General features: G+C 44.9%; 3 protein-coding genes across 7 annotated transcripts; 1 reads left to right on the plus strand and 2 right to left on the minus strand.

Annotated features, from left to right (window-relative positions):
- Nucleotides 1–25,391: 25,391 nt before the first annotated feature.
- Nucleotides 25,392–31,075, minus strand: LOC118902430 (peptidoglycan recognition protein 3-like). The gene is given in 5 exon segments (XM_036866781.1): nucleotides 25,392–25,594; nucleotides 26,560–26,678; nucleotides 28,656–28,857; nucleotides 29,742–29,849; nucleotides 31,027–31,075. Coding segments are annotated over 5 exon segments (681 nt in total).
- Nucleotides 31,076–35,624: 4,549 nt separating this feature from the next.
- On the plus strand, nucleotides 35,625–38,555 carry S100A9 (S100 calcium binding protein A9). Its single transcript, XM_036835302.1, has 3 exons — nucleotides 35,625–35,777; nucleotides 36,161–36,321; nucleotides 38,182–38,555. The coding sequence occupies exons 2-3, from the start codon at nucleotides 36,184–36,186 to the stop codon at nucleotides 38,458–38,460; spliced, it is 417 nt and encodes a 138-aa protein (XP_036691197.1). The 5' UTR covers nucleotides 35,625–35,777; nucleotides 36,161–36,183; the 3' UTR covers nucleotides 38,461–38,555.
- Nucleotides 38,556–51,153: 12,598 nt separating this feature from the next.
- S100A12 (S100 calcium binding protein A12) lies at nucleotides 51,154–59,407 on the minus strand. 5 transcript variants are annotated; one of them, XM_036844429.1, is made up of 4 exons: nucleotides 59,303–59,407; nucleotides 55,256–55,373; nucleotides 51,877–52,033; nucleotides 51,154–51,406 (listed from the first exon to the last, which is right to left on the minus strand). In XM_036844429.1, exons 2-4 carry the CDS (start codon nucleotides 55,309–55,311, stop codon nucleotides 51,266–51,268), a joined length of 354 nt encoding a protein of 117 aa, XP_036700324.1. In that variant the 5' UTR covers nucleotides 55,312–55,373; nucleotides 59,303–59,407; the 3' UTR covers nucleotides 51,154–51,265. The 5 variants fall into 5 exon arrangements, with proteins under 5 accessions (XP_036700324.1, XP_036700079.1, XP_036700160.1 ...); XM_036844184.1 differs by lacking the exon at nucleotides 55,256–55,373 and adding an exon at nucleotides 52,604–52,925 and having other exon boundaries at nucleotides 59,303–59,390; XM_036844265.1 differs by lacking the exon at nucleotides 59,303–59,407 and adding an exon at nucleotides 52,604–52,925 and having other exon boundaries at nucleotides 55,256–55,361.
- Nucleotides 59,408–62,580: the final 3,173 nt, after the last annotated feature.

Consider the following 62,580-nt stretch of genomic DNA (forward strand, 5'->3'; position numbering starts at 1 on the left):
TTTTGTTTTTATTTACTTTACTCTAGGAGGTGGATCAAAGAAGATCTTGCTGTGATTTATGTCAAAGTGTGTTCTTCTGTGTTTTCCTCAGAGAATTTTATAGTGTCCGGTCTTACATTTAGGTGGCTAATCCATTTTCAGTTTATTTTTGTGTATGGTCTTAGGGAGTGTTCTAATTTCATTCTTTTACATGTAGCTGTCCATTCTTCCCAGCACCACTTATTGAAGAGGCTGTCTTTTCTCCATTGTATATCCTTGCCTCTTTTGTCATAGATTAGTTGACCATAGGTGCGTGGCTTTATCTCTGTGCTTTCTATCCTGTTCCATTCATCTATATTTCTGTTTTTGCGCCAGTACCATATTGTCTTGATTACTGTAGCATTGTAGTATAGTCTGAAGTCAGGGAGAATGATTCCTCCAGCTCCGCTTTTTTCCCTCAAGACTGCTTTGGCTATTCGGGGTCTTTTGTGTCTCCATACAAATTTTAAGATGATTTGTTCTGGTTCCGTAAAAAATGCCATTGGTAATTTGATAGGGATTGCATTGAATCTGTAGATTGCTTTGGGTAGTAGAGTCATTTTCACAATATTGATTCTTCCAATCCAAGAACATGGTGTATCTCTCCATCTGTTTGTATCATCTTTAATTTCTTTCATCAGTGTCTTATAGTTTTCTGCATGCAGGTCTTTTGTCTCCCTAGGTAGGTTTATTCCTAGGTATTTTATTCTTTTTGTTGCAATGGTAAATGGGAGTGTTTCCTTAATTTCTCTTTCAGATTTTTCATCATTAGTATATAGGAATGCAAGAGATTTCTGTGCATTAATTTTGTGTCCTGCAACTTTACCAAATTCATTGATTAGCTCTAGTAGTTTTCTGGCAGCATCTTTAGGATTCTCTATGTATAGTGTCATGTCATCTGCAAACAGTGACAGTTTTACTTCTTCTTTTCCAATTTGTATTCCTTTTATTTCTTTTTCTTCTCTGATTGCCGTGGCTAGGACTTCCAAAACTATGTTGAATAATAGTGATGAGAGTGGACAAACTTGTCTTGTCCCTGATCGTAGAGGAAATGCTTTCAGTTTTTCACCATTGAGAATGATGTTTGCTATGGGTTTGTCGTATATGGCCTTTATTACGTTGACGTAGGTTCCCTCTATGCCCACTTTCTGGAGAGTTTTTATCACAAATGGGTGTTGAATTTTGTCAAAGGATTTTTCTGCATCTATTGATATGATCATATGGTTTTTCTTCTTCAATTTGTTAATGTGGTGTATCACACTGATTGATTTGTGTATATTGAAGAATCCTTGCATTGCTGGGATAAACCCCACTTGATCATGGTGTATGATCCTTTTAATGTGTTGTTGGATTCTGTTTGCTAGTATTTTGTTGAGAATTTTTGCATCTATATTCATCAGTGATATTGGTCTGTAATTTTCTTTTTTTTGGAGTATCATTGTCTGGTTTTGGTATCAGGGTGATAGTGGCCTCATAGAATGAGTTTAGGAGTGTTCCTTCCTCTGCAATTTTTTGGAAGCATTTGAGAAGGATAAGTGTTAGCTCTTCTTTAAATGTTTGATAAAATTCACATGTGAAGCAATCTGGTCCTGGACTTCTGTTTGTTGGAAGATTTGTAATCACAGTTTCAACTTCATTACTTGTGATTGGTCTGTTCATATTTTCTATTTCTTCCTGGTTCTGTCTTGGAAGGTTATATCTTTCTACGTATTTGTCCATTTCTTCCAGGTTTTCCATTTTATTGGCATAGAATTACTTGTAGTAGTCTCTTAGGATGCTTTGTATTTCTGTGGTGTCCATTGTAACTTCTCCTTTTTCATTTCTAATTTTATTGATTTGAGTCGTCTCCCTCTTTTTCTTGATGAGTCTGGCTAAAGGTTTATCAATTTTGCTTATCTTCTCAAAGAACCAGCTTTTAGTTTTATTGATCTTTGCTATTGCTTTCTTTGTTGCTATTTCATTTATTTCTTCTCTGATCTTTATGATTTCTTTCCTTCTGCTAACTTTGGGTTTTGTTTGTTCTTCTTTCTCTAGTTCCTTTAGGTGTAAGGTTAGATTGTTTATTTGAGATTTTTCTTGTTTCTTGAGGTAGGCTTGTATAGCTATAAACTTCCCTCTTAGAACTGCTTTTGCTGCATCCCATAGGTTTTGGATCGTCGTGTTTTCATTGTCATTTGTCTCCAGGTATTTTTTGATTTCCTCTTTGATTTCTTCAGTGATCTCTTGGCTATTTAGCAACGTATTGTTTAGCCTCAATGTGTTTGTGATTTTTACGTTTTTTTCCCTGTAATTCATTTCTAATCTCATAGTGTTATGGTCAGAAAAGACGCTTGATATGATTTCAATATTCTTAAATTTACTGAGTCTTGATTTGTGACCCAAGATGTGATCTATCCTGGAGAATGTTCCATGCACACTTGAGAAGAAAATGTAATCTGCTGTTTTTGGATGGATGTCCTATAAATAAATCTATCTGGTCTATTGTGTCATTTAAAGCTTGTGTTTCCCTATTAATTTTCTGTTTGGATGATCTGTCCATTGGTGTAAGAGAGGTGTTAAAGTCCCCCACTATTATTGTGTTACTGTCAATTTCCTCTTTTATAGCTGTTAGCAGTTGCCTTATGTATTGAGGTGCTCTTATGTTGGGTGCATATATATTTGTAATTGTTATATCTTCTCCTTAGGTTGATCCCTTGATCATTATGTAGTGTCCTTCCTTGTCCCTGTAACGTTCTTTATTTTAAAGTCTATTTTATCTGATATGAGTGTTGCTACTCCAGCTTTCTTTTGATTTCCATTTGCATGGAATATCTTTTTCCATCCCCACACTTTCAGTCTGTATGTGTCCCTAGGTCTGAAGTGGGTCTCTTTTAGACAGCACATATATGGGTCTTGTTGGGTTTTTTTTTAATTTTTATTTATTCATTTATTTATTCATTCATTTATGGCTGTGTTGGGTCTTCGTTTCTGTGCGAGGGCTTTCTCTAGTTGTGGCAAGTGGGGGCCACTCTTCATCACGGTGCGCGGTCCTCTCACTGTAACGGCCTCTCTTTTTGCGGAGCACAGGCTCCAGATGCGCAGGCTCAGTAATTGTGGCTCACGGGCGTAGTTGCTCCACGGCATGTGGGATCTTCCCAGACCAGGGTCGAACCCGTGTCCCCTGCATTGGCAGGCAGATTCTCAACCACTGCACCACCAGGGAAGCCCTGGGTCTTGTTTTTGTATCCATTCAGTGAGCCTGTGTCCTTTGGTTAGAGCATTTAATCCATTCACGTTTAAGGTAATTATTGATATGTATGTTCCTATGACCATTTTCTTAATTGTTTTGGGTTTGTTTCTGTAGGTCCTTTTCTTCTCTTGTTTTTCCTACTTAGAGAAGTTCCTTTAGCATTTGTTGTAAAGCTGGTTTGGTGATGCTGAATTCTCTTAGCTTTTGCTTGTCTGTAAAGCTTTTGATTTCTCCAACGAATCTGAATGAGATCTTTTCCGGGTAGAGCAATCTTGGTGGTAATTCTTCCCTTTCATCACTTTAAGTATATCATACCACTCCCTTCTGGCTTGTAGAGTTTCTGCTGAGAAATCAGCTGTTAACCTTATGGGAGTTCCCTTTTATGTTATTTGTCATTTTTCCCTTGCTGCTTTCAATAATTTTTCTTTGTCTTTAATTTTTGCCAGTTTGATTACTATGTGTCTCAGCATGTTTCTCCTTGGGTTTATCCTGTATGAGACTCTCTGTGCTTTCTGGACTTGGGTGGCTATTTCCTTTCCCATGTTCGGGAAGTTTTTGACTATAATCTCTTCACATATTTTCTCAGGTCCTTTCTCTCTCTCTTCTCCTTCTGGGACCCCTATAATGCGAATGTTGTTGTGTTTAATGTTGTCCCAGAGGTGTCTTAGGCTGTCTTCATTTCTTCTCATTCTTTTTTCTTTATTCTGTTCCGCAGCAGTGAATTCCACCATTCTGTCTTCCAGGTCACTTATCCATTCTTCTGCCTCAGGTATTCTGCTATTAATTCCTTCTAGTGTATTTTTCATTTCAATTATTTATTGTTCATCTCTGTTTCTTCTGTAATTCTTCTAGATCCTTGTCAAACATTTCTTGCATCTTCTTGATCTTTGCCTCCATTCTTTTTCCAAGGTCCTGGATCATCTTCAGTCTCATTATTCTGAATTCTTTTTCTGGGAGATTGTCTATCTCCACTTCATTTAGTTGTTTTTCTGGGGTTTTATCTTGTTCCTTCATCTGGTACAATGTCCTCTGCCTTTTCATTTTGTCTATCCTTCTGTGAATGTGGTTTTTGTTCCACAAGCTGCAGGACTGTAGTTTTCTTGCTTCTGCTCTGTGCCTTTTTTGGTGGATGAGGCTATCTAAAAGGCTTGTGCAAGTTTCCTGATGGGAGGGACTGGTGGTGGGTAGAGCTGCCTGTTGCTCTGGTGGGCAGAGCTCAGTAAAACTTTAATCCACTTGACTGCTGTTGGGTGGGGCTGTGTTCCCTCCCTGTTGATTGTTTGGCCTGAGGTGACCCAACACTGGAGCCTACCTGGGCTCTTTGGTGGGGTTAATGGAGGATGCTGGGAGGGCTCACGCCAAGGAGTACTTCCCAGAACTTCTGCTGCCACTGTCCCTGTCCTCACGGTGAGGCAAAGCCACCCCCCACCTCTGCAGGAGGCCCTCCAACACTAGCAGGTAAGTCTGGTTCAGTCTCCTATGGGGTCACTTCTCCTTCCCCTGGGTCCCAATGCACACACTACTTTGTGTGTGCCCTCCAAGGGTAGAGTCTCTGTTTCTCCCAGTCCTGTCGAAGTCCTGCAATCAAATCCTCTTCCCGTTGACGTGGGGATCAGAACCTTCACTCCAGTTGGTGGACTTCTGTGGTATAAGTGTTCTCCAGTTTGTGAGTCACCCACCCAGCAGTTATGGGATTTGATTTTTATTGTGATTGTGCCCCTCGTACCATCTCATTGTGGCTTCTCCTTTGTCCTTGAATGTGGGGTGTCTTTTTTGGTGAGTTCCAGTGACTTCCTGTCGATGATTGTTCAGCAGTTAGTTGTGATTCCGGTGTTCTCGCAAGAGGGAGTGAGAGCACGTCTTTCTACTCCGTCATCTTGAACCAATCGCCTCACATTAAGTTTTTGAGATTCACCAATTTTGAAGCATAAAATTAATTTTCACTGCTGTATAGTATTCTACATGTGACTATCGCACAGTACATTTATTCATCGTACTGTTGATGATATTGAATTATTTTCAAGTTTTACAATGCTACTGTAATATTTTAATACATATTTATTTGTTACACATGTAAGAGTTTCTGTAGAATTAGCAGAATTGCCAGGTTTTAGACTATGTACATCTTCATCTTTACTCTTACCAATGCCATTTGTTCTTCAAAGTGGTTGTTACAATTTATATCTGCACTAGAACTACATAAGAATTCCTGTTCCTCCACATCCTAACCAGTACTTGATATTGTCAGACACTTTAATTTTTACAAACTTATGCATGTCTTATGGTTTTAACTTGAACTTCAGGTTTATTCTTCTGTTCTTTTTTAGACGTCTCAAATTATATAGTTAGCTCAATTATCAGCATGATCACTAATAAGACCAAGCTTTTTCATATATTTATTGGCCAGTCATATTTTCTCTATTACAAAATGTCTTTCCATATATTTTGCCCATTTTTCTACTAAGGTGACTGTCTTTTTCTAGTTGAATCATAAGAGTTCTCGATATTCGTGGACAGGAATTTGCATTCCTGGAGTGAAAGTCAAGTTATTGCATATCATTTTGTTCATTTCTAGATTTGGGTTACTAATAATTTTCTTTAGGATTTTGCATCTGAATACATAGGAGAGATTGGCTTGCAATTTTTCTTTGTTTTACTGCCCATCTGTAGTTTTGGTGTCAAAAATAACCTAGCTTTACAAAATGCATTGACATATGAGGACTTCTTTTAATATAGTGTAAGAATTTTTATCATCTAGAAAAATCTATTTCTGGAACACTGGTAAAACATGCTAATTCTACCCCACACATCTCTTCTGAAGCAATGACCTCTGACTCCATCTATTTTGCCCCCTCTCTCTGCTGAAAGGAAAATCTAACTTAATTGACTATGGTTAAAAGTGAGTCATACACACACATTCACACAGCTAAAGGTTAACCTTTCTGGTCATTTTCTTTTCTGGGTCTTTCTATTATGAATGCTTTTACTTTTTTTGGCTACTCTTCCCTTCGTCTCTTTCCCTGTATCCAGAGCTCTGATTTCATACACATAACAATGTAATAACAATGACAAAATTTACACAACACTTTCACAGCTACATCTTATTTGACTCTTCACTCTTGTGATGTAGGCAAAGTGGAAACTATTGCCATTTTATAAATGAAGAAACTGAGGTTCAGAGCAGTTAAACTCATTTATGTAAGGTCACTCCTCAAGGCTGAATTTGGACCTAAAGCACTGAGTTGGATGATTTGAAATCCAAATCCCAATGCAAATTCAAACAAAAGCTGTGTGTCCTCATACAACTTGTTCAGAGTCATCTCTGAACCTAAATTTCTTAATTTTACAAAAGGGATGAACTAGATCCGCACCTCTAAATCTTTGTGTGCACATAAAACGTGCCTGAAGTGATCATAATAAATGCAGATTTTCAAGCTTCACCTCTCAAAGAGTCTGGAGTGGAACCCAGGAATTTGCATTTTAATGATTACCCAAGGTATTGCTGATGCATGTTGACCTAAAACAAATAGAAAGCCAGTTATTTCTCCAGCAAAAATTGGTTTATTCAGGATCAGCAAAGAATTGCAATTTGGAGTCTGCACGCCACATGCATGTCCCCACACAGCAAGAAGAGGAGAATGCTTTTATAGAGGGGAAAATGGAGTTAGGAGGGCTATAACAAAAAAGAATCCATTGGAGGAATTGAGAGTTCAAAGTATAGTGGCTTTTCATTGGCTGAGTTATGACAGTCTCTCATTGGCTGAGCTCTTCCCAGGCAAGAAGAGGAAGTCTTTCTTTTTCCAGTTGGGCTCTGCTGTTGTTGTAGGGCATAGGAGCTCCCCCTTCTGGTCTCATAACTTTTTTTTTTTAACTTTAATATGTCAATTTTTTTAATTTTTTTTCACCTTTTAATCTGTTTATTGAATGTTAGTCACCATTATTTTTTTTCACACACACACACTCTATTTTATTTTTACAAGAGATAAATAGACTGACACCAAGCATTGTAAATGGATGACCACAACAAAAGCAACAATGATTGCAATTACCAAACACGAAACACACTCATACTATGTCATAATTTTGACATTCAGTCCAGTAATCCTCCACTGTAGCAGCTCCTTTATTTTGCATTGAAAATTGATTTCTATATTCTTTGCCTCTGAGTCCTTGTGGGATTTTTTTTTGATTCAAACAGAAAGTCACAAAAATTATAATCATCCTCATCAGTTCACTCAGCCCCATGTAATTAATTTTTTTTTATCTTGATCTTTTGTTAGCACTTTTATGAGTTCATCAGTTTTTCATTAGAGTTCTGAAAATGCTTATTCATTCAGTTCAGCAGTACAGTTACCAGAAACCTGTACTTGTCAGAGTCTTTTCTATGAATTCCTTGAAGATGAAACCCTTTTATAGGAACATATTTGCAAAAGTATCAGAGTACACCCAGAACTGTCTGTAACTGACAAAAGACTTAAAAATGACCACGGTTAAAGATTTGATGAAAGTTCATAATAGTGCAATTGACAAGGAAATGTAGTTTTTTCTGAGATATGCATTTTAAAGTAATAACTAGAATTATGACTTATAACATTATACCAGAACATATAAGATTTTTAGAAATTTCACGTAATGTCTGAAATGTAATGTAATGTCTGAAATGTAATGTAATGTCTGAAATGTAATTTCACATAATGTCATAACTTTATTTTAATTGAAGTTTCTCTTTATTAATTCTCACATGCAGATGGTCCAAGGTGCGTTCTTTGAAAAACACTGAGTTAGATTTTATCTGAGTGCCTCCAGCTCTGACAGTGACTTGTTCTAAGATTTGACCATCACAGAGCAGGGATGTTGGTTGATCTAGTGTTTTGTGTTCTTGGTGGCCAGGTGATGAGACACAGCATAAAGCATTTTGGATGTGGTGTGAGAAAATTGCACTTAGTTTCCCTAAGGCTCCTTTTTCAATCACAAAATGCAGATAATCACTCTTATGCACAGGAAAATGTGAAACTGAAATGAAATGATATAGGTAAAAGTGTCCAGCCCATTGTTGGTGCTCAGAAAATATTAATTTATCAAAAGAGTTTAAAGGTGTGTTTTGACTTCCATTGTGAACTATCCCTTTCTTTAATCCCAACTCTTCAGCTTCTCATGGAAGGCCATCCACATCTTCTACCTGCTTGCCCCATCTCCCATTATTCCCACTCACACCCTTTTCTCTGATCATGTCAAATGCTGCCCATTCCATGAAACTTGATGTTTTCTTTGACGGTCTCCTATGAGCCCTTCTCATCCTTCACCTAGTTACTTCCTTTTCTCCTGTGATGACTTTCTCAATCCCCCAACCCCTCATCTGTGTTATCTTAGAGCCCCATATACCTCCATGGTAGCACTTACCAGGTTGCATTGTTTGACCACTGATATGTTTGTTTTATTCACCTGCCACATATTAATACTGGGTTATCACTGAGAATAGTCCTGACTGACAGGACAGAGGAGAGTCCACACTGACTCGTATCAGACTTGCCATGAGTGACAAGTCAATCTTTGTTGTATTAGGACACTGCAATTTGGAGGGCTGTGATAGCTAGTGAAGCCTATCTTGACTAATTCAATTTCCAACCAACAGCATAGAGGAAAATGCCCAAATACGTATGGGGGGGAAATTAAAATTCATACAAAGAACAGAGGGGAGTTAATATCTGACACCAGTCTGATGTGTGAGTTTCCAACACTGCCAAGCAATTCTCTGACACGAGCTTGGTGTCCTAACAATTAAACTCAATTCTGACACTATCTACCTGGAAATGTGTCAGATCCCACAGGTTAAGTTTTCAGTGCTGTAAAGACTGCCCCACCACCACCACTTCAGATGCCAATCACAAGTCCAGGTTGTCACCTGTGCTGTAGATTGGAGGTTTCCAACGACTTCCTGTTGGATTGAATTAATTCCTAGAGTGGCTCACAGAACTCAGAGGAACATTTTACTTGCTAGATTACAGGTTTATTATAAAAAGATGTAACTCAGAACAGCCAGCTGGAAGAGATGCACAGGGCATGGTATGAGGAAAGGGTGCAGAACTCCCATGCTCTCTACAGTGTGTCACTCTCCCGAATCCCCACGTGTTCACCAACCCAGAAGCTCCCCAAACCCAGTCCTTTTAGGGTTTTTTCTTTTTTTATATTATTTTATTGGAATATAGTTGATTTACAATGTTGTGTTAGTTTCAGGTGTACAGCAAAATGATTCAGTTATACATACACATATATTCATTCTTTTTCAGATTCTTTACCCATAAAGGTTATTACAGAACATTGAGTAGAGTTCCCTGTGCTATACAATAGGTCCTTGTAGGTTATCTATTTTATATATAGTAGTGTGTATATGTTAATCCCAAACTCCTCATTTATCCCTCCCCCGCTTTCCACTTTGGTAACCATAAATGTGTTTTTGAAATCTGTGAGTCTGTTTCTGTCTTGTAAATAAGTTCATTTGTATCATTTTTAATTAGATTCCACATATGAGTGATATCATATGATATCTGTCTGACTTACTTCACTTAGTATGATAATCTCTAGGTTCATCCATGTTGCTGCAAATGGCATTATTCGTCCTTTTTTATGGCTGAGTAATATTCCATTGTGTACACTTACCACATCTTCTTTATCCATTCCTCTGTCAATGGACATTCAGGTTACTTCCATGTCTTGGCTATTGTAAACAGTGCTGCAGTGAACACTGAGGTGCATGTATCTTTTCGAATTATGACTTTCTCCAGATATATACCCAGGAGTGGGATTGCTGGATCATACGGTAGTTCTATTTTTAGAACTATCATATGTGTAATGGAGGCTTCATTACACAGGCTTGATTGATTAAACATTGATCATTGGTGACTGAACTCAATTTCCAGCCCCTCTCCCTTCCCTAGAGATGGGGGTGGCACTGAAAGTTTTAACCCTCTAATCACATGGTTGGCTCCACTGGCAACCAACCCCCATCCTTAGGTAATTTTCCCAAAGGGGTGTTAACCCTCCTCATTAATGTAACAAAAAAACATTTTTATAGCTCTCATCACAGGAAATTCCAAGGGTTTTAGGATCTCTGTGTAAGGATCAGAGATGAACAAATATGTATTTCTTATAAATCACAGTGTTACAGGATATAACTTTATACTCATGGGCATCTGAACAGCTATGGGCTTAATTGAGTCCCCCTCCTCAAATTCATATGTTGAAGTCCTAACTCCCAAAGTGATGGTATTTGGAGACGGGGCCTTTGGGAGATAATTAGATTTAGATGAGGTCATGAGGATGGGGCCTTCATGATGGGATTAGTGCCCTTATAAGAAGAGACGTGCTCTCTCTCCCTACCAAGTGAGGACACAGCAAGAAGGCAGCTGTCTGAAAATCAGGAAGAGAGCTACCCCCAGAACCTGACCATGGTGGTACCCTGATCTCAGACTTCAAGCCTCCAAAACTGTGAGAAGATAAACATCTGTTGGCTAAGCCACCCAGTCTATGGTATTTTGTTATGGCAGCCCAAACTGACTAAGACATGGACTTTGTGACTATTTAGTAGATAACTAGCATATATTTGATAAATGAATAAATAAAAGCCTTCCCTAAATTCTGCAGCTATACCCAGGAGAAGCAGCACCAGAGAGTTCCCTTCAAAGCTGTTCCCTCTGCTCCTGAAGAAAGCCTTTGGAGGTAGTGAGTTCCTTGTCCCTGGGAATTTCAAATGCGGCCAGTTATTTGGTGGACTGGGCAGGTAAATAGGAGGTAGAATTAAGTACGTGGAAATATATATATATATATTTATAAAATTGTCAGATCTACAAAAGAACCAGTGTGATGTGCCAGAAAGAGCCCAAGATGTGCAGTAAAATAACTGGATTTGGGGATCAAGGGTTTGCAAGGCTGTGTGACTTTGGACAGACCACCCAACCTATCTGAGCCTCTGTAAAATGGGGGCAATAAAGTCCACCTCACATGGCCACTGTGGAGCTCACAGCTCTAAATCTCTGTCTAGATGGAAGGATATTGTGGTTGCTGCCTTATGATCCCAACCAACCTAAGAGTTCCTGACAATGTTCCAGTGTTCCTGCTTGCCACACAAGAACACGGGCAGACTCTCCAGCCCCCTGCTGGTGAACAGCTGGCACTGCACATTATCTCCGTCATTTGGAGCCTCTCCAACCCCAAGGTTTGAGGGTTCCTTTCCACTCTAGCAAGCATTTGCCTCATTCGGTCTCAGGGCTGTACAGATAGCCTCGTGGGTGATTAGCATTCTCTGACAAAGGCTCACTGGGTTCAGTTATAGTTTCCACAAAAAAAAAGGAGTAGAGTGTCCCTAAGACTAGAGGGCGTTATGGTAGAGGAAAGTGCACTGGCTTTGAAGTCAGACAGGCTTGAGTTTGCAGACCCTACCCTGTGCCCTTTCGAGCTGAGCCACCTTGGGCTCCTCGTTGGCACTTATTGAGAGCCACTTGGTTGTCCCCTTTCTGAGGCCACTTGATCTTTTAAGAAAACACCAAAATATTAAGAGAAATAAAAATGTGTTAGCTGAGACCAACAATTTCCTTTTACTAAAAAGGTTGTCACTCCATCACTGTAGAAAACAGAACAAATTTCCCACAGCAACCATCTTATAGGTACAGATGAAGAAACTGAGGCTCAGAGAGATTAGTTAATCTATCCAAAAGCACCAGGTTTATTTTTATTTCTATTGTTTTGTTGTTTATTTTAACTGTGGTCATCACCTTAAACTCAAGGAAAAACCCATTACGGTAGAGGAGGAATGTGTAGGTGCAGAAATGGGGAGTGGAGGGAGAAACCAGGAAGCCATTTCCCATGGAGGAAGGCAATTCTATTCCAAGGAACCCCCAAGAGAAACTCCCAGATCCCTTGCTGGGGGCTAACTCAGCCTGAGCCCCCACCCTCTAAGTATCAGCTGAGCAATTTTAACCTGAGGGCATCCCCGTGCCCTTATCCATGAGGACATTCAGCCCTCACTTTCCCGTTCACTCACACAAGCTATTAAGCCACTATGACATTCAGGAACCCAGCTAGGTGCTAAAGACACAAAAATGAACGGCATACAGGTCTTAGCCCTTTCGGAGTTCAAGTTCCAGTGGGGAGACAACCATGTAGACCAACAATATCATTAGTTCATTAATCATGTCACAAATGTTTATTGATCCCTTAGGAGTTGAGGGTACATCACCAAATATGACACTGTATTCTGTCCTCAAAAGCTCACAACCTCACAGGTGATATAGAGAAATAAGCCAAAATCCAACACAACATGAAAAGCAAGAGTTCCCAGGGTCTCAAATCTTGGATGAAGGACAGGGAATCTCTGTCTTGGATGACTGAGGAGGGATGAACAGAGATGTGACGTTTGTGCTGCATTTTTAAGAGCCATTATTTTAAGAGGAGTGAGGGGAGGAACCCCCAAGGAGACAGAACAGCACATTCACACTCTTACTGACCTGAGAGTGGGTCTGGTAAGTTCAGGGAACAAGTGTGTTGCCTGAGTCAGGAGAGAACCAAGGAAACAAGGAAGGGAGTGGATGCAGACTAGGAGAGCTGAACGTGCAGAGTAAAGGGTCTGGTATGCCAAAACATGTTTCGACTTTATCCTACGGATAAAAGGAACCAGCAAGGCCTAACAGGTCAGACATGTTTTTTGTTCGTTTGCTTTTCTTTTGTTTTTAAGAAAGATTACATCATCAGCAGTATGAGAAATGAATAGCCAATAATGTGACTCATGAAGTGCTTGGGTGAGAAATGATGACATTAACTCAGGCCTTGGCATGGGAAAGGAAGGAAGAGATTAGAGTCAGGGGACATTTCTGAGCTCAAAACCATAAGACTTGCAGCTAACTGCTTGTAAATAATAGTTCATAGTTATTTAGGCCTATTATGCCCTTGGATGATATTAGGCACTTCATCTGCATTATCTCATTCAGTCCTCACAAGAGCCTCAGAAGTTATGCGTTTGTATATTCTATTTTTCGGATCTGTAAACAGAGGCTTAGATTTGGCCCCAGCTCTGTCCCAAGTATAAGCATTGAGCCAGTAACAATACTGCCTCCCACACTTGGTGTGGATGAAGCAGAGGGGAAAAGAGTGACATGAAGTTTTCCAGCTTGGGAAATACTTTTGGGGAAACAAGTTACATTCGCTGCTGGACATGGGCGCCCTGGGATGGCCATCACACAGCCATTACACGTGTGCATCTGGAGCTCAGAAAAGGATCTTGGCTGGACCCATAGAATTAAGCATTCTCAATAGATGAGAGGTTAAAACTATGACAGTGGATGAGATAATCTGTGGAGCAGTAGAGGGAAAAGACAAGAGGGACAGGGACGGAGCTTTGGGGAATGTCAATATTCCAAGCAGCTGGAGGAAAAGAACCTGTGGAGGAGGGTGATAAGAGGTAGCCAGCAAGGCAAGAGGAAACCCAGGACAAGCATGTTCCCTCACTGTGGCTCCTATCTATTTGGGTTTTCTCTGCCAAGGAAAGCTTGATATAATCTGCAAACTCGGATTTCAGAATACAGCTCCAAATCTCAATCAAGCGAACAAAAAAACACATGTGGCTTGTCAGCCCTTTGATGGTTCTCTGTTACCCCCAAGATAAAATTTCAATGAAAACATTGAAATTACACCATTCTAGGGTTGATCTCTCAGAAATGCCACCTTTTACATTTCCCCTTGCATAAGAACTTTGATTTCTGTACTTAGGACAGACCCCTGCAAATGACAAAAAAAAAAATTCTCCCCCGGTACCACATTGAGCAGCTGGTGTAGAATGCTGTCAACATGTGTTTCAAAGTCCACAGAAATAAAATGGTCTGTGTTCTCAAATGGCAGGATTGTCTATGTAGAAAATCCCGAAGAATTGACAAAAACAAAACAAACAAGCAAACAAAGAAACACCCTCCTGGAACTAAGAAGTGTAGAAAAGTCACAGGATACAAAGTTATAAGTACAAAAGAATACAAGGTTAATATATAAAAGGATACAAGGTTAATATACAAAAGTCAATTGCTTTCCTCTACACTAGAAATGAACAATTGGAATTTGAAATATACAATTTACAATAGCAGCAAAACCAATAAAATATTTAGGTATAAATCTAACTACATAGGTATAGGATGCATATGCAGAAAACTACCCAACTCTGATGAAATAAATCCAAAAAATGATCTAAATAAGTGGAGAGATATTCTGTGTTCATAGATTAGAAGACTCAGTATTGTTAAAATGGCCATTCTTTCCAACTTTATCTATAGATTTAATGTAATCCCAAACAAATTTTGGCAAGATATTTTGGATATATTGCCAAACTGGTTCTAAAGTTTATACAGAAAGGCAAAACACCCAGAATAGCCAACACAATAGTGAAGGAGATGACTGAAGCTGGAAGACTTACACTACCTAACTTCAAGACTTGTTATAAAGCTACAGCAATCAAGACTGTGTGGTATTGGCAAAAGAATAGATACATAGATCAATAGAACACAATAGAGAGCCCAGAAGTAGACCCACACAGATATAGTCAACTTATCTTTAACAAAGGAATAAAGACAATTCAATGGACAAGAGATAGTCTTTTTAAGAAATTGTGCTGGCCAAACGCTGAAGCAAGGTTGAGTAATATGTATCTGGGTTTTGATAATTAGGAGAGCATGGTTGATTTATAAAAGTGTGAAGTCAGAGAATAAGTGATTAAGAGGTGACAATATAATGACCAACTCCTGTTTAACCTGCTTAACATCTTATTGTTTCATAACCTCCTAAGCCTAACAATGGTGATGATTCTTTTTTTTTTTTTTTTTTTTTTTATGGCTGTTGTGGGTCTTCTTTTTCTGTGCGAGGGCTTTCTCTAGTTGGGGCAAGCGGGGGCCACTCTTCATTGCGGTGCGCGGGGACCTCTCACCATCGTGGCCCTCTCTTCTCGCGGAGCACAGGCTCCAGACGCGCAGGCTCAGTAAATTGTGGCTCACGGGCCCAGTTGCTCCGCGGCATGTGGGAGTCTCCCAGGACCAGGGCTTGACCCGTGTCCCCTGCATTGGCAGGCAGACTCTCAACCACTGCGCCACCGGAGGAAGGTGATGATTCTTGAAACTAATTCAAATCCAAGAAGATACAAGAGACTTTTAAAAAATTGGTAATGCTGAATCTTAACAATAATTTATACATACTGACATCAGTTTTCCAAGTGTTGCTCATAGCACTTTATGCATGTTAACTTATTCATTCCTCCCAATAGAGTTATTATTAACACTATCAGATAAGTGAACTGAGGAACAGAGGCATTAGGTAACTTGCCTAATATCAGAAAGATAGTAAGTAGACAAGCCAGGAATGTCATACCATCTGATTCCAGAATCTTGTGAATTTAAGCACTAAACTGTTGCTTTTTTCGTTGCTATTGTTGTTTTTATTTGTTTTCCTGATTTTATTGTTGAATAGTTCACAAAATTATTTCCAACAAAATAAATGATGAAAAGTTGAGTGCAAAAAAAGAAAAAGAAAGAAAGAAATTGTGCTGGAACCATTAGATAGTCTATATGCAAGAAAGAAAAAAAAAAGAACCTAGACACAGACTTCACACCTTTCACAAAAATAACTCTAAATGAATCCTAGACCTAAATGTAAAATGGAAAACTGTAAACCTTCTAGAAGAAAATATAGGAGAAAAATCTATGTGACCTTGAGTTTGGCAATTTATTTAGACACAACATCAAAAGCACAATTCATGAAAGAAAAATTGATAAATTGGACTTCATTAAAATTAAAAGTTTCTACTCTGTGAATGACAATGATAAGAGAATGAAAAGACAAGCCACAGACTGGGAGAAAACATTTGCAAAACATATATCTAATAAAGGACTTGTATCCAAAATATGTAAAGAAATCTTAAAGCTCAACAAGAAAACAAACAATCCAATTTTAAAATGGACAAAATATCTAAACAGACTTTGCACAAAAAAAGAGATAGAGATGACAAATAAGCATGTGAAAAGATGTTATCATTTGTCATTAGGGAATGGCAAGCTAAAATTATAGCGAGATACCACTACACACCTATTGGAATGCCTAGAATCCAAAAAACTAAGCTAGTGAGGATGTGGAGCAACAGGAATTTTCACTCATTGCTGAATGCATTGGGAACACAAAATGATATAGCGCTTTTGGAAGATAGTTTGGCAGTTTCTTACAGAGTTAAACATAGTCTTACCATTTTATCTAACAATCATGCATCTAGGGATCTATCCAATTGACTCGAAAACATATTCACACAAAAATTTGCATGGAAATATTTATAGCAGCTTTGTTCATAATCAGCAAAAACTGGAAGCAACCAAGATGTCCTTCAATAGGTGAACAGTTAAACAATCTGTAGTATGTCCGTACAATGGAATATTATTCAGAAATTAAAAAGAAACAAGCTATCAAGCCAGGAGAAGACATGGCTGAACCTTAAATGCATATTAATAAGGGAAAGAAGCCAGTCTGAAAGGGCTATATACTGTATGCTTCCAATTATATGACATTCTGAAAAAGACAAAACTATAGAGACAGTAAAAAGATCAATGGTTGCCAGGGGTTCAGGGTTTCTTGGGGGGTGGAGAGGTGTTGAGTAGGTGAACTACAAAGGATTTTTAGGGAAGTGAAACTACTCTGCATGACATTGCAATTATGAAACTTGACTGTGCACTTGGCAAAACCCATTGAACCATACAGCACAAAGAATGATCCTAAATGCATGCAAACCTTTTTAAAATAATTTAGGAGGTAGGCACAGTTCCAAGATAGAACACAGGATGTATTTTCTTTAATCTAACTGTATTACAAATGTATGAAACAAGCTCACTGGAGGTAGAGTGTGCTGGAGGTGCAGGGGGAGGCCAGCGAGGCTGGAGCACAGCAAGAGAGGGGAGAAATAGTAGGAGATAGGGTCAGAGGCAAAACGAGGAGCAAGATTGAGTAGGACCTTTCAGGCCAGAGTAAGGACTTTGGCTCTTACTCTGAGTGACATGGGAGAGGAACCATCAGAGGGTTCTGAGTAGAGGAAAGACATGGTCTGACTTGGTTGGATCTTAACAGGTTCTCTCTAGCTTCTGTGTTGAGAATAGGAGCCTCCTCCTCCAGGCCTAGAGGATGGCAGAATCAGGGAGTCCAATTAGGAGGCCATCGTAGCATTTCAAGTGATAGACGATGATGCATGGAACCAGCATGGTAGCCAGGGACCTTCCATGAGAAGCAGCTGAATTCTGAATATATTTTGAAGGGAGAGCCAGCCGGGTAAGGGGAATGAGAGAAAAAAAGGAGTCAGTGACGGCCCCAGGGATTTTGGGCCTGGGCAACTAGAAGCATGGCATCCACTTGCTGAGCTGGGGAAGACAGCAGTGTGAGCAGTTTCAGAGGAAAGACCAGGAGCTCAGATTTACACATCAAAATTGTCAGTCCTACTAAATAGCCGAGTGGAGATACGACCAGAGTTAGAATATTAACCTAGTGTTAAGGAAAGGTGTTTTGGCTATAAATATCAATTTGAGAGGTAAAGGTGATGAGTTAAAAGAGGGATCCCAAAAGACCATGAACAGAAGGAAATTAAAGGAAGAAGCAAAGAGTTGGACGTTAACAGAAGAGGGGACTCATCACCTTCTGAGGCTGATGTGAAGAACTGCATGTGGGAATACAGTTGCAGGAACATTTGCAAGGTCACAGGAAGTTGAGAGAGGTCTTGCTGGATGGGCCCCAATTTTCTCTGCTGAGAGTAAGAGGGTTGGGATGGAAGCTTGAGGAAGGAAGTGAAATGTAAGAATATTTGTGAGAACAGTGGGAGCAGGAGCTTACCAAGAGCAAGTAGGAGACTTGTCCCAAGGCAGCACTGGAAACCCCTCTGGGAGGTGGGGCGGGGCGCCTATCGGACCTCCAAGTCTCAGGGGAGGCCGCCTTGCCACTCTACATCGGGATGTGCCAAGAGTGGTTTTATTGCCAGAAGTACCAGGACTCCAACACCCAACACACCCCTGCAGCCAGTGCCCCAGCACGTTTGCATCTCCAGGCATTCTCCCTTCCTTCCTGCATCTGCACCAGCTGGGCACCCCGCCTCCTCACCCAGCAGGTCCAGGTATTCAGCTCTGGCAAAGGTGCTCCAACCCCACACCCACCAGTGACTCCCAGTCCCCCAGCTCCTGCCAGGGAGCCAGCTCACCTGCACCACCTACCGGCCCAACCAGGGTGGGACTCCAGCTCCTTTCTGCTGTTGTTCCTTCACCCACCCTCCACCCCAAGAGCCACAGGACTCAGAGCCCTTACTGGGACCCTCAGACCCCAAGGCATCTCAGATGTGGAAAACGCCCAGGTCACCTGATTCAACCCCACAGTTGAAGAAAAGATACTGAGAACTTTCATTCATTCCACAAATATTTACTAGGCTACTATTATGTGCTAGTGTACCGACACCATCCCAGGAGCTGGGGGTACACTGGGGAAGTCTAGTGAGGAAGACAGGTCTAAAATAACAGCAGAATTAAAGATACAGTTCCAAATCGTGAAGTGCTGGAAAGGGGCAAGTTTCTGAATGAGTGTATAGCTGTGGGGGAGGAGGGGTGGGGGTGGGTTCATCTCTGAACACATAACATTTAGACTGGGAACTGAAGGATGAATAGAACTTGACAAGGCAAAGAAATGGAGGAGGCGGAGGAGGACATTTCAGACAGAGTTAAGCCCTGAGGTCCACAGCCCATGACCACCTCATGTCAGTTCCCTGGTGACTCTCCGTCATCTCATTCCCACCCATCTACAGATGAAGACCTCCCTAAGGAGGGGCAATATTAGTTGCCTTTAGCTTACTCAGTGTGAAAATATGTGGGTATTTTATACTTCAACTTATGTGTAACATTGTAAGTTCTCCCTCTCTTTTTCCTTTAAATACCAATACAGAAAATTTCATTATTACCTAAACTTGACAGAATAGAAAACCAAAAGGGTTAAACAAGCATCCCTGGCTTCATAGGAACTAGAATCTAAACCAAGATTCCATGTGGTTTTAAGCAACAACACACCTTTAACATCCTCAAACACCAGAAGTGTATGGATCGTGAAGCTCCGTCCACCCTCCACAAGCTGTGCATCCATCAGAAAAGTCCTGATACAAGTCCTATTTGGCTTACTATATAAATACAATGCTATCTCCACATGCCAGCTTCAGTAACAGGCCAGCGTACCAAAGCTAACTTGAAGGGCTAAGGGGCCATGGTACCAGAAGATGCACACTCACAGTGTGAACCCCATCACGTGCACGTAAAAGCACTAAGAGAGGGAAGCTAATTAAGAACAGAGTTAAGATCCACCAGGGGGCAGACAGCAGAAGCAAGGAGAACGACAATTCTGCAGCCTGTGGAAGGAAAACCACATTCACAGAAAGATAGACAAAATGAAAAAGCAGAGGACATTGTACCAGATGGGGGAACAAGATAAAACCCAGAAAAACAGCTAAATGAAGTGGAGATAGGCAACCTTCCAGGAAAAGAATTCAGAATAATGATAGTGAAAATGATCCAGGACCTCAGAAAAAGAATGGAGGCAAAGATTGAGAATATGGAAGAAATGTTTTAAAAACACCTAGAAGAATTAAAGAACAAACAGAGATGAACAATACAATAACTGAAATGAAAAATACACTAGAAGGAATCAATAGCAGAATAACTGAGGCAGAAGAACGGATAAGTGACCTGGAAGACAGAATGGTGGAATTCACTGCCATGAAGCAGAAATGAAAAGAAATAAAGACAGCCTAAGAGACATCTGGGACAACATTAAATGCAACAACATTTGCATTATAGGGGTCCCAGAAGGAGAAGAGACAGAGAAAGGACCCAAGAAAATATTTGAAGAGATTATAGTCAAAAACTTCCCGAACATGAGAAAGAAAATAGCCACCCAAGTCCAGGAAGTGCAGAGAATCCCAGACAGGATAAACCCAAGGAGAAACATGCTGAGATACATAGTAATCAAATTGACAAAAATTAAAGACAAAGAAAAATTATTGAAGGCAACAAGGGAAAAACGACAAATAACATACAAGGGAACTCCAATATTGTTAACAGTTGATTTCTCAGCAGAAAATCTACAAGCCAGAAGGGAGTGGCATGACATATTTAAAGTGATGAAAGGGAAGAACCTACAACCAAGATTTCTCTACCCGGCAAGGATCTCATTCAGATTCGATAGAGAAATCAAAAGCTTTACAGACAAGCAAAAGCTAAGAGAATTCAGCACCACCTAACCAGCTCTACAACAAATGCTAAAGGAACTTCTCTAAGTGGGAAACACAAGACAAGAAAAGGACCTACAAAAACAAACCCATAACAATTAAGAAAATGGTAATAGGAACATACGTATGGATAATTACCTTAAACATGAATGCATTAAATGCTCCAACCAAAAGACACAGGCTTGCTGAATGTATACAAAAACAAGACCTATATATATGTTGTCTAAAAGAGACCCAATTCAGACCTAAGGACACATACAGACTGAAAGCGAGGGGATGGAAAAGGATATCCCATGCAAATGGAAATCAAAAGAAAGCTGGAGTAGCAATACTCATATCAGATAAAATAGACTTTAAAATAAAGAATGTTACAAGAGACAAGGAAGGACACTACATAATGATCAAGGGATCAATCCAAGAAGAAGATATAACAATTATAAATATATATGCACCCAACATAGGAGCACCTCAATACATAAGGCAACTGCTAACAGCTATAAAAGAGGAAACTGACAGTAACACAATAATAGTGGGGGACTTTAACACCTCATTTACACCAATGGAGAGATCATCCAAACAGAAAATTAATAAGGAAATGCAAGCTTTAAATGACACAATAGACCAGATAGATTTAATTGATATTTATAGGACATTCCATCCAAAAACAGCAGATTACACTTTCTCCTCAAGTGCGCACGGAACATTCTCCAGGATAGATCACATCTTGGGTCAAAAATCAAGCCTCAGTAAATTTAAGAAAATTGAAATTATATCAAGCATCTTTTCTGACCACGACGTTATGAGATTGGAAACCAATTACAGTGGAAAAAACGTAAAACACACAAACACGTGGAGGCTAAACAATACGTTACTAAATAACCAAGAGATCACTGAAGAAATCAAAGAGGAAATCAGAAAATATCTAGAGACAAATGACAACTAAACACAACAGTCCAAAACCTATGGGATGCAACAAAAGAAGTTCTAAGAGGGAAGTTTATAGCAATACAAGCCTACCTCAAGAAACAAGAAAAATCTCAAATAAACAATCTAACCTTACACCTAAAGGAACTAGAGAAAGAGGAACAAACAAAACCCAAAGTTAGCAGAAGGAAAGAATTCATAAAGATCATTGCAGAAATAAATGAAATAGAAACAAAGAAAACAATAGCAAAGATCAATAAAACTAAAAGCTGGTTCTCTGAGAAGATAAGCAAAATTGATAAACCATTAGCCAGACTCATCAAGAAAAAGAGGGAGACGACTCAAATCAATAAAATTAGAAATGAAAAAGGAGAAGTCACAACAGACACCACAGAAATACAAAGCATCCTAAGAGACTACTACAAGCAACTCTATGCCAATAAAATGGATAACCTGGAAGAAATGGACAAGTTCTTAGAAAGGTATAACCTTCCAAGACTGAACCAGGAAGAAATAGAAAATATGAACAGACCAATCACAAGTAATGAAATTGAAACTGTGATTAAAAATCTTCCAACAAACAAAAGTCCAGGACCAGATGGCTTCACAGGCAAATACTATCAAATATTTAGAGAAGAGCTAACACCCATCCTTCTCAAACTCTTCCAAAAATGTGCAGTGGAAGGAACACTCCCAAACTCATTCTATGAGGCCACCATCACCCTGATACCAAAACCAGACAAAGATGTCACAAAGAAAGAAAACTACAGACCAATATCACTGATGAATATTGATGCAAAAATCCTCAACAAAATACTAGCAAACAGAATCCAACAGCACATTAAAAAGATCATACACCATGATCAAGTTGGGTTTATCCCAGGAATGCAAGGATTCTTCAATATACACAAATCAATCAATGTGATACACCATATTAACAAACTGAAGAATAAAAACCGTATGATCATCTCAATAGACGCAGAAAAAGCTTTTGACAAAATTCAACACCCATTTATGATAAAAGCCCTGCAGAAAGTAGGCATAGAGGGAAATTATCTCAACATAATAAAGGCCATATATGACAAACCCACAGCCAACATCGTCCTCAATGGTGAAAAACTGAAACCATTTCCACTAAGATCAGGAACAAGACAAGGTTGCCCACTCTCACCACTATTATTCAACATTGTTTTGGAAGTTTTAGCTACAGCAATCAGAGAAGAAATAGAAATAAAAGAAATCCAAATCAGAAAAGAAGAAGTAAAACTGTCACTGTTTGCAGATGACATGATACTATACATAGAGAATCCTAAAGATGTCACCAGAAAACTACTAGAGCTAATCAATGAATTTGGTAAAGTTGCAGGATACAAAATTAATGCCCAGAAAGCCCTTGCATTCCTATACACTAATGATGAAAAATCTGAAAGAGGAATTAAGGAAACACTCCCATTTACCATTGCAACAAAAAGAATAAAATACCTAGGAATAAACCTACCTAGGGAGACAAAAGACCTGTATGCAGAAAACTATAAGACACTGATGAAAGAAATTAAAGATGATACAAACAGATGGAGAGATATACCATGTTCTTGGATTGGAAGAATCAATATTGTGAAAATTACTATACTACCCAAAGCAATCTACAGATTCAGTGTAATCCCTATCAAATTACCAATGGCATTTTTTACAGAACCAGAACAAAAAATCTTAAACTTTTTATGGAGACACAAAAGACCCCGAATAGCCAAAGCAGTCTTGAGGGAAAAAAACGGAACTGGAGGAATCAGACACCCTGACTTCAGACTATGCTACAAAGCTACAGTAATCAAGACAGTATGGTACTGGCACAAAAAACAGAAATATAGATCAATGGAACAGGATAGAAAGCCCAGAGATAAACCTATGCACCTACGGTCAACTAATCTATGACAAAGGAGGCAAGGATATACAATGGAGAAAAGACAGCCTCTTCAATAAGTGGTGCTGGGAAAACTGGACAGCTACATGTAAAAGAATGAAATTAGAACACTCCCTAACACCATACACAAAAAATAAACTCAAAATGGATTAGAGACCGAAATGTAGACTGGACACTATAAAACTCTTAGAGGAAAACATAGGAAGAATACTCTTTGACATAAATCACAGCAAGATCTTTTTTGATCCACCTCCTAGAGTAATGGAATAAAAAACAAAAATAAACAAATGGGAGCAAATGAAACCTAAAAGCTTTTGGAAAGCAAAGGAAACTACAAAGACGACGAAAAGACAACCCTCAGAATGGGAGAAAATATTTGCAAACGAATCAATGGACAAAGGATTAATCTCCAATATATATAAACAGCTCATGCAGCTCAACAGTAAAAAAACAAACAACCCAATCCAAAAATGGGCAGATGACGTAAATAGACATTTGTCCCAAGAAGACATACAGATGGCCAAGAAGCACATGAAAAGCTGCTCAACATCACTAATTATTAGAGAAATATAAACCAAAACTACAATGAGGTATCACCTCACACAAGTTAGAATGGGCATCATCAGAAAATCTACAAACAACAAATGCTGGAGAGGGTGTGGAGAAAAGGGAACCCTCTTACACTATTTGTGGGAATGTAAATTGATACAGTCACTATGGAGAACAGTATGGAGGTTCCTTAAAAAACTAAAAATAGAATTACCATATGACCCAGCAATCCCACTACTGGGCATATACCCAGAGAAAACCATAATTCAAAAAGACACATTCACCACAATGTTCATTGCAGCACTATTTACAATAGCCAGGTCATGGAAGCAACCTAAATGCCCATAGATAGACAAATGGAAAATATGTGGTACATATATAAAATGGAATATTACTCAGCCATAAAAAGGAATGAAATTGGGTCATTTGTAGAGACGTGGATAGATCTAGAGACTGTCATACAGAGTGAAGTAAGTCAGAAAAAGAAAAACATATATCGTATATTAACGCATACATGTGGAACCTAGAAAAATGGTACAGATGAACTGGTTTGCAAGGCAGAAATAGAGACACAGATGTAGAGAACAAATGTATGGTCACCAAGGGGGGAAAGTGGCAGGGTGGTGGTGGTGGGATGAATTGCGAGCCTGGGATTGACATATATACACTTATATGTATAAAATAGATAACCAATAAGAACCTGCTGTATAAAAAAATAATTAATAAAATTCAAAAATTCCAAAAAAAGAGGAACCAAAAGAGAACATTTTTTTATTTCACTCTATATCTTTAAATAGATAAAAGTATTGTCCCTACTGTAAAGAGGAGGCAAAAGAGGTCCAGAAAGTAAAGATTCCTGTGTCTATAAATGGAGTAAACAATACCAGAAGTATTGCAGGATTTTAACATCAGAGACAGCAAGTTTGGGGTTGGGCCAGATGGGGGTAGCGGGTGAACAGGGTCTGTGTCTCTGGCTGGTTGGAAGGGATTGCATTAAAAAGGCACAGTCTTTCAATGGCCTCCCATAAGGGTCTCACACTCTTGCTTTATCACTGTTGTTTTAAGTCTTCTTTTCAGAGTCTTCCCAACCAGTCGTGGAGAACACACCCATGGGAGATAACCAACCCTACTATGCTCTGAAGGATGCTCAGTCCAGGGACTTCCCTGGCAGTCCAGTGGTTAAGATTCCATGCTTCCACTATAGGGGGTGTGGGTTCAATCCCTGGTCAGGGAACTAAGATCCCCATGCCCTGTGGCATGGCCAAAAATATAAAAATAAAAAATGAAGGATGTTCAGTCCAGAATCTTGCACAAATAAAAATATGATGTCTTATGTAAAGCACCTGGCACAAAGGAAGAGCTCAGTAAATATTGGCTCCCTCCCCGAGCCTTCCTTCCTACAACCCTGAAGAAAAGGAGGGTCAAGTTTCCACCGATCCCACTTACTGATATCCGATGTCACAGAAGTTCAGTGTGTCCATGTGATAGGACTGTATATCTCGGACACAGATCAGGCAGTCCATGGATATGTTGCAGGTCGCCCCAACGGTGTGGATGATGATGACATATTTGGCTGGGAGGTTCATTGTAGGGCAGTGTGTCTGTCTGGCTTTCCAAGCTGACCTTGTGATGATATTGGAGCAAGCTGTGGTGAGGGGAAAAACCAAGGCGATGGGAATTCACCTGGGCCCACATGTACACAATCTCACAACTGCAGGCTGGTTACTCCTCAGTCTCCCTAACCTCTGACACCCACTGGCACATCCTAACATGTGGGATTCTGTGAGATTCTGGGAAGGTACCAATAGCAATTGTCTGGGCCAGGTGGCTGGAGCAAGGGGCAGAGGCAAATTCTGCCGATTCTGATAACAACTATGGAAACCAGCATGTGAACAGAAGAGAAAGGACTGTTGATCATACAGAGGCATCGCCATTTTATTCAAAAATAAAGTATACCTACATGCTTGAATATGCATTGCAACTAAATGCAGGTGTGTGTACTTATTAACAGGGCCAGTATGCAGAAATCAGCTGACTCTCTGAACTGATCACACGTATATGGAAATAATTTGAAATCTCTAAAGAACTCTACAAATGTTAGAGTTATCATTATTGAAGATAGCACCTGTCTGAAAGCAAGAGAAACTTCATTTAGAGATTTACAACTAAGAAAGCTTAATAAAAAGTATCCTTGAGGGCTTCCCTGGTGGCGCAGTGGTTGAGAGTCTGCCTGCCAATGCAGGGGACACGGGTTCGAGCCCTGGTCTGGGAAGATCCCACATGCCGCAGAACAGCTGGGCCGTTGAGCCACAATTACTGAGCCTGCGCGTCTGGAGCCTGTGCTCCGCGACAGGAGAGGCTGCAACAGTGAGAGGCCCGCGCACCGCGATGAAGAGTGGCCCCCGCTTGCCACAACTAGAGAAAGCCCTCGCACAGAAACGAAGACCCAACACAGCCAAAAATAAATAATAAATAATAAATAAATAAATTTTAAAAAAAAAAAGAGTACAATATGATGTAGGTTGAAAAGACAAGAGTGTTGAGACAATGGAGCAGAGGAAGAGAGTGTAGACAACTCCCTGGCAGAGGGACAGAGGGGATGACCATTACCTAGCTTATTGCCAAAGAAAGTGAGGCCCAAGGAGACGTTGTTGTAGCCCTGGGCGTGCATGCCTTGGATGTTCCAGCCAACACCTTTGTACACCCTGCCATTGTCCCCAGCCAGGAAGCTGCCAGGCAAGGAAACATGATTTAATGGCAAATTCCTGTAACAGGAAACTTCGCACCCATCCTCAGAAGGGAAAAGTGTTCTAGAGGCTCAAAAATACTATGCTTCAATGACATAACGGTGGGAGGGAGGGTGATAACGCGTTTTAGACTTCCAAGAGATGTGGGAATATATTTTAAATTTTGTTTTGACTTAGCTTACATGTGTTTCCCAGAACCTCACTTTAAAATACTCATTTGGTTCAAAGTGGAATTCACATGTATGACTCTCAAGAACCTGAGAACATTAGTTCGACATTTTTCAAGGGCATGAGAATTCATTCGTCATGTTTTTAAATTATAGGACCAAGCACTTGAACATTGAAAACAATCAACCTGAATTCAGGGATTCCTTTGTGTTTAACTTTTCTCAGTTTCTCTTAGGAATTCCTAAGCTCTTCTTTGTCACAGAAATTTGTTTAGGATGTTCCGTTTTCTCAGTTTATTTTTTGAAGCAATGTATCTGTTTTTTTTTGTTGTTTTACCTCCTCCTTTCTTTCTTCTTCCTCATTATAAATTTCTCGTCCTCCACTTTCCAGTTGCAGTCTTCAAACCTGATGTTTTCACAACTCTTGCCATATTCAGCTCTTAATAGGTCATGAATTTCCACAGCAAGCTGAGCACAGAAAGAACACTTCCCTGAAGTCACCGAAGACCCAGAATGGAGTAGGGCTGACCTCCCACCCTGTGCTGACATTGGTCTGAGGACCAGGTTGGGGCCTCAGGGTGTCCGCCATGTCCCTGGCTTTGCTGGAGTACTTTCAGCAGGCTGCTCTGTCCCTGCAGCCTTTGGTCAGTTCAATGTGAAAATAGCCCCTATGGCTACAGCAGCTGCAAGGTACAAACTGGAGACTGTTACACTGTCACTGCAAAAACCTGACTTCGAGATGCAGTGGCTGAAGTAGACAACACAGCAGTGACAATGGCGGGGCGGTGGGGGCACTAGTGGTAGGGACAGCAGCTGAGCTGTAGTGAACACAGCATCCACAGAGGGTGGACGGGAAGACCCCCCTGGCCCCCAGGGGCTCTGGTGGCTAAAACAGGGGCCTCAAGCTGCTTTTACTTATTTGCAGCTAAAAATAAATCAAGAAGAAAATGTGGGTAATCCTTTCTGAAGTGGATAATTCAGAAAGCATTTATGTTTGTCTTTAGAATTCAGGGGGGAGAGCACCATTCCCTCTCTCTCTCTGTCTTCTTCTACAAATACATACATATCCTGATTCTTGAGGGGAAAAGAGGAGGTTGTGGGCCTCCACTCCACAGATAATCCTCAGAGTGGGTACTCAATACACAACGGAAGCATCTCTTTGCCTCACACATTTGCTTTTAACACGGGGCCCTCCTCCTTGCATCCCCAGTGGGATATCTCCTATGGGATCCCAGTCGCACTATGAGGTGGCCCTTCAGGGTCCCTGGTACCTCTCGGGGTAACAGCCCTGTCTGTGTGCAGAAGTGGAACAAGGCAGGACTAGGAGGCAGTCTGGGAATAGTTCTGGGTCCATGCTCCCTCGCTGAGTGACTTTGAGCAAATTCTCTAACTTCTCCAGACCACAGCATCCTCACCTGTGACACAGGGGTGGTAATATTTCTCCTGCCCATTCCTCAGAGTGACTGGGAGAGCCTACTTGAGTAATACTTGCAAAGACCTTTGTAAACTGAAATATTCTTCGAGCTCCAAGGGGGCGACTGTACTTATTACAAGACCTCTCTTGCTTCTTTCCGGGAGCTCCCAGCGGCCAAGACCACATCGACATACATGGCTCAGAGCTGTCTTCCTCATGACCGCTGGGGGATTTTGGATTTTGTTTGTATTAGCATTTTTTAATTCATTAGAAAAGCAACATGAATGGGAAATTAAGAAAAACAGAGAAGGGGGAGCAGGAGGTCCCTTCAGAGGGATAACTCAAATGTGGGCTCCGGGGACCCCACCAGCCTTTTACATGTAGGCCACATCGCACCAGCCTTTGTTGTAGACCGAACGGGACTGCAGGCCCCGCAGTTTCCAGCTGCACACATTCTGCTACTGGCACTCTATCCCCGTAAGCTGGTCCATGATGACACAGGCCACAGGCCGGGTCAGCTGGGCCCTGCGGGTCAGGAATCTCGCCCCCCACTCCTTGCGGGAGACAACGGTGGACGCACCTGGTGGGGAGTTCGGGGGGGGGAACCACAGGCTGGCATGCTAAGGTCCTGCCCGTGCCTGCCGCAGGCTGTCCAGGCCACCCTGGGTCCTCTGTGATGGGAGAGGCCCCAGGAGGAGGCCTGCAACACCACAGTCACCCCTTCCCATCGCCATATCCCATTTAGGGTAAAACGAATCCCCATGCAGACTCCACACTCAGCCTGGGAAGTCAAGTGGCCTTGTTCTCCAAACACTTCCTCCTTGTACTTCCCTGGAGGACTTTGCCCATCCTCACCTCTTCTCTGCCTGCAGAAAGCAGTCCCAGCAGCACCCCCCACCCAACCCCGGGGTTCTGAGCCTACTTCTCGTGAAGCACGTCAGCATGGACGCCTCGGGATGCTTGGTGTCCACTGGCATTTGCCCCGGTGTCTGACTTGCCTTTCATCGGCTGTCCACTCAGAACATGACTCTCTGAGGAAAGCTCTGCCACTCTCCTCAAACCACTCTCCTCACCCTCCCCGGCAGAGCCCACAGGAAGCCCCATGAACACTGAGTATGGGTCTCCCTCCTTCACATGAAAATACACTGTGGGCAGGGCCGTGAGAGCCCCACACAGGACCCAGGACCTCCCCAGCTCTCCCTCACTATCCTTACTTGGGAGCTCCCAGGAACTCTCTGAGGGATGCAGTGTTTCCGCCCTGAGAGCTGGGAACTGGGACCCTTGTCTTTTCTCCCTGGGTTTTCTCTCTTTTCTGGAACCCACCTTTGCCTAAGGACTCAGGACAATTCAGGGGAATAGTTGGGGTTCCACCCCACCCCACCCACCCAGCCCAGCCATAGTGACGTCCTGAGAAATACTTCTGGCCCCCTAAGAAGCCCCCCGGCCACCCCCAAACGGCCTCACCACTGCGACCCTTGAGAATGAGCTGTGAGATGCCAGCAAACAGGTCCAGAAGCTCCTCTGACAGCCCTGTGGCTTGGGTTTCATGCCAAGACAACTGTGGGGAATCCCCTGGGAAGGAACACTGCACTTGGTGCTGGTCCTTGGAGAACACCTGGACCAGCTCTCAGGCAGAGGCTCCACATCCCCCCTGCCCCCCCAACCAACAGCCTCTCGGCCTCCCCAAGTCACCTGACTTCCTCTAGGAAACAAGGAAGAGGAAAACCACGGATGCATCTGGCCTCACTCCGCCTCTGCCTCTCACATCTGCCCCAATGAGGCCTTCACTCTCCCCATCCTCCCCAAGCCTCCCTCCATTTCAGACTCAGTGCAGTCTCTCCTGCCTCCTCATCTGGGCAGCTCTGCCTTTCCCAGTTCACTCGTATACATATTAATAGATCAGAGTGTCATGTACCAAGATGGCCATCATCACGTTAACACGTATTCATATATTAAGCACCTAGTGATCCAGACAAGGTTCTTGAAATACAGAAATTTACAGATCGTTGTGACTGCCCTCACAAACTAGATTTTTTTAGATAGGATTAATGGAGGATTAATCATCACAAACATGCCGCATCCCCCTCTGCCTATTCGGTACCAGAGGTCATGGGAAGCAATAGCCACTAGAACCAGCAGTGTCACCCACATCACCTCCCACAGGCTGGCTCTGTAATGTACAAAGCATTTTCAAGGGCACTATCAGCTTTGTGGCTTAAAACAATTTTGTGAGATAAGCAAAGCAAATTAACTACTTCCTCTATACTGATGAGAAACTGAGGCTCAGAGAGGTTACTTGTCTAAGACGATGTGGGTTTTAAGCTGCGGACTTGCATTCCAACCCAGGCTGTCTGACCCCAGAGCTGTGTCGATAACCACTAGGCTCTGCAGCCACCCCAAAATTGTCAGATGACCTTGGGCAAGTCACTGCCACAATGTGGCCTGTTTCTCTGTCTTTAAGATGAGTTTGTTAAGGGTCTCCACCATGGTTCTGAGATTCTGTCCTTCTGTGAAATCATCGGGAACAAATACTTGACCATGACACTGAAGCCAAGGTGTGCTGGGCAGGCTGGAGGGGCTGCTAAGGATGGGAGCCCATCTCAGCAGGGCGTGGGGGCACCTGAGCCAGGCTCTGAAGGGGAACATAGCTAGTGGGGAGGAGTGAGGACACTGGAGAGGATGATTTCCAAATGAAACCAGGCTGGGGCTGATGGCAAAAGCACTTGTGACCCAGTGAAAGAAAACTCACCCCAGGCCCCGAGATCCAGAGCAGAGATGACAAGAAGCCACAGCAGCATCCTCGTGTGGAAGTAGGTCACTAACAGGGAGAGTATAGACCACAGCCCTGGGAGAGACACCGACAGTTCGCCCGACCATCCTCACCCTTCAAACAGGGCTCCCACCCCATTGCACGGCCCCCGTGTGCCTCCCCGCCAAACCTGTGCACCTCCTGGGACCAGCACCTGACGAGGCTTCTCAGGGTCCCCAGCACAGGGTTGACCCTCGGCAGGTGCTCAGTAAAGGTGAGGGTGCTAACACCTGTCTAGCCACCACCCTCACCAGCCTCCTATTACCCTGAGAGCTCTTGGTCCCTCCTAGGAGCCCGGTGCCTCATCTAAGGCCTTCCACCATAGATAATAACAATTTCTAAAATCCCTGAGTAGCTATTATGAATAAACCATGTGTAGATATTTTTACATCTAGTGCTGCAATTTTATATTTAATCCTTATAAAATTCCCATTAGATATTTGTAACCCCATTTTTATAGGTGAGAACACTGAGGCTCACCTACCTTCTTCTTGAGTGAGAAGAGTAATAAAGAATAGCAGCTACCATTTACTGTCACATCCTATATTCCAAGTATTTGCTGAGGACTTCATAGTTATTCCATTAAGTATCTTCACAATGACCTATGAGACCTGTACTTATCATCAGGAAACTGGACTTCAGAGAGTTTAAGTCACTTGCCCAAAGTTACCCAATTAGAAGGGGCAGATCTGTCTGACTCCAGAGACTCTGCCTGGAACTTCTCCACAATCAGCTTGAGTTTCTGATGGTGGAGATTCTCAACGAGGATCCAAGAGGTTAAACTCCGGGATTACTGTGGTCCTCTCCAGCTGCAGGAATATTTTCTGCTGTGTCAGACAGAAATGAGTTGTTTACTTGGGCTCAATCCAAATGAAATATCAGTTCCCTGAGATGTCAACCGAAACATCAACTTTTCTCCCAATTATCCTACTGAGAAACTATAGAGAGAGGTTTGAGATAAAATGGGGTAGATCACTGACCTCCAGAGATTTTATATTATAATCTATAGTTCCCAGATGGAAAATGTGTAGAACCCCAGTTTAAGACGAGCATATAGGAGCTTCCTGGATCAGGACAAGAAATCGCTTGGCCGTTAACACCCAGGAATCCAGTCATTTGAGAAAACTGTGTCCTGTTGACAAACCAGCCCTCCACAGAGGAAGGCAGGCACCTGATGAACGTGTGGGAAAGTGTTGAGCCTCTCTCATTGGCCAAATGAGAGGCAAGGATGAACTTGCCCAAGTTGGAAGCCCTGTAGGCTGGCCTCCCAGGAAAGAAGCTGGCCTCTTGCAAAGCTACCTAGAAACCAGCGATCAATTCTGGTCAACAGGAGGTTTATACCCTGGTCGCTTGACCATGGTGCTTCCCCAACCATGAATGATAACGAGGTGAGTGCTGTCCCAAGCTTGTCACATCATAAGCTGAAATTGCAAGGCTTGAGCCCAACCCCTCATCTTGCTAGGGCAGGGACGGGTGGGGTCTCCCACCCCCACCTCCAGCTGCATACACTGAGCTGGCAGGACAGGCTGCAGCCACAGTTCGGCCACCGTGGCTCACGTTGCTATGCATCCTCTGTACTTAAAATGAAGATGAAATATTAGGACACGAGACAAGTGAGATATAATAGATAGGGATTCCAGGTTAGACAGAAAGGTAAGAAATTGGGTAGAGGTAACCCCAGGACCCAGAGCCTAGGCAAGAAAGATCCAGGTGTGGTAGAACCAAACTCATTTAGAGCAATTTAGGATAGAGAAAGTTTTCTTACTTGCAGGAAGAATTCAAGAGTGGAGATCAGGGAAACTTTCTCCACTGTGTTAACTTTGTAACCTGATAGAGTCCAGTCCCTCCAATAGGAGAGGGCTTCTCAAGAAGACACACACACACACACACACACACACACACACACACACACACACACACACTCAGAAATACCTGTGGGTCCCTCGCTGTCCCAGCCCCACAGGTCAGGCTGCAGCTGGCTCACCCCTCATTGGCTGGCAGTGCCTTCCTTTCAGGCTTGGGCTCTGGCCCTGCCCTCCTTCTCCAGCTGCTGCCTCCTCGGCCTTCTCTCTCCCTGGCACTAGAGGGCACTCCCTCCCCAGGAATGGAGACTGGGCCCTGGCTTTCCAGAGAGAAGAGGAAGGCCGGGAGCCCTAACAAAAGGGGGAGAAGAGGAGGAGGGCGGAGCTCTGAGGCTCTGAGCAGCTCTGTCCACCATCCACAGTACCGAGAGGGACTCGACGAGACCAGACAGGTGCTGACAGCAGGGGATCCGCCCTGTGAAGAAGCCCGGGTACTTTCTCCCTGGGAAAGGGCGTGGCTGCCCAAGTCTCCCTGAGCTCCTTCCTCATCCCCAGTCCCCAGGAAACCTGGCAAACCCGGGGGTTGTGCCTGTGGGACCTGAGGGTCACATCCTGACCTCTGGGAACGTCCTGCCCATGAGGACAGATCTGCTCCAGGAGTTTGAAGGCTGTGGTTGGTGGTCGCTCACCAACAGCCCCCCACCCCACTCCTTTCCACCAGCAGGGGCAGGATGGGGGCAGAGAAGTAGAAAAGTACATCCCAGGAGGCCGCACACACTGTGTCCTCATCACTAGAACTTACTCCCACCCTGTGGCCAGGGAGCCCATTCACTCACCACCCCTACCTCAGCAGCAAACTGTCACCCACCCAGGAAGCCTGCCACAAGCTGAGGGTCTTCAGCCCCTCACCCACTCTCAGCTCATCCCCAAACATGCTCCACAGTCTGCAGCTCTGGTCTCCAGAGCCCTTGAATCTTCACTGAGGAAACTCCACATGACCCTTCGCACAAGTGCAATAGCACAATGTGTCTCCACAGGGACCTGCAGGGGCTCCCACCTCCCAGTGGGTGGGGCAGCCTCCTGAGACCCTAAACGGACCCTTCTGAGGGAACACCCCCAAATCTGGACGGGTTGCCCTTAGTGGAGCTGCAGAGTCACCCTGAGGCCCGGGGTCCACAGAAAAGCTCCCTCAAAGGGCTGCACTGGTTCCACCTGCTGTTCTCACCTGTTGACCCACCCAGGCCCAGGGCTGAGTCTCCCCAAGGAGAAGACTCCACTTCCCACCACCCCTCCTTCCAACCTCTGGCCTTGGTTGGCACTGAGGGGGGCTGGGTGGGGTCTGGGCACCTATTGATCAAGCCAGGAATAGCCTGCCAGGGTCGGGACCTCCACGGTTCAGCCCTGGTCTGAACCCAGGCCTGGGTTAGCCTGGGACCTTGGGGCCCGCCATGACCTTCTGACATGAGGGAACCCACTGCCAACACAGGATCCCCAAGTGTGGACTCCCTTCTATTTCAAAGCCCTGTCCAGCTGCTCACTCCCGCCAACCGCTCACCCTCTTCTCCCCCAACCCATTCACTTTCATCCTAATCAGCACTATATGGTCACAGTCAACATCTCCACAGAAAGTCACAGGACAACAAACAGACCATTGTGTATTTCACGCTCACTCGTTTCTTCATTTATTCGTGCACTCCTGCATTTATTAATTCAACATATTGCTCCATCCTGGGACTGTGGAGGTGAGTCAGGCCACATCCCTGGCTCGGGGAGCCTCAGGAGAGTGGAGGAGACAGACCTGAAAGTCAAGAACTTCGGGCAGAGCAGAGGTCATGCCCTTCAGCACACGCCGTGCTTCATTGTTAATGTTCTTACTTTCCTTTAAAATTAGTTGACGAATCTTATAAGCAGGAGTTTTCACATAAAATTTCAGATTCCCTGGACCTTCGGGAGGTCCATTAACACCTGATCCACTTTCCCACGTGGCCGCCTTCCCCTGAGGCTGAGTAACAGCTGCCCCTTCAAGTTAGGAATGCTCTCATTTGCCACAGTCCTCACCACTCCCTAGTGTCCCCAACCCTGAGGCCCCATGTCGGTTGTCACGAGTCACGCTACCGTTGGTGCTGTTGGTGTTCTCCAGCCCACACCGCTTCACCGCTTTACTCCAGGTCCCTAGTTCCCGCAAGCCTGTGTCTTGAGATCCTTGGTCCAGAGTGAAACATGCCCTGGTAGAGGCAGCAGAGGACGCTGTGGACACACACAGGAGAGGCGCCCCGGGCACCTGCTCGGATTACCTACAGCCACAGAGTGGAGGAGGGAGCCACGCACGACGACGGATGCCGGCTGCTGTCTGTGCTTCCTCCATCAGCCCAAACAATGGAGGGCAGGCCCCCCGCCCTCCTAAGAGCACTCATCACAGGGCCAGGCAGGGCCGTCCTTGTTGGGCTGCCCAACAAGGGGACACAGAGTGGGTGGGCCACCTCAGGGGTCCTCAGCCCGCCACCGGACACTGGCTACCGCAGGTGGGAAGGCACAACCTCAGCGGGGACAGGAGGACAGGGGGGGCCAGAGGAGAGGCAGCTTGCTGGCTTGCTCAAGGAGGGCAGGGCTGTGGGGTGGAGGGGAAGTGGACTAACCAACAAGCTTCCTCCCAGACCAGCTCCGGGCCAGGGCTGGGAATTCCACAAAAAAGGCAAAAAGGGCTTTGTGAACATTTCCTGTCCCAGCCCAGCCCCCTTCCTGGCAGTGACACAGCCCAGCTCAGCGTTACCACACTGCTTACCTGTGAAGCAATCTTCCCACGAGAAGGCTGAGTGTCTCAGCCAGAGGCCTATAAATACTGGGCCCGCATCTTTCTGTCAAACCCCTCTGTGTGACTCCTGGGCTTAGGTAAGTGAGCTGCCAGCTTCCCCGGGACCGGAGCCTGCCTGATGACTCTTTACCCCCCTCACCCATCTTCATTTCAAACCTCCTCCTGGAAGCCCTCCTTGATTGACTGCTCACTTTAAAGCCTCCTTCCCATTTTCTTAGGTCATGTTCTGCTGCAGCCTCCTGTCCTCAAAGACTCTCCTTTTTGGCACTCCCTAGATAGTCTGTAAACCATTCCTACCATGTGTGGGACAGGGTCATCTCCCAGTTCAGTTGCAGCCCCTGCTTTCTTTTTATTCTGTTTCCCCCTTCATTCCTGCATGCGGCCAGTAGGAGGTGTCAAGGAAGCTTGATGGTCTTTTCTTCTAAGCACCAGGACTCTTGCTTCTCTTTTGCTCAAACAGAGTGCAGGAAGATAACGGACACAATGTCGCAGCTGGAAAGCAGCATAGAAACCATCATCAATGTCTTCCACCAGTACTCTGTACGGCTGCAGCACCCGGACACCCTGAACCACAAAGAATTCAAACAGCTGGTGGAAAAAGAGCTGCCAAACTTTCTCAAGGTAGGGCTGGACTCCTGGCAGACCTGACCTGGACAGTCTGGGCTAAGGATGGAGAATAGGGGTGCAATCTGCAATGGTCAAGGAAAAAGTTCTTGGTCCTTCAACCTAGCCTCCAGAGGCAGTGGGCTCCGCGTTTGCAACAGGATTTGGACCCTGTCACTAGAGGTGGTCCATGTTAGGTGGCGCCAAGAGACTGAGTATGTGCAGTGTGCCAGGTCCCATCCTGGGCAGGGCGTGTAGTGGCCCACAGGGACCCACTGTCCTGACGGGAGAGACACGCAACAAACGTGTTGACCAATCAAGAGCACAGATACATCCACAGCCAATAAGTACCTGAAAGAAAATCAGAGAGAGCACTGTGGGTTATGTGGGCTGGGTGCAGGGAGAGGTGACTAGTTAAATGGACATGAAGGACCCCTCTAAGGAGGTGACCTTTGAGCTGAGACCTGAATTTTGGTGGGGGGAAGCAAGTGAGGACTACCCTTGGCAGGAAGCCAATGAGATTGTAAGCCTCAGATGGACTTGGAGTGGAAGACCCCAGAGGGCTTTTCTAATCCAAAGGCTCTCTGGTAGGAAACAAATGAACAGCATGTGGGAAAGGACCCAGCCCAGCACCAGTGTGTACAAAGCACTCAGTAACATGTTAGTTTATTTCCCTGATCTGAAAATGATTAGGCAGCTCTAAGAAAAGGAGGATTCTTTCCACAGGATCTTTTTGTTTGCTTTACAAATTTGGTGACTTTGGGGACACAGAGGACTGGACTAAGAAGGGTGGGACATCTAGGTCCCAGTCTCAGTTCCATTCCTGGAGCAGGATGTTCCGGGATAGGTGGCCAGCCCTGCCTGGAGCCCCTCCCCACCTTGGAAAGGTGGAGAATCACAGCAGTCGGAGGTACTGGGGTTGCTGACAGCTCCCCAAAGGTGCAGACCTCAGCAAGCAGGACGCTCGGTCAGGGTAGACAAGAGGGGATACAGTCAAGAGGTTGTGTGGGCAATGTTTTCCTTTGTGAGACCCCTATCCCACCCCATCCACCACGCCCCACATCCAGAGCAGATAGGCCAGGATGGGAAGCTGGGCCCCCGCCTACGGGCTGCTCAGGAGCGAGGGCTCTGCCAGGGTGATGGCAAAGGTGCAGAAAAGCAGATCACGTTGAAACGTTGCAGAGTGGGAAGGGCATGGGAGGTGAGCTGGGCACCTGCAGGTTCCCAGGAGGAGACTCAGCAGGGGTGCCCCAGCCAGTGGGAGGCGGGGCTGGAACCCAGTGGGGCCTGGATCCTTCACCTCCCCTCATGCCCCCCTTGCACACTTATCACACCACACTGCTCTCTGTCCCCATCTCGTTTCCCTCAGGTGCTTCCCCGCCATGCAGGCTGAAATGAGTGTCACTAAGTAGTAACCTGGAGAGGGAGGGGGGAGGCGAGAAGAGGAGGGCGTGACATGGATAGGAGTGGAGGGAACGGGACAAGACAGGGCTCTGAATCAGACTGGAATGTGCGTGTCCACCCTTCTGCTCCCAAGCCTTGTCAATCTGCACAAGCTAATTACCGTTTGTATGACTGTTTCCTCAAGTCTTCCTCAAGGAAGATTCCAAGTCTCCCTATCATTGTTATAAGGACCAAATGAGGAGACATCTCTGTACTTATGAACTGTGTGACCTCGGGCACGTCACTCGACCTCAGTTCCTCTCCTGTAAAATGGAGAGGATTGTGGTGGCCAGGAATCAGAAAGTGTCCAGCAGATGCTCAAACTGAGGCCCAGGAGCCTGGTGTCACTCTGCCTTTGCCATCAGGTCACTTGCTGTGCTCCCCGTCCTTAGCCCTGACCACACCCAGCCCTGACTGCCCTGTCTCTCCCACCAGTACAAGGATGACAAAGCCATAAACAAGATCATGGAGGACCTGGACACAGATGTAGACCAGCAGATGGACTTCGAGGAGTTCCTTGTGCTGGTGGCCAGGCTGACGGAAGCCTCCCACGAGGAGATGCACAACACGGCGCCCGATCATCCAGGCCACAGTCACGGGCCAGGCTTCAAAAGGGGTGGTTCAGGCCCATGCCCCGGCAAGGTTACCCAAAGCCCCTGCCATGGAGACCACAGCCACAGCCACAGCCATGGCAATCACGGCCACAGCCACTAATCAGGTCAGGCCACCGGCCCCTGTCCACCTAGGGCCACGGGGCTGCCTTAGCTGCAGGGCAGGGAGATGGGGGTGAAATAAAGTCTTCCTCCGAGCCAGTGTTCTGTGTGCTTCTTTCCCCACCCCCTTCCCAACCTGACCTTCCTGGAGGTCTGGGGGTTTGATAGCCCTGTGACTTAACTGGCCCTCAATGTCTGCATTCAGTAAGAACAAAACAAGAAGCAGCAAAAATGTGGGTCTCTTCTGGGTCCTTTGGGTTCACCTCCCTGACCATCTCCTCACCTCTGACTCTAGGCCCCCCTGCTTAGGTCCCCGTCACCCTGCCCCAGCTCAGGACCTCCCTGTCCAGACGGTCAAAGTGGTCCTTGTCACCATAAAAAGCAAAAAGGGGAGTTTCCCTTCCCCTCAACCTTCCAGCCACCCCCCAATCCTGCCCCTACCCCCTCTTCACCCAGTGCTCTCCACACGGCCATCTCTCTCCTACCAGAACTTTAGTCCTCTAGACAGAACGTGTCTGTGGAGGAACACTGGAGTCAAGGACAGATGGGGTGTGTTACCCACAAATGGAGTTCTGAATCCACAGGGGCATTGGGTGTCTCTCAGCAGACCTAGGATCCTCCATGGATATGGGGGCAGGTGAGCACACAGATGGGAAGCAGGGGTCTGGCCCCAGGTGGACAGGAGTGTGAGAAGGGCACCTGCCTGCCCTTTGGAAGAAACAAGATCCACCCCTGGCTCTGCAGCTACAGAGCCTAACCACTGAGGTGCGGAGGTTGGACACTGGGTCCAGAGAGCCTCTCAGGCCTGAGGATTCTGATCCTAAGCCTCGAGGGCAAGCTGACCTCCCTGAGATGGCCGGGGTTCCTCCAGGCCCCAGTGGGTAGATGAGACCTCAGGCCAGCAGAAGCCCTGGCTCCTCTGCAAACTCACGGCCAGCCTGGCTCCCAGCTTCCCCGCAGCTGCTGCCGCGGCTCCTCACCTCAGCAGCCTCCAGACCACTCACTTCAGAGACATCCAAGGGACTCCTGGCCTTAGAGCAACGCCATAAAGTCCCCCTACTGGGTCATTACCGGGCTGGGGTGGGCCTTCCAAACTCCAGAGCCCAAATCAGGGTCGTCTGCTCTGCCCTGTGCTTTCAGCAGAGAGAAAACTCTGATAGGATTAGGATTGCGGGTGCTGGGAAAAGACGAACAGCACCCATCCCCCAGGTTACAAGTGAAGAAAGCGAGGCATAGAGTCGAGAAGGGACCAGTTCAAGGTCACACAGTGGTGATTGGTGAAGATATTGCAGAGAGCCTTGAATCCATCTTCTCTGTAGCCTAGATCTCACAGCTCCTTCCCCAGCGCTGAGCATGAAGCCAGGAGCGGCAGTCAGATTCCAGCTGCCCCCATGCCACTTGGCTGTAGCCTGGCCCCTGGCCTGCCTGCTGTGGACCGTGTAGGCCCTGCTCTAAGAGCCTTTGCTGTGGCGACAGGGACTTCCGGGCTCCCACTTGAGGGTATGAGGGTGCTTCCAGGAACCACTCCAGGCTGTGAGCTTGGGGAGAAGGGTTCAGAAGCCCCCAGCCCCTGGGGGATCCCATAGGTGGGGAGACTCATCTCCTGACAGCCCTGTTAACCCACCCTCACGTCCCTGCTGTGCAGCTTGGTGCAGGAGAAAGAGAGCTGGCCCGGCAGTTGGGAGGCCTGGGTTCTACCAGGGGCCTGGCCAGGACTAGATACCTCAGATAGGGTAGGCTCCCCCCAACCCCTCTGCCCACCAGTGCTTATCACAATGTGCCGTAAATATGTCTATGACTCTGCTTCCTCCCTAGACTGTGAACTCCACGAGGTCAAGTCCATGGCATCTGTCTTTATTCTCTGCTTTATTCCGAGCACCTAGAGAGGTGGCTGATACACAGTAGGTTCTCAACAAATACTGACTGTTTAGATGTTCTAAAATTCCCCACATGCTCCACGCTCCCTTCTTGGGGGGAGATGTAGAGAAAGGAGGGAGAGGAGGTGGGATTAAAACCAGCAAAATGTCCCCACAACCAGTCGCCAAAGCTTCAATAAAAGGCCTCAATCACTGGAAAAAAAAACAAAAACAAAACCAGAAGGCTCTAACTATGGAAAACAGTATGGAGGTTCCTTAAAAAACTGAAAATAGAACTACCATATGACCCAGCAATCCCACTACTGGGCATCTACCTTGAGAAAACCATAATTCAAAAAGAGTCATGTACCACAATGTTCATTGCAGCTCTATTTACAATAGCCAGGACATGGAAGCAACCTAAATATCCATCTACAGATGAATGGATAAAGAAGATGTGGCACATATATACAATGGAATATACTCAGCCATAAAAAGAAATGAAATTGAGTTATTTGTAGTGAGGTGGATAGACCTAGAGTCTGTCATACACAGTGCAGTAAGTCAGAAAGAGAAAAATAAATACTGTATGCTAACACATATATATGGAATCTAAAAAAAAAAAAAAATGGTACTGATGAACCTAGTTGCAGGGCAGGAATAAAGAGGTAGACATAGAGAGTGGACTTGATGACATGGGGTGGGAGGGCGAAGCTGGGGCGAAGTGAGTAGCATCGACGTATGTATACTACTGAATGTATAATAGTTGGCTGGTGGGAAGCAGCAGCATAGCACAGGGAGGTCAGCTCGGTGCTTTGCAGTGACCTAGAGGGGTCGCATAGGGAGGATGGGAGGGAGGCTCAAGAGGGAGGGGATGTGGGGACATGTGTATGCATATGGCTGATTCGCTTTATTGTGCAACAGAAACTAACATGGTATTGTGAAGCAATTATACTCCAATAAAAATGTATTTTTAAAAATCCAGAAGGTTCTGGATATCATCATGGCATCTCAAACTGGAAGGTAAGGGCAGCAAGGGGATGGGACTCTGGAACCCCCTCTCCAGTTTTATTCAGTCTTACCAGTTCTGCCTTCATCTGCTGCACACTAGAAGCTTCCATTTGAATAAAGGGATTTGTCTTGAAAAAAGTTTGAACATTATTTGTTTAACCCAACCTGCCTCACCCTCACGCTTGAGTGATTCTCCCCAGTATCCCTGCCAAGCGGTTGGCACAGTTCTGCCTGAACTCCTCCAGGAAAGGGAGCATCCTCCTTTGGTGCTGACACTTAGAAAGTCCTTCATTACACGGAGCCAAAATCTGTCTCCTCGCGCCTGCCAAGCATTAACCCTGGTTTCCTCCCACACCCCTGGGGATGCAGAATAAATCTAACCTCCACGCATGCAGCTACCCATCCACTTCTTCAAAATCACATCCAGGCTTTCTCCAGCCTCTATACAGTTGTACCAGGAATGCTCTCCCCACCCTGAAATCTCTAGTGAGTCCCTTAGGGCCCATGAAGGCCTAGAATCTATGTCACCACCTTCAGGAAGATTCCCCTGACCACCCACCTTCCTCAAGCCCATGGTGGCTTCCTCCTCCAGGCCCGTAGAACTCTCTGGTACGTCTACCTTTGCACTTGCAATAGGGAACTGTAACCCCTTATCTGCAAGTCTGGCAGTGGCCCTGGAGGCAGGGACAATAGCTGATTTGTCCCATGTCCCCAGGTACCAACATGGAAAAAGCTCTCAGTGAGCATTACAAATGGGCAAGGGAAGGTAGGGTGGTCCTAGGACCCTGTGGAGCTGGAGGGTGAAGTTGGAGCTTGCATGAGGAGAGGGTAACGTGGGGACTGCTTTGGGCATGAAGGGTGTGCCCTTGGTCTGGCGATCTGGAGGCCAGGAGATGGTGGAGCAGCTGGGCATCAGGACGGCAGGGGACAGAGCTTCATTGATCCCAAGGGTTCCCCTTTTTGCCTATCTCTCTGCCAGCTTGGTCTGAGAGGAAGAGGCTTTTCTGGGCCCCGCGGGAAGGTCTACAGCGAATCACTTTCACAGCCCTGTAGGATTTTCCTAAAAGAGCTGATCGAGGTGACTTAGCCCTTCCATCCCAGTAGTCTCCTCCACCCCCAAAAAGACTGGTTCTACTGAGTAGAGAAGAGCTGGATTCTTCCCTCAGGTAAAGAATAAGAGTGTCAGGGTGAAGGTTAAGATTCCCACTCCAAGTGAAAATTGCTGACTACCTCTATGATTAATGAGTCCTTTCAAGAAACAAAAGCTTTCCAGACAGTATCAAACTCTTAGAGGAAAACATAGGCAGAACACTCTATGACATAAATCACAGCAAGATCCTTTTTGACCCAGCTCCTAGAGAAATGGAAATAAAAACAAAAATAAACAAATGGGACCTAATGAAACTTAAAATCTTTTGCACAGCAAAGGAAACCATAAACAAGACCAAAAGACAACCCTCAGAATGGGAGAAAATATTTGCAAATGAAGCAACTGACAAAGGATTAATCTCCAAAATTTATAAGCAGCTCGTGCAGCTCAATAACAAAAAAACAAACAACCCAATTCAAATATGGGCAGAAGACCTAAATAGACATTTCTCCAAAGAAGATATACAGATTGCCAACAAACACATGAAAGGATGCTCAACATCATTAATCATTAGAGAAATGCAAATCAGAACTTCAATGAGGTATCACCTCACACCAGTCAGAATGGCCATCATCAAAAAATCTACAAACAATAAATGCTGGAGAGGGTGTGGAGAAAAGGGAACACTCTTGCACTGTTGGTGGGAATGTAAATTGATACAGCCACTATGGAGAACAGTATGGAGGTTCCTTAAAAAACTGAAAATAGAACTACCATATGACCCAGCAATCCCACTACGGGACATACCCTGAGAAAACCATAATTCAAAAAGAGTCATGTACCAAAATGTTCATTGCAGCTCTATTTACAATAGCCAGGACATGGAAGCAACCAAAGTGTCCATCATCGGATGAATGGATAAAGATGTGGCACATATGTACAATGGAATATTACTCAGCCATAAAAAGAAACGAAATGGAGGTATTTGTAGTGAGGTGGATGGAGTTAGAGTCTGTCATACAGAGTGAAGTAAGTCAGAAAGAGAAAAACAAATACAGTATGCTAACACATATATATGGAATCTAAGGAAAAAAAAAAAAGGTCATGAAGAACCTAGTGGCAAGACGGGAATAAAGGCACAGATCTACTAGAGAATGGACTTGAGGATATGGGAAGGGGGAAGGGTAAGGTGGGACCAAGTGAGAGAGTGGCATGGACATATATACACTACCAAACGTAAAATAGATAGCTAGTGGGGAGCAACCACATAGCACAGGGAGATCAGCTCTGTGCTTTGTGACCACCTAGAGGGGTGGGATAGGGAGGGTGGGAGGGAGGGAGATGCAAGAGGGAAGAGATATGGGAACATATGTATATGGATAACTGATTCACTTTGTTATAAAGCAGAAACGAACACACCATCGTAAAGCAATTATACTCCAATAAAGATGTTAAAAAATAAATTAATTAAATTAAATTAAATTAAAAAAAAAAAGAAACAAAAGCTTTGGGGTTTCCCCAGCATAACAGTGATTAAAGAACAGAGAAAGCCTGTTGTCAGATGCCTGTCCCTCAGTTCCTATAAGAGGGAGTTGCCCTCCTTGGCAGTGGAAACTGAACTTCTGCGTACATTTCTGGGCATGTTGAGGAAGTACAGTGGCAGCTGCCCGACGCTGCCCAGAGGCTTAACAATGCTCAGAACATGTTCTGGAGGCTGGGTGGTGTGAAATGCTTCCAGAACTGGGCACAGAGATGAATTCTTATAGCATCCACTCATCTGTCTTCTCATTCACTCAGCAGACATTAACTGCAGACTTGCTGTATGTTGGGCTCTGTATAATGCTCTGAGGGGCCCCCATGATAAATATGGCTTCATTCTGTCATTAAGGAACTCCCAGGACTGCAGGGCAGACAGCACAGCTCCTCAAATGATTCCGATATAAAAACTCAAAGGCCAGAAAGGGATAAAGTTCTGTGGGGTTAGAGAGAGGAGGGCTGTCCTTCAGCTGGGCGGTCTCCCTGGAGGGGTGAGTTAAGTCTGGTGGCCACAGGCATCCCAGGATAAACGTGCAGATGCTTCAGAAGGAGGAGAGCACGTGTGCAAAGGCCTGGACGTGGTCAGATGTGGGGTTTGAGCAACAGTGAGGAGCCCTGGGGGTGGAAGAGGGGGAGGTGGGAGATGCAGAGGAGATGGGGACAGACAGTAGGCCACGGAGCTACAATTTCAGCCGAAGAACGGAGGGCAGAAGCAGTGGAGGTTTGAGGAGGGAAATGATATAATCATACTTGTATTTTAGAAAAGTCTGTCTGTGCTGTGTGGGATGATTTGGGGTGGGAATGAGACAGTTTAGGAGGCTGCTGCGATAGTCCAGGGGAGGCTAGGAGAGCCCGAGGTGGTGCTTCTCAGGGAAGATGATGCCTTCAGCCAGGGTCTCAAACTACCCAGGCCCCAAGTCAGCAAGGCAGGTGTGTCCCACAACCCCTAGAGGAAGAAGAGAATTGTGTGCTGTTTCCCAAGACCTTGCCGGAAAGCAATGCCTCAGCTTTCACCAGCCGGCTGAGGCAATCTTACACAAGCCTGACACAAGCCCTTCTGTGAAGTAAACTCCAGAATCCAACCTCAACACCTTGCCCCCTCCCAGCGATTGCTGAAAACATGTTTTAGAAAGTCCTGTGTCGTAGATTTTGACACTCCAATTACCAAAGTGACAACAGAACTGAAACAATTTGTTGCTCAAGTCCTGTTGCCTCTTGGGACTCAGGCCTGAAACAATTCCTCTACCCCAAGACCCAGGTCATACTCCTGGCCAAACTGGACCCCCAACCCCTGTCCTCAGAGGTCCCCACCGCACACACGAGACAGGGAAAGTGGACACCAGAGGATGGCTGGCCTCCTGTGAGCGTCCCAGGGTTTCCCTTTTCTCTGCGAACTCTCCCACTTTTGCCCATGTACCCAGAATTGTCACATGTATGGTGAGATTGTACAGTGAGGGGGGGACTGTTGCCAAGACCTGAGGCGAGGGGTGAAGAGGAGGGTGATCCCCGGACGGGTGCATCAAGGTGGCAGGATTCCGGCTTGGGGCACGGGGCAACCCAGCTCACTTCCATCCATCCCCCTCCTCTCTTCTCCCTCTACCTCTTGGTTTGTCCCTCTCTTTCTCTATCTTCCCTTCCTACATTCTCTCCCTGAGTCTCTCCCTCACTTGCTGCTTTCTGCCCTCCTGGTCTCAGGGCTGAGGTGCAGTCCCAAGGTGCTTGGGTGCTGCCAGGGAGGGGAATGCCTTTGAGATGTAACTCAGGGTCACATCTCACCAGGATGATGCCTCCAAAACAGAAGATGCTCAGCTTCCAAGATGCCCATTAACAATGGAAGGAGAAAATCACAAAGGGAAACAGTTGAAGGGCTTGAGAGTATTGAGCCTGGAAAAGAGAAGCGGGGGCGTGTCCTCTCCACAGCAAGGTCTCCAAAGCCCTCTGCGATGGGGCATATTTGCTGCCAGTTCCCCCCACCCTCCATCACAAGCATCTCACTTTTTAGCTGTTGGTCCCTTCAGTTAGCAAACAGTAACTCAATTCTACTAAACCAACATTCATCAGTTATTCATTCATTAAGGGACCCCTGTAGGCAGGACACTGTCACAAGCCCATAAAACACAGCAGGTCCCTGTTCGGCTGGAGCTTACGCTTAGGGAGACTCAGGCAAGAAACAAACGGAGGAAGAAAGAATAGATCATTCCAGGTGGGTATGAGCTCCACTGCAAGAGGAAGACATGCTAGAACAACTACTAGCTGGGCTGGGGAGCCAGACAGGGCTTTCCCGGGGAGGTGACAATGGAAATGAGACCTGGGTGACAAAAAGCACTGGAGAAAGTCTGGAAGGTCTTCGTCAGGTAGTGACACATGAATTATGTTTGGACATCACGCTGGCTGCTGTGTGGATGAGGGGTTGGGGACCAGGTTGGAGGCTGTTGCAGGGATTTATTGAGCCCAGTCTTTGTGTCAAACACTCTGCTCGGTCCCCTGCCCTCAAGGAGCCTTCAACCTAATGGGGGCAACAGACACCCAAATAGCTATTTTCAATATTACGTTGTGGCCAAAAGAAAAGCAACGGTGATAAGCACCAGACGCCCTGGGAGCACAGAGGAGGTGCTTTTCTTCTGTCTTCTTGGGCAAGTGCAGGCCTGCCTGCAGTGGGGGAGGGGGGGGGGGCGGGTGGAGGATTAAGGAAACATTCCTCAGACTAATGCTGAAAGGGCGAGGGTTCTGCTTGCCTGGGGCTGGGTTAGGTAATGAGAGAAATCTGAGAAGCATAGGAAGTCAGGGCCTTGCCCTTCACAGCCTGCTTTGCTTCCTTTTAACTTTGAAAACTTTTATATTGACCAAGTTAAATGAAGAGTCCTAGCCATTCTTGCACCTTGCGGGGGGGGGGGGGGGGGGGGGGGGGATCCCTGTAGCCATCCCATTGAAACCAGGCCCTTCTCCTGACTTCCATAGCCCCAATATGCAAGTTGGCTTGACTCACAATGTGCAACAGCCTACCGGCCTGCGACGTCCTCCTGAAGGGCATGGGTGCACACAAAGCACCTGAGAGAGTGCGCTTGGTGTCCCTTATCACATACTAACTCTCTTGCCCAGAGGGCTCTGTCAGACTCATCAACCCCAAAGCAGCCTGTCGGTGGGACAGGAGGGTAAGCCCTAGAGTCCCCAAGTTGAAAGCCACTCTGGATAAGAGGTGGAAATATGGGAGGGGGCGTGAGCAGGAGAGCTCCCTGGAGGATGTGCCATTTGGATTGGGCCTTGGTGGGTAAGCAGGAGTTCCAGAGCCAAAGAAGGGCCCGGTAGCCTGGTAACTACAACAGAGTATCAGACACTTTTTAAATGTTTGTGAATGAAGGGAAAAGAGGGCACTTCAGACAAAGAGAACAGTAGGACAGCAGGTGCAAAATCCAAGAAGTCTGACAGTCCATGGGGAAACTGGAGAACGTTCTGGAATGGCTGGAGACTAGGGCTCATGGAGGTGGACAGGAGGTCAATGGCGAGATGCTGGAGAGGACATGTCCAGTCTCTGTGGTCCTGTGATTCTAACTGTCCTCGTGTCTGTTTGCTTGTTTTGTGATACCTGCCATCGTCCGGGGACCAGGCTCTGCATTTTGACGAAGGGACCAGAGATCACCTGGTCCAAACATCGCACTTTAAAGATGAGAGACCAGCTCAGAGAAGCAAGGTCATTTGCTCAAACTCACAGAGCCAAGAAGCAGTTGAGCCGGGAGGCTAACCTAGTACATTTTATTCCAGGTTGAAGGCTCTTTTCATCAGCCTTGGGTGCCTCTCCAACTGATGGATTTTGACCACGTTTGGGGACCCTTAACATTTTTCTAAATATGATTGAAGTTCAATTTGTGGTTCAGTTGGCTATTTTGAAACAAAATCATGGCTGTGATTGTTTTCACAATAACAAATGTGCTCGCTTTTGTTCTTATTGGTTGGTTGGTTGGGTGGGTGGGTGGGTGGGTGGATGTTTGGCTGGCTGGCTGGCTGGCTGGTTGGTTGGTTAGTTGACTGGCTGGATGGATGGATGGTTGGCTGGCTGGATGGCTGGATGGCTGGTTGGTTGGTTGGTTGGCTGGCTGGCTGGTTGGTTGGTTGGTTGGTTGCTGGTTTTTACCAGATGCTAACACTACCATATACATCAGAGTGGCCACAGATACACATGAATGCATTAAGCAAGGGCACAGCTTGTTGCTCTGGCCTTTCGTTTAAAGGCCTTTAGAGAAAGACAGCACCTAACTGCCCTTAGTTACTTGTCTAATACTGGTCAACTTTATCCAAGTTACCCCTAAAATGTAACCTAAATCTGTGCTTTGGTTTAAAATAACCTTTACCTGTTGTGACTGCAGCAGAGAGAAGACAACTGACCAGCTGTAACTAAAACCTCCTATATAAATTAGTATTTTACTATTAATGCTAATACCTAGTGAGTGCTTACTCATCATCAGACGTTGTGCTAAGTGCTTTACACGTGTTGCTAGGTTATCTAGTCCTCACCTCAATTCTGGGAAAAGTGCTGCTGTTATTCCCATTTTATTGATGGGGAAACTGAGGCTTAGAGATTTTAAGTAACTTGTTCAAGGTCTCACAATTAGTAAGTGGTAAAACTAGGATCTGAATCCAGAAATATAACTTTAATCTTCATACTTGGGCCACTACCCTTTCAGTGCCCAAATATAACTTCATTCTCATCCTTCTAGATCCTACTCAAAGTTCTCCATCCCATCCAAGTATCTCAGAACATTAAAATTGGATGACACCTGAGTGTTCACCTAGTCTAAACTCTTCAAATGAATTTACCAAATTCCTTTGAATTCTTCAAAAATGAGGACAGAGATCCAGAGAGGCAAAGTGTTTTTCCCAAGGTCACTCAGCGAGTGAGGGCTTTCCCTGAATGGTCCCCCTTTCTCATTCAGTGATGGAAGCCTTCCAGTCTCGGGCCATTCCAAGACAGCCTTCTCTGGGTCCTGAATTCCTTCATCTTTGGCTAATCCCACTCCACCCTCATCTTCAGCCTCTCCCCCTGCCCCATCCCCAGGAGATGGTCTCCACAGGCTCCTGCTTCCTCGCATACTTTCCACACTTCCCTCCTACCTCAGCTTTGCCTCAGATCCACATCTCATGACATAGTAGTTTCCTCTGCTGGGTGGTCCAGCAGACCTCCAGCCCTGGGGCCTGTCACTTTCTGGCCTCAGTCCTGAATCCCAGCTTCCTCTGCATCATCTCCACCCAGTTTTGCACCAAATAAACCAAAATACAAACCCACCTCTGCCCCAATATAAAGCTTCTCTTCTCACTTTTCCTCATATCAGTCATATCTGGGCTCCAGCAAGTTACCTCACCTTTTAAAAATGTCGTCATACACTCTGCCCTCCTGGCCTGTCCCTCCTGCTGAGGAGGGGGCAGGGGAGCAGCCGCTGGTGCATCTGCCAGAGCCCAAGGTTGTGCCCTGGCTGCTGTGACTGTGGTGTCCTAGCCTGCTCAGGCTGCGAGAAGGAATGCCATAGGCTGGATGCCTTAAACAACGGACATTTATTCTCCCAGTTCTAGAGGCTGGACATCTGGGATCAGGCTGCCAATGATGGTTAGGGGCCTGGGGAGGGCTCTCTTCCTGGCTTGTAGACTTGCTGTGTGCTCATGGAGAGAGAGAGAAATCTCTCTCTATTCTTCTTCTTATAAGGGCACTAATCCCATCATGAGGGTCCCACCCTCATGACCTAATCTAATTACCTCCCAAAGGCCCCATCTCCAAATACTATCACACTGGGGGTTAAGGCTTCAAGAAGTGAATTTGGGAGGGCACACAAACATTCAGCCCATAACATACGGGTATTCTGACATCTTGACAAAATGGACCTCTTGACCTCTGGACTAAAGGGACACCCCATCTATCCCAGACCTGACTCAGCACCAGACAGTGGTTGGTGGGCAGGGAGGTCCCCAGTGACTTCTGCCCATTCAGACTGAATGCACTTTTCACCAGGGAACAGTGACCCAACACTTGCCCCTTAGGGAGATTATTCCTGTCCTCAGAGACCATGTTCCCTCCTGTTTCCCTCTGGACCATTTATAGGGAATCAAATCAATAGCCTATTGATTTCCATACATTCATCCTTGTAAGAGATATTTCTGAAACACCTATTGCATGCCAGGCACAGTGCTTTTGCTAGAGACCCAGTGCCTACTCTCACACACCCCCATCCATGGAGGAGACGGACATAGAACAAATAAGCACATTAGTGGATACAGAATCACAGCAGGAGAGAAGAGCACAGAAGGAGAGCAGCTTAGTCCTAGGGGAGCATTTCACAAAGAACCTGGACTAGACCAGCATGGGGAGGGAGTCTGGCCCAAGAAGTCTTCCCTCCCCTTATCCTGTGCTGGACAGAGCTCATGCTCTCCCCCTCCTCCTGTCTCTCTTCTTCCCACACCCTTGCAAAGTTCAGCCCCAAGTTTCATGGCCCATACAGGAAACATAAGTGAAATCAATCATCTCACTCCCTTGCTCAAAACCCCCTGTGGCTCCTTAGCACACTTGGCACAAAGTCCAAGGTCCTCCCCACGGGCTGTAAGCCCCTGCTCCCTGCTCCCTGTTTCCTGCAGGCTCTGGTCTCCCACCAGCCCCACCTCAGATCTGCACCCGCCACTGTGCTGTTCTTTGAGCAGGTCAGACACATGCCCGTCTTAGGGCCTCAGCCTCTTTCTGCAGGAACTCTTGACCCACAGACATCCGCAAGCTGCTCTCCTTCCTTTCTTTTAGATTTCTGCTCAAACACATCCCTCAATTATCATATTTAAACCAGTATCCCTGTCCTTCCCTCTGCCCCTTATTTCCTTGCTTTAGCTTTCTTCATATCACTTATCATTACCTACCAGTGTATTGTATGGTATATTTTTATGCTAATACCTAGTGGTTTGTCTGTTGGTTCATTTTCTATCCCCTCCCCAATAGAACGTAAGCCCCAAGAGGACAGGGACTTCACGTCTTTGGTCTCTGGCTATTATAGATGCTCGGTAAATATTTGTTAACTAAATGAATAAATGAACAAATAGGGGACATTTAATAAATTATTGGTGAACAAATGAACAGAGCAGGGGTTCTCAGAGGTCTAAATGGGGACTGTCGGAACAGCAGGGGTGAGGAAGGATCAAGTTTTGTGAAAGAAAAAAGTACACAGACACTGTTAAGAACGGTTCAAGGGTACTTTTATTAACTCTCGCTTCCTTCAGGCAAGGCAGACTTCGGTGAGGAGAAGGGAAAGTCTTCTTGGGGACATTGCTGGAAGAGCCCATCAGAGCGTCTACTCTTGGTGGATAGCCTCATGGGCAGTCTTCAGCACCCTGGACACCAAGACTATGAATTCCTCAAAGGTGACCTGTCCGTCTTTATCAGCATCCAGCTCTTGGAATACTTTGTCAATGGAAGGTTGGTCTTTGGTGTTCTTGGAGAAGGGAAAGCAGGGACGGTGAGCTCCCCTTTTTCCAGGCCTCAAATCCCTCAGAAATCAGCTTAGGGAGGCCTGGGAACACTAACTCATTAGCCAAAACTATGTGGGAGAATCCAATGTGAGAAAACAGAAGACAGAGAGAAGCAGCTGTCTTGGGCCATCCTAGAATCAAGTCTTAACCTGGAAGATGCTGTGTAGCTCAGCAATCCAATCCCACCCTGCCCTGCCTCTCTCCACTTTACAGAGGCAAGAAGGAGCAGAGCCTAAGGTGATGGTGGGAGTTATTCAGAGGGGAGGCAGAGCCCCTGTCCCACAGCTGGTTGGGGGGCAGGGGGAGACATCCTTGAAAGCTCAAACTGGGACGAACCCACCCCAGTCCTTGTCCCACCATCATCCTTCAGTCCTTGCCACTGCCCTCAGTGCAAGCGGTTGGGCAACATTGCCAAGAGAGGGGCATCACGTACCTTGAGGGCATTTGGAAGTTCCTTTGTGATCAGCTGCATCAGCTCACGCTTGCTGAGGGTGTCATAATGCCCCACCCGAATGGAGTATTGGTGGAAGATGTTGATGATTCCCTCCAGGTGGTCTTCCAGCTTCGTCATCTCCCTAACTTCACATTCACTTTCAAAGAGACAAAGAAGGTCTTGTCAAGGGGCAGTTCCTCCCCCACCCCACAGCACTTTCACTCTCTCCTCTCTTTCCGTATCAAAGGTTTAGACAAGGAATGACTACCCCTGGGTCTGCTCTGCGTTCTCTCTGCTCTGTGTTTGATCCACGGTGAATGTTCTCATGTGCGGATAGGATGGGGGGAGAAGGACATAGAATACCGTCTAAAGTCTAAAAGAATCAGCCTTAACTGTCACGGTGTTCCATGTCCCCCCGTCTCCTGGGGACTATAGTTCAGAGGGTGTTAATCACTCAAGCTCACCTGGGAAGGGTGCTGTGGTTGGCCAGGCTGTTCCCTTTCCCCCAAGTGTTGGTACTTTAGGGCCCTTATTACAGATGCCAGCCACCCCACCCACCTCGGCCATCCCCAAGTCCCGAGACTGAGTCTTCCTAGCAGAGCAAGAGCTGGCATCCTTGGGCCCAAAATACAGTCAACCCAGAGTGGGTCCAGCAGGCAGGGGGTTGTGGCTTCCAACAGCCTGCCAAGTGGCCCCCTGAAGGCCCAGCCAAGGAAAGGACACTTACCCCTCAATGCACAGAAGTGTGGAGGCAGCAGTACTGGTGAGGAGCCCTGAGCCAGGGAGGTGTTTATAAGGCATGTGTCACCTTTGACCTCGAGTGAAGAAACTTCTCTGATTCACCATGGGGCACGTTTCTCTGTTGCTCAAGAGAAGCTTCAAACATGTGGCTCTGACTGCAAAACGGGCAGCTCAGATTGCAAGAGAACAAGTTTCACTGCAGGCATGGCTCCTACCCAGAAAGGGAAGGGCTGGGGAGAGGCATTTGCTGAGTGTCTATACACCAAAAGTGATGGTGATAATAAAGACAGTCAAAGTAGACATGTAATCTGGGAACAGAAAAAGGACATTGGTTTAAAACTAAAGAAATCTGAATATAAAGTATGGAACTTAGTTGATAATAACGTGTCAAGAGCAGTTGATTAATTGTAACAAACGTACCACACTATATAAGATGTTAATAATAGGGGAGACTGTGTGCAGGAATATTGGAACTCTCTATATTATTTTCCCAATTTTTCCATAAATCTAAAAATGTTCTGAACTAAAGTCTAAGTGTTTGTTTGTTTGTTTGTTGGCCGCGCAGTGCAGCTTCCAGGATCTTAGTTTCCCGACCAGGGATTGAACCCAGTCCACAGCAGTGAAAGCACCTAGTCCTAACCACTGGACCACCAGGGAATTCCCTAAGTGTTTTTAAAAGTGACCATGTATTGGTCACTCACATCATGCCAGACACTGCCTTACACAAACCCTCACTTAATTCTCCAAACAGCCCTCACTCCAACAGCGTTAATGGTTTCCCCATTTTGCAGATGAAGAAAATGAGTTTGGAGAGGTTAAGGAACTTTTCTAAGTGCCAAATCCAAAATTGTCTGCTTTCAAAACCTTTGTCATTTTGTAATTTTTCCCTAAAATGAGAATAGTCTTTTGTTATCAAAAATAATACATGCTTGGGGCTTCCCTGGTGGCGCAGTGGTTAAGAATCCACCTGCCAATGCAGGGGACACGAGTTCGAGCCCTGGTCCGGGAAGATCCCACATGCCGTGGAGCAACGAAGCCCGAGCGCCACAACTACTGAGCCTGCGCTCTAGAGCCCACGAGCCACAACTGCTGAGCCCATGTGCCACAACTACTGAAGCCCGTGTGCCTAGGGCCTGTGATCCACAACAAGAGAAGCCACCGCAATGAGAAGCCCACGCACCGCAACGAAGAGTAGCCCCCACTCACCGCAACTAGAGAAAGCCCGCGAGCAGCAATGAAGACCCAACACAGCCATAAATAAAATAAATAAATAAATAAATTTATTTTAATAATAATAATACATGCTCATACTTTTTGTAAAAAACCTAATTTTTGGTAAATGCCACAATCTTATATCAGACCCTGACCTTTTTCTTCCAGTTTGTTTCCTAATGCCATCAATTCTTGATTAGCCTTTTTTTTTTTAATGAAAGCTTCTTTATTTATTTATTTATTTATTTTTGGCTGTGTTGGGTCTTCATCTGTGTCCGAGGGCTTTCTCTAGTTGCGGCGAGCAGAGGCCACTCTTCATCGCGGTGCGAGGGCCTCTCACTGTCGCGGCCTCTCTTGTTGCGGAGCACAAGCTCCAGACGCGCAGGCTCAGTAGTTGTGGTTCACGGGCCCAGTTGCTCCGCGGCACTTGGGATCCTCCCAGACCAGGGCTCGAACCCGTGTCCCCTGCATTGGCAGGCAGACTCTCAACCACTGCGCCACCAGGGAAGCCCTTGATTAGCCTTTTTAAAAATTCTTTCTTCCACGCTCTCCCACACCCTCCAAATCACTGTGTGAGACTCAGGGACAGAGCAGCACAAATTCCGTGGCTGCCCTCCCAGAGTTTGGAATCTAATGGATTCAGACACCTCCCTGAATCGTAGGAAGAGTTCACTGCACGTGATGGGGGTGGGGGGTTGCTGGGCGCTAGTCAGGCCGAGACTAGCGACCTGGATTCCACACTGGCAGGGGTACTTGGGAGAACCAGGGCTGCCTGGCAAGCCACAGTGGGAAGGGTGCCAGGGACCAGCCTGTGCCCTTGGGCAAGCGTTTGACCTCTATGAGCCTGTTTCTTCATTTGTGTGGTCACCTCACTGGACTCCTTTAGTTCCCAGAGTTGTTATGAGGCTCAGCTGACAGAATATGTGAGAAAAGGCTTGAAAACAGTAAAGTGTCATCTTTAAGTTGGTTATTCTTTTGCCCTTACCCACCCAGCACGGACGTGGATCATTTAGCCCAGCCAGCATGAAAATGAGCCCAGAGACAGCCCTCCGGGGCCCAGCCACTGGATACTGGGGGTCTCCTAGCAGAACAAAGAGACCTGCCTCTTCTGTGTCTTGAGGAGTGTCCACTGGTGGAGGGGCCTACACTCCAGCTTTCCCTCTGAGCACCAGCCCCTACACCTGTGCCCGTCCAGCAAGGCCTTCCAGAAGTCAAGGGAGTTCACACAGAAGGCTCCTGACACAGGGAATAATATCACTTGCCTTACCTTCCTCCTTTCTCCCACCTGACCCCACTGAAAAGGTAGGATTGGCCCCAAGGGGCAAGGCCAAGCCCAAGTGATGTTCCCTTCTGCTGCTGGCCTTGGTGCTCCCAAGGGTATTCCAGAGACTGGTGGCCTCCGGGCTATTCCTTGGGCTGGTCTTACCTCCCCATCAATAGGAACTCCACGAGGCCAAGACTGTGTAGGAAGCTGATGCTCATGGCAGCCAAGAAGGATGAAGAGTATGGGAAACTCTTTTGTTGATAGTTTGATACAGATGATACTGTAATGGTAGATGCATGTCATTTTACATTTGTCAAAACCCATAGAATGTACAATGCAAAGAGTAAACAGTAACATGAACTATGGACTTTGGTTAACAGTAATGCATTAATGTTGGCTCATCGATTGTAGCAAACATACCACACCAATACAAGATGTCAATAACAGGGGAGCTGGGGGAGTGAGGGCTAAGGGGATATTTGAGAACTCGCTGGACTTTCTGCTCAATTTTTCTGTAAACCTAAAACTGCCCCTGAAAAATAAAGTTTATTAATTAAGAAAAATACTACTGCCTCTGAAGTCATTATGCACAAAAAGTAATAGCATACTACACAACAGGAAACAAACTTTTCAAGTAAATTTTGAGCCAAATTGATAGAGATTTACTTTCACAACTTCCTCTATAAAGTTGGTCAAAATACCTTGACAATGGTGGGGAACCTAGCACATTAGAAAAAAATTTTAACTAGCAAAAACGTGAATTCATTCTAATTCTTATAACCTCAACAAGAAATAAACACATGCTCTAAAGTAGAAGATAGACAGAGCTTCAAGAGTAATAAACCAAATGTGATCATGTAAACACCTCGAAAAAGTATATCAAGATAACTAAATTTTCATAATGCAAAAAACAATGAATTAAACTGATAAATCTGAGTAAAGAGTATATGGGAATTGCTTGTACTGTACTTGCAATTTTTCTATAAGTTTGTACTTATCAAACTAAATTACATCAGATTGAAATGATACCAAAATTTTAAAGTACTCATGGCAACCGAATGACTCTGTTAGTCACATCAAGAAGTGGGGAGGGGCACACGTAGAGCATAAAATGGGGCAGGGTGACCAGAAGGGGCAGAATGGCAGCCCACCGAGCTGGGTTTACCCTCCAAGTTAGCCCAGAGCCTGGCTCTGGGTAGAGACAATAAATATGAGTGCCCTACCCTTACAGAGGCACCTTCTCTGAAAAATGCTTCTCCAGGAGGGAAATAAACTCCCAGGTAAGCAAAGAGAGGGGAAAAAGAGGGTGACATTGCTTTAAAGGATGGGAGGCACTGGGTCTAAAGGGATTCCATCCCCAGAGATGTGAAAAGAGCCTCAGATCCACTCTAACCTCTGAGCAATGATGAGGAGAAGAGGAGCATGGGTTTCTTCACCTGGCAAACACTTCCTGGCCCTTCATATCTGCTAGTCACTGCTGGCCAGGCACTGGGGAAAGCAGCCATGAACAGGACAGACATGATACTGACCTCGCTGAGCTTACAGTCTGGGGAGGACACAGACGGGAAGGGCTCTCTGGTAAGGCAGGGACAGAGCTAAAAAGGCCAGGAAAAGAGAGGCATTGCTTCTTCTTGTTTGAACAAAATTAATCATCAGCTTTATCCTCAGTTTTGGCAAGCAGAATGTCAAATATCTTTTACATCTAAGGGGGGAGGAAGACCTCTCCCTCAGTTATTCTGGGGTGCAAAGCTAGTTACTGGACCAGTTTTCAAAAAGTATCCCAGGGTTTTCAGGAAGTGAGACAGCAATCCCTCTATGCCTTCCCCCACTTTCCCGTCACAGCCTCCAAATTTGGCAGTTAGAAAAAGCTGTCAAGTTGGACTAGGATGACCATGATCAAAGTGCCATGGTAGGAAGAGGTTATCAAGGCCTCTGAAATAAAATCTTTTGAAGTCTAGCCTGGTGACCTCCATTCAGTACCACAGACTCCCCTGCATGCTTTGTGTTAACCCAGTTACCATAGCAACATATACAGAAAGGAGCAGGGTCCAGGCCCCATATGGGGCACCACTGAGGCCTGGATGAGGACCTGGACCACCCCTGCATTGGTGGCCAGCAGTTTGCCCCTGAAACTGCACAGTCCAGGCTTCAATGACCACACCTTACAAGCACAAGAAGCTACTGCTTTTGGGGGACAGGTGAGTGAGACCCCAGCTCCCTGCCCCTTTGGCTTGTGGAGGCAGAACAGATCCCAGCAATGGATTAAGAAAGCCCCTGGGGTTTTTGAGCAATTCAGGGATGGGGAGGTCGCAAGAGGAGAAACTGGACAGGTAGGAGCATGAGAAAATGGCAGGAAAATAAGATGCTTGTAATGGTGTGTTTATCCGGAACTGAACAAATCATGTCACAATTCAATTTGCAATTTCATCCAGATTACTCAGGATCATGGACTAATTTGCCCTTCAGAATTAGACAACTGGCGGGGGTGGGGGGAGGGGTGTGATGAATTGGGAGATTGGGATTGACATATATACACTAATATGTATAAAATGGATAACTAATAGGAACCTGCTGTATATAAAAATAAATAAAATAAAATTCAAAAAAATAAAAAAATAAAGAATTAGACAACTGATGTTGAGACAAGGCTGTGATTATGTTAGGAAATCGGGTGTGGCAGAGACTGTCCAAGGTCACTGTTTCCTTTCTTTTTACTTTTTCAGGTGAAATTAACTGTTTTTTTAACAGCTTTATTGAGGCATAATTGATGTACAAAAACTGCACATATTTAATGCATAAAACTTAATGAGTTTGGACATATGCAAACACCCATGATACCGTCACCACAATCGAGGTCATAAGCACATCCATCACCTCCAAAATTTTCCTTGAGTACCTTTAGTTTTGTTTTTGATTTCTGTGGTAAGAACACTTAGAGTGAGATTACCCGCTTAACAAACATTCGCGAGCACGATACCGCATCATTAACCGCAGTCACTGTGTTGTATAGCAGGTCGGTAGGTCTTTTTCATCTTGCAGGACTGTAAATTTATGTCATTGAACAATAATAGTCATGCTGCCTTTGAGGATGCCACTCGAAGGGGTGAGACTGATTAAAGAACTCCGAAAGGATGCTTCTTTTTGTTTGTTTTCTTTCCCTCCCTTACTACTGCATTCCATATCGTTTTCAGACATACAAAAGACTACACATAGCATATGTCCATTATAAGACAAAATAAAACAACAAACATCTGCAAATCTACAAGAGGCCTTAGTCCCCTGGACAGAAACCAGGTGATTGGCAAAATATTCCAGAAAGCAGAGAAGAAAGAAACTAAAGAATTTTTTGTTTGCTAAAAAATGTAATTCTCTGAGAGCCCCCAGACAAGCCAGCAGACTGGTCAGGTGTGCTTCAAGAATGATTTGTTACTAGCCAAGACATGGAAGCAACCTAAATGTCCATGGACAGATGAATGGATAAAGAAGATGTGGTATGTATATACAATGGAATACTACTCAGTCATAAAAAAGAATGAAATACTGCCATTTGCAGCAACATGAATGAAACTAGAGATTTTCATACCAAGTGAAGTAAGTCAGAAAGAGAAAGACAAATGTCACATGATATCACTTATATGTGGAATCGAAACTATGACACAGGGGGCAGAGTCAAGATGGCAGACTAGGAGGACATGGAATTTGGGTCTCTGCACAACTAGGACACCTACCAGGCACCGGTGTGGAACCATGGACACCTAAGGGGAAGGGAGGAACCCCCAGTGACCGGGTAGGATGTGGGGCAAGGGGGGAGTGAGGGGGGGAGGAAAAGTGGAGGTGGGCTGGGACTGATGCCCCTGAGGGGCGGCTGGGGGAGGGGAGGAGTGTTCCTAAACCCAGTGGGACCCACCCACGGTTAGGGGTCCAGTGGGAACAGGGGAGACCCTGGTGTAGACCTGGGGAGGGGGGACACAGAGGAATGGAAGGGAATGGGGCCAGTGCTTTCCCTGTCCACTTAGGCACCTGGGGAGCCCATTGGGCTCCCAGGCCTAATCCTCTGCCCTCGGAGCCTCCCTGCTGCCATGCAGAGCCCAAGCCCCGCCCCTACACCCCCACCAGGGCCCTACCTCTACACTCGGAGACCCCCTCTGAGACCCCCTCCAACCACGCTGGGCCTAAACCCCATCCACATGCCCTCACCCAGGCCCTTACCTCCAAACTCCGGAACTCCACAATCCAGAGGCTCTCCTTTCCACGTGTTGCCTCTCCCGTTCCCCGCAGGTCCTAAGCAGAGGCCCCGCCCGCCCGACACTTGAAAATCACCTGCCTAGGCCCCGCCCCCAGGGCCTTTTCTGGCTAAGTGGTCCTGAGCCTAGGCCCCGCCCCATGCTCAAATATCACCCCCCCACCCACCCAGGTCCCACCCATCCTAAACCCCGCCCCTGCCTAAGTTCCACCCCTGCCTAAACTCTGCCCGCATAGCCAAGGCTTTTTTTTTTTTTTCCGTTTTTCCTCTTTTAGATTGGGACTCTGTTTTACCTTGTTGATTCATTGTTGTTAATTCATTTATATTTTTATTTTTCCTAATAAATCTTTTATTTTTCTAATTTTATTTTATTCCTTATACTTTGTTATTGTTCTGCTCCTTTTGGCTTGTTCCCCTCCCCTTTTTTTTCTTTTTTCTGTTGTGGTTTTATTTTTACCTTGTTGCAGTTGTTTCAATTATATTTTTATTTTTCCTAATATATTTTTTACATATTTTTATTTTGTTTTTTATTCTTTGTTATTGTATTACTCCTTTTTTTTTTTTTTTTTTTTTTTTTTGCCATGCCACACGGCTTGCGGGATCTTGGTTCCCAGGCCAGAGGTTGGGCCCAAGCTCCTGTGGTGGGAGCTCTGAGTCCAAACCACTGGACTAACAGAGAACCTCAGACCCCAAGGAATATTAATCAAAGTGAGACCTCCCAGAGGTCCTCATCTCAGCACCAAGACCCAGCTCTATCCAACTGCTTACAAATTCCAGTGCTGGATGCCTCAGGCCAAACAATGATTAAGACAGAAATACAGCCCCACCCATTAAAAAAAAAATGAAACGACAAAAAAATATGTTACAGACAAAGGAACAAGGTAAAAACCTACAAGACCAAATAAATGAAGACAAAATAGGCAACCTACCTGGAAAAAATTCAGAGTAATGATAGTAAAGTTGATTCAAAATCTCGGAAATAGAATGGAGAAAATACAAGAAACATTCAACAAGGATCTAGAAGAACTAAGGAGCAAACAAACAATGATGAACAACACAATAACTGAAATTAAAAATACTCTAGAAGGAATCAATAGCAAGATAACTGAGGCAGAAGAACAGATAAGTGAGCTGGAGGATAAAATGGTGGAAATAACTGCCAGGGAGCAGAATAAAGAAAAGAGAATGAAAAGAATTGAGGACAGTCTCAGAGACCTCTGGGACAACACTAAACGCACCAACATTCGAATTACAGGGGTCCCAGAAGAAGAGAAAAAGAAAGGGTCTGAGAAAATATTTCAAAAGATTATAGTTGAAAACTTCCCTAACATGGGAAAGGAAATAGTCAATCAACTCCAGAAAGCACAGAGAGTCCCATACAGGATAAACCCAAAGAGAAACATGCCAAGACACATATTAATCAGACCATCAAAAATTAAATACAAAGAAAAATATTAAAGCAGCAAGGGAAAAGCAACAAATAACATAGAAGAGAATCCCCATAAGGTTAACAGCTGATCATTCAGCAGAAACTCTACAAGCCAGAAGGTAGTGGCAGGACATATTTAAAGTGATGAAGGAGAAAAACTTGCAACCAAGATTACTCTACCCAACAAGGAGCTCATTCAGATTTGATGGAGAATTCAAAAGCTTTACAGACAAGCAAAAGCTACAAGAATTCAGCACCACCAAGCCAGCTTTACAACAAATGCTAAAGGAACTTCTCTAAGCGGGAAACACAAGAGAAGAAAAAGACCCACAAAAACAAACACAAATCATTTAAGAAAATTGTAATAAGAAGATACATATCAATAATCACCTTGAATGTAAATGGATTAAAGGCTCCAACCAAAAGACAGAGACTGGCTGAATGGATACAAAAACAAGACCCTTATATATGCTGTCTACAAGAGACTCACTTCAGACCAAGAGACACATACAGACTGAAAGTGAGGGGGTGGAAAAATATATTCCATGCAAATGGAAATCACAAGAAAGCTGGAGTAGCAATACTCATATCAGATAAAATAGACTTTAAAAGAAAGACTGTTACAAGACACAAGGAAGGACACTATATAATGATCAAGGGATCGATCCAAGAAGAAAACATAACAATTGTAAATATTTATGCACCCAACATAGGAGCACCTCACTAAATAAGGCAAATGTTAACAGCCATAAAAGGAGAAATCGACAGTGACACAATAATAGTGGGGGACTTTAACATCCCAATTACAACAATAGACAGATCATCCAGACAGAAAATAAATAAGGAAACACAAGCTTTAAATGATACAATAGACCAGATAGACTTAATTGATATTTTTAGGACATTCCACCTGAAAGCGGAAGAATACACTTTCTTCTCAACTGCACATGGAACGTTCTCTAGAATAGGTCACATTTTGGGTCACAAATCAAATCTTGGAAAATTTAAGAGAATTGAAATCGTCTCAAGCATCTTTTCCAACCACAACACTATGAGATTAGAAATCAATTACAGGAAAAAAAACAGTAAAAAACACAAATACATGGAGGCTAAACAGTGCGCTGCTAAATAACCAAGAGATCACTGAAGAAATCAAAGAGGAAATCAAAGAATACCTAGAAACAAATGACAACAAAAACACGATGATCCAAAACCTATAGGACGCAGCAAAAGCAGTTCTAAGAGGGAAGTTCATAGCAATTCAGGCTCACCTCAAGAAACAAGAAAAATCTCAAATAAACAATCTAACCTTACACCTAAAGCAACTACAAAAAGAAAAACAAAGAAAATGCAAGATTAGTATAAGGAAAGAAATCATAAAGATCACAGCAGAAATAAATGAAATAGAAACAAGAAAACAATAGCAAAGATCAATAAAACTAAAAGCTGGTTCTTTGAGAAGATAAACAAAACTGAAAAACCTTTAACCAGACTCATCAAGAAAAAAAGGGAGAGGATGCAAATCAATAAATTTGGAAATGAAAAAGGAGAGATTACAAGTGACACCGCAGAAAAACAAATGATCATAAGAGACTACTACAAGCAACTATATGCCAATAAAATGGACAACCTGAAAGAAATGGACAAATTCTTGGAAAAGTACAACCTTCCAAGACTGAACCAGGAGGAAATAGAAAATATGAACAAACCAGTCACAAGTAATGAAATTGAAACTGTGATTAAAAATCTTCCAACAAACAAAAGTCCAGGACCAGATGGCTTCACAGGTGAATTCTATCAAACATTTAGAGAAGA

The sequence above is a fragment of the Balaenoptera musculus genome, chromosome 1 (genome assembly GCF_009873245.2).
Source record: "Balaenoptera musculus isolate JJ_BM4_2016_0621 chromosome 1, mBalMus1.pri.v3, whole genome shotgun sequence".
NCBI lineage: Eukaryota > Metazoa > Chordata > Mammalia > Artiodactyla > Balaenopteridae > Balaenoptera > Balaenoptera musculus.

Excerpts from the sequence above, each read along its gene's own strand:
- S100A12 (XM_036844184.1), bottom strand. The coding sequence starts at position 52,677 with ATGCCTTATAAACACCTCCCTGGCTCAGGGCTCCTCACCAGTACTGCT. Across the intron at positions 52,034-52,603 it reads ACACTTCTGTGCATTGAGGG|TGAATGTGAAGTTAGGGAGA; the intron begins GTAAGTGTCCTT and ends TCTCTTTGAAAG. Across the intron at positions 51,407-51,876 it reads AACTTCCAAATGCCCTCAAG|AACACCAAAGACCAACCTTC; the intron begins GTACGTGATGCC and ends CCCTTCTCCAAG.
- S100A9 (XM_036835302.1), top strand. The coding sequence starts at position 36,184 with ATGTCGCAGCTGGAAAGCAGCATAGAAACCATCATCAATGTCTTCCAC. Across the intron at positions 36,322-38,181 it reads AGCTGCCAAACTTTCTCAAG|TACAAGGATGACAAAGCCAT; the intron begins GTAGGGCTGGAC and ends CTCTCCCACCAG.